We start from the raw sequence: 72,089 nt of genomic DNA on the forward strand, positions 1-72,089 counted from the left end.
AAAATGAGTGTTAAAAACACTTTTTGTCCCCCTAAATTTCGAATATGATTTTGGAAGAAACAGAAGCAGAAATCAATTTTCCCGTCATCTAAACAAGTTTCAACCAAGTCTTGAAGTCCAAACACTTTTAAAGAGGCTCTGAAATGCTTAAAATGTTTTAAAATTGAAATTTCTCAATATTTAATTTTGAACAATCGAGTGAAGTAAGTAGCTTTACACAAACATGCAACCATGGTGTTGAGGAGGGGAAGGGTAAGGGAGGATTTGTAGGAGTTACATATTACTTTTTATTGACTTTTTAAAAATATATCATTAAGACGTTTAGGAAGAGAACCAAAAAAGTAGAAAATCACAAACCATTTTATTTTGTCTGCTGTTCTATAGTCCTAGCAAATCCCAGGAATAATGTAAATATAGATTTCCTCTTAAACGTTTGGTGGATGTTATTAGAAACAAGAGTTATGTAATGATGTATAAAACTTACATGAAGCTACTTTAGAAGAAACCACTATTTGTTTATTGAGAAAGACAGATGTTGGAAACAAGGTTATTGCTAATGTCTGGTGTGATAATGGCCCGTATTTTCCGATCGGAGGCTTCCTGCGTGCGGAGGCCTCCAATCTGGAAAAAATCTATGCCCTTAGCTGTGGGCTCCAGAGGTCCGGCCATTTCCACTCCTGGGCCTCTGCTCTATGAAATGCGCAGGGCCCAGGTATCCTGGGCACATGCGGTTCACAAGCATCCCTGGGATCACGTGGGCCATGGGGAACCAATGGAAGAAGGGAATCCCCCCTTCATACTTTTGACAGCTTAGACCTGTCAAAATTATGAATGGAGATCACTGAAAAAACACATCAAAACATTAAATAATTTTTTTTAAATCACGGTTTTCAAAATTAGTTAAAATTACATTAAATTAAATATTTAAAGCAAAAATTTAATTTTTTGAAAAAAAAATTAACTTTTTTTATGGGGCTAAAAATAAACTTACCTTTTTTTTAAAGTATTTTTAAATTATAAATGTACTTTTTAAAACTCTTATGCTGGTAAAAGCAGGCCTTACGCCTGCTTTTACCAGGCGTATGATTTTTAAGGGTTTTCAGCGGGCGGAGGTTCTGCAGAAAGCGGACCTCTCCACCCGCAGAGACCCTTCTCCAGGGCAGGCGTGTGATCTGTCAGGAGGATTCTTGACAGATCGGAAGTGCCGGTTTTCAGCGCTTGCGAGGTCCCTATGGGTGTGTACACAGCTCGTACACACCCGTAGGGATCGGAAAATACGGGCCAAGAAGAAAACTTAACAGAACAAGTCATTTGGTTCATCATATTTTCCTTCCACCAACAATATCCAGTCTATTTGTTTTTGGGATGAGACGTTAACTCTGTTCCTGTGGTTCAGATGAATTAATAAGGGGCACTCAGCACGGAGATGTTAAAGGCAAATCGTGTCTGACTAATTTAATTGAGTTCTTTGAAATAACAGAGAGGGTTGATGAAGGTAGTGTAGTAGATGTATATATGGACTTTCAAAAGGCATTTGATGTAGTACCACGGAACAGACTTATTCGGAAAATAGAAGCATAGTGTTAAAGGGACGGTAGTAACTTCGGTACATAATTGGCTACGGATAGGAGGCAGAGAGTAGTGATGCTTTTCTGACTTCAGTCAAGTATGCAGTGAGGCCCCCCAGGGGTCGGTATTAGGACCATTGCTTTACTTGTTATATATAAATGACTTGGGTATAGGGAGTACAATTTTGAAGTTTGCAGATGATACAAAACTTGGCAATGTGGTAAATTGTGAGCAGGATAGTAGCAGAGTAGAGGTAGAATGGGATGATGGGACACCTGACAGAGCAAATTGTAACACGAATCACGTGTAATATAGTTTTTGTAAGCGCTGTGACCTGTTAGAGGTTAAATAAGGCCACTAATGAGGTTTATAAAACAAAAAACAGCAACAGATTTCATGATTTCTAAGAGTTTGTCTGATTGTCTAATGATTTGAGATGGTGGGGTGGCAACATGGCAATACTGTATATATGCTTTTAAGTATGGTGTGGAAATGCCTGTGTTGGACTGGGGTGGACAAATGTAAGAAGTCACACAACACCAGGTTATAGTCCAACAGCTTTATTTGAAATCACAAGCTTTCGGAGCGCTGCTCCTTCGTCAGGTGAAGTGGAGAGATGCATATACACACAGCATATATAGTCAGAGAATACTGCCAGATGATTACAGGTAATCTTTCTAACTGCCCTTTCTCACACCTCGGCAGAGAGATAATCACAGCAATCAAAGGTGTGAATGGTGTCCAAATAGGTCAGTCAGGAAAACATTACATCAAACAACAATGAGGTGGGGTCACAGGGGGTCAAATGTTGCAGATGCTGGGGTCTGTATGAAAAACAAAAAACAGACAAAAAATTTTTTTTTTGCTGGAAATCACAGCAGGTCCGGCCACATCTGTGTAGAGAGAACAAGCCAACGACGACTCGAGTCTGGATCACCCTACGTCAGGTGGGGTTACATGTAGCGTGACATGAACCCAAGATCCCGGTTGAGGCCGTCCTCATGAGTGCGGAACTTGGCTATCAGTTTCTGCTCGACGATTTTGCGTCGTCATGTGTCTCGAAGGCCGCTTTGGAGAATGCTTACCCGAAGATCAGAGGCTGAATGTCCTTGACTGCTGAAGTGTTCCCCGACTGGGAGGGAACACTCCTGCCTGGCGATTGTTGTGCGGTGTCCGTTCATCCGTTGTCGCAGTGTCTGCATGATCTCGCCGATGTACCATGCTCCGGGGCATCCTTTCCTGCAACGTATGAGGTAGACAACGTTGGCCGAGTCACATGAGTATGTACCCATGGACCAGTTGAACCAGGAACACACCTCGCCACGATGGACGTCTCGGCACGCTACTCCAGTATCCCCCACGATGACGGCATCACTGCGACAGCCTCAGTACTCAACACCAACAACAGCCAATCTCCAGACGCCATCCTACAACTCATCCGCTTCATCCTTGACCACAATGTCTTCACCTTCGACAACCAGTTCTTTACCCAAACACACGGAACAGCCATGGGGACCAAATTCGCACCCCAATACGCCAACATCTTCATGCACAAGTTCGAGCAAGACTTCTTTGCTGCACAGGATCCCTCCACTTCACCCGACGAAGGAGCAGCGCTCCGAAAGCTTGTGATTTCAAATAAAGCTGTTGGACTATAACCTGGTGTTGTGTGACTTCTTACATTTATGCTTTTAAGTGGTTGCTGTCGTTGTTGTTGTTAAATTTGCCCACAGACAAAAAGGTCACGCTCAAATTGCTCATGGCCTACTCGGTCCAAAAAAAGTTTAGAGGGAACATTGCTCTTGATCTTATGGCAGTGAGAAGGCCAGGCATTTGGTAATACTGTCAATGATAATAAGGAAATGGCAGACATGTGGAATAATTACTTTGTGTCAGGATTTACAGTAGAGGAAGAGGATAGCATGCCGGAAATCCCAAGGAAACTAATACTGAATCGGGGACAGGGACTCAATAAAATTAACATAAGTAAAATAACAGTAATGAAGAAAGTCATGGCACTAATGAGTGATAAATCCACAGGACCAGATGGTTTCCATCCTAGGGTTTTAAAGGAAGTAGGTGAGAACATTGCAGATGCCCTAACTATAACCTTCCAAAGTTCTCTCAATTCAGGAACCGTTCCATTAGATTGGAAAATTGCGCATGTCACTCCGCTATTTAAGAATGGCGAGAGAGGGAAACCAGGGAATCATAGACCAGTTAGCCTAACATCTGTTGTCAGAAAATTGCTAGAACCTATAATTAAGGATAGGGTGACTGAACACCTTGAAAATGTTCAGTTGATCAGAAAGCCAGCATGGATTTGTGAAAGGTAGGTCATGCCTGAAAAACCTGACTGAATTTTTTGAAGTGGTGACTAAAGTAGTGGACAGAGGAATGTCTATGTATGTTATTTATATGGACTTCCAGAAGGCATTTGATAAAGTCCCACATAAGAGGGCAAATTATTGACCTGGTTAGGAAATTGGCTGAATGGCAGGAGACAGGGAGTAGGGATAATGGGTAGGCACTCAAATTGGCAGGATGTGACTAGTGGTGTCCCGCAGGGATCTGTGTTGGGACTGTAACTATTCACAGTATTTATTAATGGCTTAGACGATGGCATAGAAAGTCATATATCCAAATTTGTCGGCAATGTAGATGAAAACATAAAATTACAAAGGGATATGATAAATTAAGTGAATGGGCAAAACTGTAGCAAATGGATTTCAGTGTAAGCAAATGTGAGATCATCAATTTTGGACCTAAAAAGAATAGAACAGGATGCTTTCTAAATGCTGAAAAGCTACAAACAGTTGACGTCCAAAGAGACTTGGGAGTTCGGGTACTGTACATAGATCATTAAAATGCCATGATCAGGTACAGAAAATAATGGTGCAACGCAAAAGGAACCATCATCTGCTTTTGCCTTGCACCATCATCCCTTTTGTCTTTTAATCTCTCCTGCCTTCCACCCCTATCACAGATCTTCCCTTTTGTTCTTTCCTCCCCTCCTCCCTTTCCCTGCCCCTACACTTGCTTAAAAATCAATTCAATTCAATTTTATTTGCCATATGTAACCAGTACAAGTACAATGGAATGCTATTTTTACAGCGCCGTGTTCAGAAAGTCAATTCTTTGGCATCCAGTGGCAGTGGGAGCACGATGTCCCTCAGCCGCTCCGTCCTCCTTGTCACCGCGGCCTCCTCCTCACTGTTGCCGGCTCGGCTCCACGTGTGGTGGCCTGCTTCTCCCGCTCACCCTCTGGCCACCATTCCCGGCTCCCCTCCTCCCAGTCGGACTGCGAGTCGTCGTGGCTGCTGCTGCGTCCCGATGCGCTGCCTCCGCCCGACTCGCCGAACACATCCTCCGGTCGCCACAGCCTCCACCTCACCGTCGCCGGCTCCACGGTCCGACGGCCCGGGCCTGCTTCTCCCGCTTCCGGTCCGGCCTCTGGCTGCCATGCTCGGGTCCCCTCCTCCCAAGAATGCCTTCCCGCTGAGGAGCAGCCGGCCAACGTGCCCTAGCGGGTCGACGTGGCTGCTGCTGCGTCCCGATGCGCTGCGCTGCCTCCGCCTGACTCGCCGAATGCCTCGCTCCGGTTGCGGGAGCGAGCGGCGAGAGTGGGCCGCCCGAAGCAGGGAGAGCGCGCTAATGTTACATCTCTAACTTTTTCCAGTTCTGACAAAGGGTCACAACTCTGTTTTTCTCTCTCCACGGATGCTGCCTGACCTGCTGAATATTTCCAGCATTTTCTGTTGTTATTTCAGATTTCTAGCAGTGGCAGTATTTTGCTACTGTATTTGTATTTATGGACTTGCTTGGCCCTTGCCTCAAGCCTGCCTGATGACAAAATGAAGAATTGTTGCAACAAGTTTTATGTGAGCAAAGCAGATTTTTTATTTGATATGTACTGTGTGCCAAAATGAAAGAAATCAATGCCAAACTAAATGTTATACAAAAGTGCTTCAATTTTGTCGGTGACTTTCTTCCCGGTCCAAATCCTGATTGACAAGCTCCTCACCTGACAAGACCCTGAAGCGGTCAGCTCTCTGCCGAATTCTTCCAGTTCCCAAACCCAACTGGCCCATAAATAATAAATTGTTGAGATACCGCGGCAAACATGGGAGTTGAGACCAGAGTTAGTGAAACACAACTGCTTTAATCAACCTCATGGCAAAGAGGAACTGGAAAAGCCCGTGCAACCACTTAAATACTCCCCAGACAGGAAGTGCTCCCGGCAGCCTGTCCCTGCGGGAAACAAGTTGCTGGAGGAAAGGGCCCCCGGTTGGGGGCGTCTGCTTAAACTGTCCGTGCCGCCGTGAGCGGATTATGTCCAGTGGTGGCGTGTCGCCACAGAGCTCCCCCCAGGATCCGCTTAGGAGGAGTGGATGAGTCGTGACGGTGGTCTAATGGTTCTGCCGGAGCGGCTCTGAGTAGTCGCCGGTCTAGTTGGTGGGGCCGGGCAGTTCGCCGCCGGCTGTGCTGGCTTGCTGGCGGGACGGCCTCTAGTTGGAGGTCGGGCCACGGGGACCTGTTCCCCTAGTTCTGTGTGTGCTGGTTTGAGCCGGTCGATGGAGACTGTGTCGACCCTGTCGCCGAGTCACAGCTTGAAGACCTTGTCCCCGGTTTGTAGTACCTCGTACGGTCCGTCGTACGGGGGTCGCAGGGGTCCGCGGTGCGCGTCGTGTCGCACGAAGACGAAGCGTGCCTGCTGTAAGTTTGGCAGGACGTGAGGTGCGAGTTCGCCGTGTCGGTTGACCAGAAGTGGGGCGAACTGTTGAGCGGAAGAGAAAGAGTTGAGCCGCTGCTGTTCGGCCGACCAAGGCGTGGTAGCCTCCGGAAGGAATTCGCCTGGGACGCGCAGCGGTTGTCCATAGACTAACTCCGCTGCCGAGGACTGGAGGTCTTCCTTGACCGCGGTGCGTAGGCCTAGTAGCACCCACGGTAGGCGGTCAGTCCAGGTACTGTCCTGCAGGCCGGCGCGGAGTGAGGCCTTGAGTGACCTGTGGAAGCGTTCACACAGCCCATTGGCCTGCGGGTGGTACGCCGCGGTTCGGTGGAGCGTCACCCCGAGGTTGCGTGCTGTGGCCGTCCAGAGTTCGGAGGTGAACTGGGCGCCTCTGTCGGAGGTTATGTCAGCTGGTACGCTGAACCTTGCGACCCAGGTGTTAATGAACGCCCTGGCGATGTCGGCTGTGGTGGTGGAGGGCAGCGGCACTACCTCAGGCCAGCATGTGTAGCGGTCGACCATCGTGAGGAGATAGGTTTGGCCTTGCGATGGCGGCAGAGGACCGACGATGTCGACGTGTACGTGGTCGAAGCGACGGCTGGGTACCGCGAAGTCTCCCAGGGGTGCTTTTGTGTGTAGCTGTACCTTAGCCCGTTGGCAGGCGAGGCAGGAGGTGGCCCAAGTCAGAACATCTTTGCTGAGGCCGCGCCAGACGAAACGCTGGGAGAGGAGTTTGACGGATGCGCGGGCACCCGGATTGGAGAGCGCGTGTAGCGCGTCGAAGATGCGGCGGCGCCAGGTTGCAGGGACGACCGGCCTGGGTTGGCCGAGTGAGACGTCGCAAGTGACTGCCGTGGCTTCGGGCCCGTGCGCGACCTTGGCTAGGCGTAGCCCTGGTAGGCTGGTAGCCGCCGAGAGGAGGTCTGGGTCCGTGAGCTGGGCTGCTGCTAGTTGTGCGTAGTCGACCGCGAGGTGATTCGCGCAGATGGCGGGACGGGAAAGGCAGTCGGCGACAACGTTGTCTCTACCGGAGACGTGCTGGATGTCCGTAGTAAACTCGGACACGGCCGCGAGCTGGCATTGCTGCCTAGTGGACCAGGGTTCGGTGTGCTTGGCCATCGCGTATGTGAGCGGCTTGTGGTCCACGTACGCGTTGAAGGGGCGGCCCTCCAGGAAGAACCTGAAATGGCGGACCGACAGGTGGAGCGCGAGAAGCTCGCGGTCGAAAGTAGAGTATTTGACCTCCAGGGGATGCAGTTGGCGGCTGTAGAAGGCAAGTGGCTGCCACGCGCCATTGACCCACTGCTCGAACACGGCTCCGACCGCGTGGTCGGAGGCGTCGGTGGTGAGCGCGACCCGGGCATCGGCCCTCGGGTGCGCGAGCAGGGTGGCGTTGGCGAGCGCGTTTTTGGTGGCGTCGAAGGCAGCTTACGTGTCAGTGGTCCAGGCTACGGCCATCTTGCCGGATTTACCTCGGAGGGAGTCGTATAGGGGCTTCATGAGGGCTGCTGCTCTGGGGATGAACCTGTTGTAGAAGTTCACCATCCCGAGGAACTCCTGGAGGCCCTTGATGGTTTTGGGGCGGGGGAATTGCTGGACGGCCTGCACCTTGTTGGGCAGGGGGACTGCCCCAGCAGGGGTGATGTGGTGACCGAGAAAATCGATCTCGGTTAGGCCGAATTGGCACTTCGCCAGGCTAAGGATGAGCCCATGTTGGGCTAGGCGCCCGAACAGGATGCGAATGTGTTCGAGGTGTTCCTGTTGGGAGGAGCTGGCCACGAGAATGTCGTCTAGATAGATGAATAGGAAGTTCAGGTCCCGGAGGACTGAGTCCATAAGGCGCTGGAAAGCCTGGGCTGCATTCTTGAGGCCGAAGGGCATCCTCAGGAACTCGAACAGGCCGAATGGGGTGATGACGGCCGTTTTGGGGATGTCCGCGGGGTGTACGGGGACTTGGTGGTAACCACGCACCAGGTCGACCTTGGAAAAGACGGTTCGTCCGGCCGAGAAGTCCTGGATGTGCGGCACCGGGTATCGGTCGGGGGTGGTGGCATCGTTGAGGCAGCGGTAGTCCCCGCAAGGGCGCCAGCCTCCGCCGGGCTTGGGGGCGATGTGGAGGGGCGAGGCCCAAGGGCTGCTGGAGCGGCGGATGATGCCGAGTTGTTCCATGGTGGTGAACTCGGCCCGCGCGATTTCCAGCTTGGCCGGGTTGAGTCTGCGGGCGTGGGCAGAAACCGGGGGGCCGGTGGTGGGGATATAGTGCTCCACACCGTGTTTGGCGGCTTTGGCCGAAAAGGTCGGGTTAGTGAGGGCGGGAAACTCGGCTAGAAGTGCCGAGTAGTCGTCCGTGGCTCTGGCGAGGCAGTAGGTCGTCAGGCTGGCCGAACGGGCCGGGGTAAATGCGCCAGGGATGGGGGCCATAGTGTTGATGTCGACGAGGCGGTGCCTCGGAATGTCGACAAGGAGGCCGTGGGCACGTAGGAAGTCGGCGCCGATGAGTGGGCAGAGGACCCTGGCTGTGAGGAACTCCCAGCGGTAGCGGCGGCCTGCGAGGTCGAGCGTGACCATGCGGGTGCCATATGTGCGGATGTCAGAGCCATTGGCTGCGGCCAGCGTGATACCCCGTGCGCTGTGTTGGATTTCGAGGGCGGAGGCGGGTGTGATGCTGTGCTGGGCCCGTGTCGCACAGAAATCGGCGGTTGGTGCTGTCGTCGGTGACGTACAGTAGAGGCCCCTTTTGCCCCGCGGCCATCGTGGGGGCCAGTGCGGGGGTGGGTTTGAAAGTGCACGGTGGCGTGCAGCGTTGGGCCCTAGTGCCAAAACGGGTGTGGTAGTAGCAGTGACCCGGAGTGGTAGGGCGGTCGGGCCTAGTGGGCCGGGAAGACCGCATGGTCGTTGCCGTGAGGTCGGGCGCGACGTCGCGGGCGGTCTGCGCAGAGAGCAGCCGGTCGGCCTTTTCGGCTATCTCATTCAGGTCCGTAGAGCCAGATTCCACAATGAGCGGGCGGATGCTGGCGGGGAGCTGCCGAATGAAAAGCGTGCAAAAGAGGGCGCCGGTGTTTTTGTCGTCCGAGAGGGACAGCATGTGGGAAAGCAGATCCGACGGTGAAGCGTCACCAAGGCCGGGGAGGTCGAGGAGTTGGCAGTTGCGCTGGTAAGAGGACGTTTGAAATTTTTTAAGGAGCACAGCCTTCAGATGTTCGTATTTGCCTTCCGCTGGTGGCTCCTGCAGCGCTGCCCAAACCTTGGGGACTGTGGCGTAGGTGAGAGAGGCGACGAGGTAGTCGTACTTCGTGGCATCGACTGTAATGTGTTTCAGCCGGAATCTGGACTCGGCTTGAACAAACCAGGCTTCGGCCAGGTTCTCCCAAAAGTCCGGTAGTTTAACCGTGACTGCGTTTGTATCCGCTATGCTAGCTTAGGATTCGTCCTGAGCGTCGGGGTCACCAGTGTTGAGATACCGCGGCAAACGTGGGAGTCGAGACCAGAGTTAGTGAGACACAACTGCTTTAATCAACCTCATGGCAAAGAGGAACTGGAAAAGCCCGCGCAACCACTTAAATACTCCCCAGACAGGAAGTGCTCCCGGCAGCCTGTCCCTGCGGGAAACAAGTTGCTGGAGGAAAGGGCCCCCGGCTGGGGGCATCTGCTTAAACTGTCCATGCCGCCGTGAGCGGATTATGTCCAGTGGTGGCGTGTCGCCACAAAATAGTAATAAAGAGCATTGGTCCTAACACCGAGTCCTCAGATACACTACTTGCATCCCTCCCGTCGGAACAACATCCATAATCAATGGTCTCTCTTGCTTTCTATCATGTAGCCTACTTCCTAAACCACAATATTCCATATTCCCCTTAATACTGTGGGATTTAATTCCTGTGCAGCACTTTATCGAACGCGAAATCACTCTGACAGATATTCACACTTCCCTCTGAAATATTCGAAATCTCAGATTTGCTTTTCAGTGATAATCCACCAAGTTAGTATTTTGATGGTGCAGCCCTTTTGAATTTCTAGATTAAATCAAGACATTTCAACGTGGGGAAAAAAATAATGACCGGAACACGCTGGAGAAGGGGGGCGGGTGTTGCAGGCGAGCAGTGATTTCCATGAAACAAAGCCTGCAGACTTGGGGGGTGAGGGGACTTGCCCGCCTTCAAGACAAAGCGCTGACCGTCCACATGCGTCACAGGACAAGCTGGCCGAGTAGAGCGCATGCGTAACAAAGGCGGCGTTCTGAGGCCGTTAAAAGGCGGCGGGAGGGAGCGGCGCCCTCACGCAGGCGCACTGTCGGCTTCGCGGAAGAGTTTGAGGGGAGGGAGAGAGAGTAGCGGCCACATGAAAAGCGCCACGTTCTGAGCCGGTTCCCATGGTGACGAGGGCAGTGTGTCCTCCCTCCCCCCTTGCTGGTGGCACGGTTCCTGTGTTACACAAACTCCGCCGAGCCGGCCAGATCAGTGCAGTGCCGCCGGTCAGCACTATGGGGCTGGACGAAGCTTTCAAATCGGTGGGAGAGATCGGTAGATACCAAGTCTACCTCATCATCTTATTAAACTTATTACAGGTGAGTTGAGTTTTCTTTTTTACCCGCGACAGATGAGTGGGCACGTACTTTTTTTTTGTTGCTGCCAGATTGGCAGTGACATGTTTTAGGAGAGGAAATGAGGTAGCGAGTGCGCATTTTGAATCCGTTTTTTAAAATAAATTAATCCAATGCAGAAGAGTTTGTGAGAACAGGCTTTTAATCATTAGGTGAGGCAGGGAAGAGGAGTGTTGGTACAAGTTTAACTTACTTTTATTAGCTACTTTTATTTACTAAGTCCAATATTGCATCAGAGGTGGTTTTAGGCTTGTTGCTGTTGACAGTTAATAACAAAGTGGGGAAAATTGGAGCTTGCCTTTGAAAATCCGAATTCTGGCGTCTGGTTTACATTTTTAGGCTTGTTGAGGCATCTCACTCTAGTACAGGCCAATCCTATTAACACATCTGAAGAATTCAAACCGCCTGGGGGAAACAAAGGTTGCTTCTATATTGGGAACAACTCTTCAGCTGAATAAACCACAAAGTTCTGCATACTTCATTGCTACAACCATATTATTTCAGTTTAGTAAAGATGCACTCTTGAGCTGCACAAGTGTGCTTAACCTGGTGGCTTTGTTACCTGAGTGCACACAGACTGCAGCGTTTTTGATGAGTTCCAGTTTATGGCGGGTGAAAGATGGAGGCTGGCAAGGAGAGCATTGGAATAGTCGAGTCTAGCGGTAACAAAAGCATAGATGAGGGTTTCAGCAGCAGATGGGCTGAGGCAGGGGTGGAGACAGGTGATGTTACAGGTCTTTGTGATGGAGTATATGGGGTAGGAAGCTCGGCTCGGGGTTAAATAGGACGCTGAGGTAGTGAACCATCTGGTTCAGCCCGAGACAGTGGCCAAGGAGGGGGGATGTAATCGGTGGCTTGGGAAAAGTTTGTGGTGAGGGCAGAAGACGATGGCTTCTGTCATTCCAGTGTTTTAATTGGAGGAAATAGCCACTCATCCAGTACTGGATGTCGACACAGGCAGTGGCATGGTCGAGAAAGTTGGTGGGGTAGAGATGCATATCGTCGGGACCCTGATGTCATGTCTTCAGATATGTTGCCGAGGGGCAGCATATAGATGAGAAATAGAGGGGACCAAGGATAGATCCTTTGAGGTAATGGTGTGGAGGAGAGGAGAAAACGTTGTTGGAGATTATTAATCTGGCAACGACTGGATAGGCAAAGGCAACCCCACTCAACTTGACAATGGAGGAGAGGTGTTGGAGAAAGAGGATGTGGTCATCCGTGTCAAAGGCTGCAGAGAGGTAGAGAAGGATGAGGAGCGATAGTGCACCATGGTCACAGTTACAGAGTAGTGGCAGAAGAAGTTCAAGCTTGAATTTGTGGGAAAATTTCTAAAAACTTCCATGGGTAAACTTTGAATTATTTAAAACTTCATGTCCTTTTAAGTTAAGGATCCTGCCTCCACATTACAATGATCATTATTAGTTGCAAAAGGACTGTCTGTACTTAATAATCCAACAGGGACCAGTACTTGCAAAAGCACACATGCCTTCATGTTCATAATCAGTAATTTTTGACTGAAAATAATTGATTGCATTGATTAATTTACAGTTAAAGCCTATATTGGAGGATATATTGGCCTTGGAGGGAGTACAGTGTAGGTTTACCAGAATGATACCTGGACTCCAAGGGTTAAATTAAGAGTAGAGATTACACAAATTAGGGTTGTATTCCCTAGAATTTAGAAGGTTAAGAGGTGATTTGTTCAAAGTTTGAGATATTAAGGAGAACAGATAGGGTAGATGGAGAGAAACCATTTCTGCTGGTTGGGGAGTCTAGGACTAGGGGGCATAGTTTAAAAATTAGAGCCAGACCATTCAGGAGTGAAATTAGGGAACACCTCTATACACACACAGGGTGGTAGAAGTTTGGAATTCTCTTCTGCAAACGGCAGTTAATGTTAGATCAGTTGTTAATTTTAAATCTGAGATTGATAGATTTTTTGTTAACCAAAGGTATTAAAGGATATGGGCCAAAGTTGGTATTTTGGAGTTGGGTTGCAGATCAGCCATGATCTCATTGACTGGCAGAACAGGCTCGAGGGGCTAAATGGACTACTCCTGTTCCTATCCAAACTGTCTTTTCTGAATTTAGACATTATAAATTTGTCAAGTAAGTGTCAATCTTCAGAAAATTGGGGTAACTTCTTGCTCAACTGATCTCTTTCCTAAGTGATGGCCTCACATCAGTTGTGTGTATTTGTTGATGCAGAGTACGGACACTGGCCACACTCACTCACTGTCCAATGACTCCTTTCCTTCTCTAGTTTTTTGTTGCCGCTCAAGCCGTCTTCATGACTATAATTGGAGCAGTGTCACCTTATCACTGGGACTTTGGAAAGCTTTCACCTGATCAGAGCCAGGATAACGCCACAGCCAATGAGAGTGCGGAGTTTAGACATTGGCTTCATGTGACGAATAAGAGTGAGATTCAAAGGCATGTACACTTTGACCCAGGTTTCTCATCTGTTGTTTCTGAGGTAGGTGAGAATTCCAAGGACCAGACACCTTATTTAGATTTACTGACTTAACATAAATTTACAGTGAAATCTTCAGGGTGTGTGAAAACATGCTTTGGCTGTTTTTAATTATATTGAAGTGAGGCATCACACAGCCTGTGGAACCGAATTCGAGTTGTGTATTCTAGGCAAAAATAGTGACCACTACCAGGAATTTGAACTCTTCTGGCCAAAGTATTTACTCATTTGGAATGAATTAAACTACAGTTTGAACGCCTCCTCATTGACATATTTACTATAATTTGACAGTGGTTCCTCATTGGAGATGCTTCGTACAAAGTCAGTATGGCCAGCTCAGTATATTTCTTTGGTGTCTTGGTTGGTGTAATCACTTTTGGACAACTTTCTGATCGAATTGGAAGAAAGAAAGCTTACTTGACAGGTATGGTGAATAAACATTATAGGAGGTACTGTTCTTCTATCAAGTTATCAAATTGAGTAAACTAAATGTTACACAGTCAAACTGAATTGAGAACTGTCTGACTGATTGAGAGTACCCTCATGAATCTGTCAATTACTCATCCATTTTGGTGTGCTGGCAGCAATTTTTTGATGCATGTAATTAAATTCATTTATTACTACAAAAAATAAAAGAACAAAAAATACAAGGTACTGGCTTAGTGACTGTAGTATAACTGCTACAATAACAATAATGAACGTCACTGCACTTTATAGGTCAATTTAGTATATGGTCCCAATTAAAGGACTTTGTCCTTCTGAACAGGCTGCTGATCCTCCATGCACTAGTAAAGTGTAGGCAATAGGATCACTTGCTAATTTGAAAATAACCAATTGAGGGAAATGGTCCTTAGTTACAACTGCACATTCACTTTTTTTTTAATATAGTTGATGCCACACCAGGTTCTTGTGATTTGAGTATGCAGTGTTCCATTTTTCATTGAGCTCAGTGCAACCTGCAGCAAGATGTGTCTGGCAGTGTAATTCTGGTTTCTAGTATAATGGCAGCCTAAAATTAAGAAATTTGAAAGTACACAAATTACCAGCTTGGGGAATGCATAGTGGGGATACTGAAATAAAGAATAGAAATGGATGATGCAGAAGTAGAAATTCTATAAAGATCATTTGACATAGAGATCATACATGAAGATTGGGTAATAGTTTATATAACTTTTTTAAAGAATAAATGCAATAAAACCAAGCTAATGTGGGGTTTAATTAGAACAATCTCTGCAGTAAAAGGGTTATGTATCATTGTGTACAACATAGACACTAGTAGTATAGATAGTTGATTTTACTTTAATGTGCTAAAGTTATTTATGTACATTTTACCTTTCGAAAGACACTGAGCATAGATAGATAGTAGTGATAATTGTACAGAAACTGCAGGAATTTGTGCAGCTAACCACCAGATCACTAACAAGTGGCACAATATATTGATCAAGTGCGTACATTCCTCGTGTCCTTAAGGCAGCCCATTGATGCTGTTGCAAAGCAGGAGTACTAGGGAGGAATATCTGCATTCCTCCTTCTTGGGCAGTCCCTTGGACTTGCTTCCATGCTAAAAATGAGTTCTCAGGTGACTGAGTCCAATGCGGGACATCCAGTCTCTGTCAAAGGGGGGGCAGACGGTGGGTGGGGTGCTTGGGTTGACGTGCGCTCCTTCCGCTGTTTGCACTTGGCTTCCGCTTGCTCCCGGTGAAGAGACTCGGTGTTCGGTGCCTTCCTGGATGCTTATCCTTCACTTTGTGCGGTCTTGGGCCAGGGATTCCCAGGTGTCGGTGGGGATGTTGCACTTTTTTCAAGGAGGCTTTGAGGGTGTCTTTTGAAGCGTTTCCTCTGCCCACCTGGGGCTCTCTTGCCGTGTCAGAGCTCCGAGTAGAGCGCTTGCTTTGAGAGTCTCTACCTAAGCACCCTTCCCCACTGTCAATGCATCAGAATAACTTCCAAAAAAATGCATGTGGGTACTTCGTGACATTTGTGGGTGGAGCTTACTATGTGGAGGCTTTTCCACTCCAACTTTGTTGGCAATTCTATTTAGTAACACCATGAATGAAGTGCAAGTGTGATCCATTTGACAATTACAGAAGTCAACAGAAACATTTCCAAAGAACTTTCAGCATTTTTTTTTTTGAAAAAGTAAAAAGACCAAAATTGGTTGCCTTTCTCTTCAGCTAGTTAAATCTGTAAATTGTTATAGCTCTAAATGAAAACAAGTTGTACCCTAACTGAGGTGATTTATTATTGTCCTAGGTCTTATTATTGATATAATTTTCGGCATTGTCAGTGGAGTCACTCCTACATACAATTTCTTTGTGATATCACGTTTCTGTGTTGGCGTGATGAATGGAGGAATGTCATTGGTGTCCTTTGTTCTACTCCAAGAGTATGTGGCTGTTTCTTATTGGGCACTAACTGGTAAGATATCAATATTGTCCTTTTTTAAAACTTTTCATGGACGAGAGAGGTGTGTGTCTGCATGTATGTCCTTTCTGGCTGCACATTTCATTGGTAGAAAAGCAGGAGTGGGGTAGTGAGTCCTTTATGGTTCCCAATGTCTATGCTGTTGATTTAAACTGGCTGTTACTAGGTGTAGATTAATAGAACGTAGGCCTGCCTTTCGCTTGGGTTTTTTCCTCTCCTGGAAGCCCTCTTAATATCCTAGGATTACATGGGAATGCCCAGCACGGGAGCAGACCATTTGGCCTGACTGGGCCATGCTGGTGTTTATGCTCCACTCGAGTCTCTGTCAACCCCTCTCTAATCCTATCAACATAACTTCTATTCCTTTATCACCTCATGTGTTTATCCAGCTTCTGCTTAAATACATCCATGCTATTTGCCTCAACTGCTCCTTGTGGTAGTGAGTACCACATTCTAGCCACTCTCTGGGTAAAGAAGGTTTTCCTGAATTCCCTGTTGAATTTATTAGTGAGTACCTTGTATTATGGCCCCTAATTTTGGTCACCCCTGAGGTGGAAACATCTTCTCTGTCTACCCTATTAAATCCTTTCATAATCATCAGTCTTCTATCAGATCACTCTTCAGCCTTCTCTTTTCTAGAGAAAAGAGCCCATGTCCCATTTGATCATATGGGGGGGAAGCAATGCAGTGAAGCCCAGTACTAATGTTCATCCACAATCAGTTTCTAGCAGGGGTGGGGTAAAGGTGAACTTTGGCTGATTTTTAGTATTTTTCTTGTTTCCTTTGCTAACCCACCCACTCAATGCTGGTCAAGTTGTCTCTGCCATGTTTAATACATAAGTAACATGCCTAGCTTCTAAAGCCCAACTCGGCTCTGTTTTAAAAAACATATATTGTGAACGATGATGAAGGACTACTCGAGTTTAACTTTACTGCCTTTGTTCAAGAGGCCCAGTGTACAGATTTTGGGGGGGGGGGGAGGGAAATAGAATGTTGGGCCTGAAGAAGTTGCTCTTAATTGAGGCTGACATTGAGATAATTGGGTACTATAACTTCTATTTTAGATATCTAAAAATAATCTGCATGCTGCTATTCAAGAAATGTTCACTTTAGTTAAGTGTAGTTATAAGACAAAGCAGTGATTAAATCTTAAATCTTATCAAATTAATGTAGAATTTAAAAAAAAAAACTTTTTTCTTCCTAGGGTCACTACAGAGCTTTTCATTTGCTGTTGGAATTTCTATGTATGCACTGATTGGATACTTTATTCGATCATGGCGGACTTTGGCTATTGTGATCAATATTGAGGGCGTGCTCATCCTGCTTCCGTCTTTGTAAGTTTGCGGTTCTGCATGTACTAGAGGAAAAATATGAATTAGAAAGCAGCAATTTCCTGGTTCAAGAGGAAGATTTTGTTTCTGGATTTTGACCTGTGACGTCTTGCCTGTTGAGCAAGAAGAGCGTTGGAAAGAATGAAATTGTTTTGTTTATTCTTTACGCTAAGAGGGAAATTATTTTGTTTTTAAATCTTAGTAAATTGCAACATTTCTTAAGTCGCTTTTAAAAATGTCATGCTATTTCTAAGCACTGGGGTAAGTGTGCATGATCAACTAACCCTTTTTCTTTTGTGCTTCATGCACCTGACTACATTTGAGAAATTTCTAAACCTAAAATAATTGCATTTCTTTGAAAGACTGACTTGTAAATGGTCTAAAACAAAATAATTTCACTTGCTAAAGTTCAATGTGTACATTTTGGTTCCAACTGAAGGCTTAATCATTTCTATTCTTTATTTGTATTAGTCATAATATCTGACATTGGTTTCAAGTTATTTTGGAGCAGTTTCTTTCTTTTAGTTTCAAAGTGGTGAGTGGGAGGAGAAGAACAATGTAGCTCCTCTCCCATGAAACTTAATGGAATGTAGTCCTGCCTAAGCACTTGCAGTTGACTCCATTACCTATGTAGTGCTTATGCAATATCTGCACACTGCTTATTAAAATCCAGTTTGAAAGTTTGGCTCTAGTTTCAACATATGGTTGTAGTACCACAAATTTGGAGGAGCAGACAACTTGCCTCTGTCACCCAAGCATTAATTGCATGTTGTTTGCTTTAATGCATGTTGTCTACTTCTTAGCTTTAGATGACTATTATGAAGGCTATCCTATTGCATGGCATGGACATTATACATTGGGTAAGAAATTGTAAAACTTGTTCACTACCTGGTCATTTAACTTATTCATTTTTTTTTTCTTCTCCCTTCATAGCCTTTCACCACTGTTGGTTGAAGAGGTATTTCTATAATTTTTCAGAATGTATTATATCGTGACACTTTTTCAGGCAGGAGAAGACCATTGGTCCATCGAGCCCACATGTCCACAGAATTCCCTTGGTGCATTTCTAATGCACCAGAACCCCATTTGTTGACGAGAACCTGTCTAGTTCCTTCTTAAAACCTATTACGATTTCTTGTTCACCCCCCCCCCCCCCCCCCCCCCCCACTAGTAATCTGTGGGGGTGGGGTGGGGTCTCATATCTCTTGGGGGTGGGTTAGGCAGGGATGCTGGATCTGGGAAGTAAGTGTAAAGGCACTTACCTCCTGGGTCCAACAGTCCTTGCCTTACTTTAGCAGGTGGGTTTCACAAGGCCTGCAAAACCCCACCAGCCACGGCTAAATTTCAAATTGTAGTTAAATCTAAGGCACGCCAGCCTCGTTGTAATATATTTCAATAGGAGACCTGCCTCCAGGGAGTGGTTGACTGCCCGCCCTGCCTCTGTTAAAACCGGGTGGGTGGGTTGGAGGCAGGTTCTGGTCGGGATTCAGATTTTTAACATTAACTTCCCACCTGACCCCCCAACCCACCCATTTATTTTGGTTAAAATTCCCCCAATATGTCTGAACCTGTCATAATTTTAAACACTTCTGGCGTCCCTCAGTCTACTTCAAGAGAGAAAAGATCCAGGTAGTCAATCTTTGATCATTTTCTTCTGGGATCAACCATGTAGCTGCTCTCTTTACCCCCTCCAATAACTGAATATCCTTTTTGAAACCGGCAAACCAAAACTGCCATAATACTTCAATGTGGCCTCGCCAGGGCCAAATATTTTTTTTTAAATTACCTCTCTGGATCTTTGTTATGCCTCCCAACATTCTGTTGCTTTTTTCGCAGGTTGGAAACATTGTGCTGATGGTTTTAGTGACCTGTCCACTAAAACCCCAAGATTCCTCTTCTCCAATTCCTCAAGTATAATTTCATTCAGCACATAATCCACAGCAACTTTCCATTTGCCAAATCTCATAACCTTACACTTCCCTGTACTAAATTGCATCTGCCATTTCTCCACCCACTGATCAACCTTGTCGATGTTTTTGAATTTGTGCACATTGATTTTCATCATTTGGTATTACTCCCAATTTGGTGTCATCTGCAAATTTGGACACTTCAGACACAATTGCTTCCTCTAAATCATTTACAAAAGTTCTAAATAGCTTAGGCCCTTGAACCTAGTGGCACTCCAGAGGTAACTGGTTGCTAACCAGATACCTGTCCATGCACTACTACTCATTGTTGTCTACTGACCAACCATTTGCCAATCCATTTTAATAGATTCTATCTCATGGCCTATCATCTGGGGCAGTATCCAATGCCTTCCTGAAATCCAGATAGCTTATACCCACTGTACACCATCTACTAATTTGGTCATCTTGTTAAATCCAATAAATTAGTCAAGCATGACCTCCCACTCCTAAAGCCATGCAGACTATCTCTGATTAGCTCATGTCACTCGAGGTTCTCCTTTTATATTACACTCAATACAAAGAAACACTTTCCCCAACAGTGAAAGTAAGGCTTATAATTTGGTTCATCCCTTGCCTCTGGGATTTGGTCTGTCTAGTGAACTCTGGGAAAATATCCACAAGAGAACAGTCACCTGTATCAATTCCTTCAGAACCCTGGGATGAAAGTTGTTAGAGCCAGGAGTCTTATCTGCCTTGAGCTACATTGAGACCTTTCAGTCTGCATTCACCTTTAAGCTGTACCTCTAGTTTTGTAATTTCTCCCCCATCCTCCATTTCCTCAATTTCTCTTGCAAACACTGTTGAAGTTAAGTTCTACAGCTTTATCTTCTGACATCACTTCCCCATTGTCCTTTTTTGGTGGGCCAACTCCTTTTTGCACCCTTTGTTTACTTCTGACAGACTTGAAGAATGCTTTACTGTTCTGCTTTGTTTCCAGCTATGTGTTCCTCGTGATCCCGTGTCACTTTATTGACATTCCTTAGCCTATCTTTGTAGATCTCCCTATCCTGTTCCTTTGCTAAATATTTATTAATTTTGTATGCTTTCTCTTTCTCCCTGATGCCCCTCATAACTTTTAGTTAATAAATAAAACAGGTCTTACTCTTTTATTCTGTCTTTGACCTATTTCAGGGATAAATTCTTTTGCATCGTAAAGTATCTCTTTGAAATAATTTCACTTTCCTTCCACATCTCTTCCTATCAGTAGCTCTTTACATTTTACCATTCCCATGCATTCTGTCATATATTCTTAAAATTTGCTTCCTTTCTGTTTTCTGCCCTCATGTATACCCTGGATGTCAGAACATTATGGTCATTGATCCCAAATGTTCCCTTACTTTGCTTATTCCTCGTGATCCATTGCCGCCTTTACCCTTTCTACAAGCACATTGGTGCCTGTCCCTCCTGAACAGCTTCCCTCTGTCCCAGAACTGGTTCTAATGTCATAGGAATCTGAATCTCTCCCCCCTGTGCCATCTCAAGCCACGCAATAATGGATCTACTCTGTCCTTGCCTAACCTGCGCAGCGCATGGCACGGGAAGTAATTCTCAGATGCAGAGTAGCTGCCACAATTGCCATTTAACAGTGACTGCACATTATTGGATGCAAAACTTTCTTAGACTGAGCTATAGTATAATGGTACTACAGCAAAGTTACCTATAATAATAACATATAATACAAAGGATCAGCTATGGATCAACTGCATGCTCCAACTGCACCTAAACAATTTCACCTGCTTCCTGCTGACCAATATCCTCCCTCACTATCTCAATTATATTGCTCTTCAACATAAATCTATATCGCCTCCTTTTGTGATCCATCCTATCCTTTCAGGATCCCTTGTACCCATTTAATTGCGTGCGATCCATCACTATTATCCAACCATGCTAATAGATCAGCCATGATCAAGTTGAATGGCAGAACAGGCTCAAGGGGCTGAATGGCCTGATCCTGTTCTATGTTCCAACAGGTTCAGAGATGCCAGTTGTATCTAAATTTACAATAGAAGCATATGGCTATAATTCCAACATTTTATTTCTAATACTAATAGCATCAACATAAAAACAATTCCAGAAATTCTGTACACCTCACCCTTGGAATAAGGGGTCAGCTATTTAGGACTGAGATGAGGAGAAATTTCTTCACTCAGTGTTGTGAATCCTTGGAATTCTCTACCCCAGAGGGCTGTGGATGCTCAGTCGTTTAGTATATTCAAGTCAGGGATAGATAGATTTTTGGATCCAAGGAATTAAGGCATATGGGAATAGTACAGTAAGGTGCAGTTGATGTAGATCAGCCATGAACTTATTGAATGGCGGAGCAGGCTCAAAGGGCCAAATGGTGGTCTACTGCTCCTATTTCTTTTGTGCTTATGAGTAAACACTAATTCAAATACAATAAGTTGTACTGCTACCATCAGCTGCCCTGCAATTTCCAATCACAGGGCAAACTTGCTTCTCCTTTTTAACTCCAGGTAATTGTGGAAACCTTTGATGAACCCAGCCCCCAAATGAGCAGTAACATTCCAGAGACCAAAACCCTACTGCTTTATACTTAAATTTAATCACCATTTTCTGGTAATTGTACTTTTAAGAGAACAGCATTCTTATTCATAATATCATCAATTACTACATGCTGCAAGAAAAAGTAAATAGCTGCAATTTACTGTAAAGTATCAATCTACCAAATACTTTGTCTTTCACTTCATGGTGAACTTTAGCGATTTCGCCTTCCAGGGATGTAGTTTTTGCAGATTTAAGACCTGTAAAAAGAGCTTGTGACATTTATTGAATAAACCTTAATACAGTCAGAAGGGTTTCAGTTCAACCCCTGGGCTTGCTACATTAACAGTATTGGGCATAAGAAAGTACAATCTGATTCCTACGGAGCAAAGCTTTGTTTATGGGAGTGGCTTTTGGCACTAAGCATGAAGAAAATACCTTGTAAAAACCCAAAACTGGTACGCAAGTCCATAGAGCGTGGTTTGGGGGGGGGGGGGATCTCATTTTGTTATTGGCTGCATGTCTGTGGAAAGGTTACTTCTTGATATAGCCATAATCTTCGTTGAACTTTTGGTGTTATTCTTGACAGTTGATGTGGCATCCTGTAAGCAGGGTTGTTTGTAAATCACTCTGTGCTAGAGTATGTTCGCAGGTAGTATTTTAATTGTTTTTTGATACATTGTTGTCAAGGAATAGTTGGCAGCATATTGCAGGAAAATTCTGTATACTGTTTCTACTGGAAGACTTTCCTTCATCACAGAAGCTTTTATTTGTATTTCGGGTGAGAGTCAGTTACGCCAATTTGTATTTTGCTCAATGTTTAGTATCTTACTGGGTGAACAGGTACACAACTGGAATTGATGTGTTTATTCCAGCTGTTGCTCAGTTTTATTTTACAAAGAATATATTGTGACTGTCTTTTTGCAGAGGTATCCCAGAATCTCCACGTTGGCTGTGCGCTCAGGGGCGGTGGAGTGAAGCAGAGAATATCCTTGAGAACATTGCGAAGAAAAATGGTCAGAAGTGTACAGTGACCCTGAAGCCACCATCTGTCCAAAATGGTGGTGAATCAGCTAGTGTCTTTGACCTTTTTCGGCATCGAGTTCTCTTGGGGCGGACATTGATAATGATGTATGTGTGGTACGTCTTGGAAACTATTTTGGTACACTGCTTTACTCTTTATAGTTGTGCACCACACCATCATTTTTCTGCTCTGTCTTAATTGTCCATCTAGATCTAGGGCATTGTATCAAGGTCTATTCTCACCTTTTCTGTACTTCCTTTCAGTGGAGGTTTTAGAGATGGCCACAATTACTTTATTTTTAATAGGACTTCAGAGCATGTTGCAAGAGTGAAGTTTCATCTTTTTCTGCTGCATTTGGGAATCAATTCTATTCTCTTGAATTTTTCAACTGAGATGATCTGTACTGCATTCCAAAAATGAACTGAACTTGATTAAACCCTTCCCTAATTTTATTCTGTGGCTTATCTTTGGTTCCTTTTTAAGGTCCACTAGTTAGGCTGCAGAAGAACCTGGAAAATTTCAAAGTGGGGATGTGAAACAGGTGTTAGGCCCTTGATTAGCATATGCAGAGCGGTCTACCACTAGTTTTAGGCGGCTACCAGGGGCGCCTGTATTACCTGAACCAATATGGCATCAGATGTAATTCAGATGCTGTTCGGGTGCAGAACAAAGCCCAGCAAAATTAGTATTTTGCCACTGTTCTGCACCCAAAAAATTGGTATGTTGGGGTCAATTTTGCCCCCATTGTATTTGTAAAGATGCTACAGTGAAGCAATTATCTATGTTTAGATTTGATTACAGCACGCAGAATCTTTTGACAAATCTGCTCTAGCAATGGCTCTTCTGCAGGAATCTCTGCACCTGGTCCTAAACTGTGCTACTTTGACACACACCTATAATGTGTGGAAAATACTCAAATTTAAGCAAATAATCTAGGCTGACCATTTGAAATGTCAGAGGTGCTATCTTTTGGATGAGGTGTTAAACAGAGGCTTTCACAGGTGACCATAAGATCTCATGGCACTATTGGAAGAAGAGCAGGGGGAGGTCTCCCAATATTTATCCATCAACCCACATCACTAAAACAGATTATCTCCATTTCTGTCTATGGAATCTTGCTTTGCATAAATTGGCTGTTTTTTGGGTGCAGAATGGTGGCAAAATACTAATTTTGCTGGGCTTTGTTCTGCACCCGAACAGCATCTGAATTTCCCTCCATTACAACAGTGACTACACTTCCAAAAAGTACTTTTGGCTGTAAAACACTTCGGAACCTCCTGAGCTCATGAAAGGTGCTATATCAATGTAAGTCCTCCCTCCTTTCTTTCTGCCATCCCTTCATTCCTCCCTTCCTTGTTCCACATGTCTGACTTGAGTGTGATGCTCCTTCCTTCCTGTAAGTAATGAACTTTCAACTTTTTTTACATAAGCAATGGACCTCCTACATTCTTGGTACTGTTTCACAAAATGTTTTATGTTCCACACACCCTTTTGTCCTTCAGTCTATTTTTGGAGCCAGTGCTATATTATTGCTTCTTTGTGGGCCTTCATTCTTTACCTCTCTGCTTGAAATTCTTCACAGAATCAACCTTTCCACTATGTTCCTTTCTCCTTTTCCCCCCCCCCCTCCCCCCTTCACTGCATAAGTGACTAAATTTTACTGTGGTAGACAGGGAAAGAAGGAACTTGCATTTATATAGCACCTTTCATGACCTCGGGACATTCCAAAGTGCTTTCAGACTTTAATTGTATATTGAGAAGCAGCTTCCCTGTCCAATAAACTCAAACTCTGAGTACCAACATGTAAGAGGTCTTACGAAGTGGGAGGTTATTGGGAATATAACAACCCAGTACTGATTGCTCCAGATTTGGGGTCACCCTCCGTCTGCCCCAGTCACTGTCTAATCGCCTCTTAAACGGTCCAGGGCTTTAATCTCTGCAAAGTTGACCTGTCCATCAGTGAACTGACTGCTGGCACAAGGCCCCCTCAGCACTCTTGAAATTAAATTGTTTTGTAGAAAAGCTAGGTTAAGCAAATGCTTGTCCGTGATATTTGCTCTTGTGTTGTGAGGTTATTAGAGTCCGATGGACTTGCTGTCCACTGTGTATAGCTTGCAAATCGCATTAGTACGAATGTGTGCGCTATATGCGGTGGAGACTGTATAGACTACATGCATTCAAACATCTGCAATCTGCCACTAGGAGGCTTGAGAATGGTCTGATTTTTTATTTTCTCATCCCGCCACTCTTCTTCCCCTGTCCCCAGAATTATTTGTTCAACACAATTGAGATTAGAAATTCAGCAGATCAGGCATGATTCTTTTTACTACCAGTGTTTTTGAGACTACAGTTTTTTTCCAGTTTCTAATAGGTTTTTTTCTGTAATACAGGAAACTTTCTGATATCCGGCACTGATGGGACCGAGCTGGTGCCGTAACATCAAAAGTGCCGGACATACCAGAGTTAATGTTTAAACATAGGAACTGAGAAGCTCCGTGTGAATCAACAAACCCTGTTGCTTAGCAACAGCTTCAAAACAGTCGGCTGCAGCTGCAAGCGTCTGTAGCTGAAGCTGTTGCTATAGCTACAGGCCTTGCAGTGCTTGACTGGGGGGGGGAAAAAAGCAACGAGAACTAAAAAAACATATAGAAAACGGCTCCTGATTTTTGCCATTAGATCGAGTATTCCGGACATATAACCTCCGGATAAACCAAAGTTTCCTGTACTATATTTGGGTTGTGCGCTTATCAATTCTTCCGTTATTGAATTATTAAAATTCTTAAGATATTTGTTAGACAACCCAGCAAAACATTAAACTTTACATTTCATCAAAGATGACTTTTAACAAAGTGGTTTAGCTTGAAGTAAAACCAGGAACATTTGATTTGAACTTTTAAAAATATTTTTTATTTATTATTTTCGATCTCTTTCCTTTCCCATTAGGTTAATATGCAGTCTTGTGTACTATGGTCTGACCCTAAGTGCTAGTGACATGGGTGGTGATCGATATCTAAACATAGCACTTTCTGGATTGGCTGAGTTGCCTGCTTATCCTATTTGTCTCTTTCTGCTGAACCGCACTTGGTGAGTTGATAAAACCCTTGTCCTGTCTGTATGCAAAGGTCTTTACAAAATATTTTACTTTCTTAACTATTTGCAGCTCATCTCACTTTCTAAAATGTTTTCCTGTTTTGAATTGGCACTCATTTGATGTATTTTGCCAGTCTATAGCAACTGGACAGACTATATAAGAGCAGGAGTAGGCCATATGGCCCCTCGAGCCTGCTCTGCCATTCAATAAGATTATGGCTGATCATCGACCTTAACTCCATTTTCCCGCCCAATCTCCATATCCCTTGATTCCTCGAGTCCAAAAATCAATCTATCTCGGCCTTGAATATACTCCGACTCGGCATTCACAGCCCTCTGGGCAGAGAATTCCAAAGATTCACAGCCCTCCGTGAAGAAATTCCTCCTCATCTCAGTCTTAAATGGCTGACCCCTTATTCTGAGACTATACCCCCTAGTTCTAGACACTCCAGCCAGGGGAAACAACTTCTCAGCATTACCCTGTCAGATCACCCCTCATTCTTCTAAATTCCAGAGAGTGTCCATAGTGTTGACCATTTCTAGTGTATGTCCACTTTACTCATAACTGGCGCTAAAGCCCATGCTAACAACCATCTGCGGTGCTTAACCATCCCTTTTATTTAACTCTAACGCCCAGATTAGCAGGCTCTTTCAGTTCCTAATGCTACAATTTATTGAATATTTGCTTAGATTAATGATTGCTTAGTTCAAGTTTAAGCCCTAAACTGAGTTTAGCTCAGTTGGCAGCACTCTCCCCTTTTTGAGTCAAGTTTGTGAATTTAACCCTTACTCCTAGATTTAGCATGTAAACTAGGCTGATATTTCAGTGTAGTACTGCGGTGTGCTACATTGGCAGAAGAGCTGTCCTTTGGATAAACTGTTAATTCAAGACCCCATCTGTCTGATCTAGTGGTTCAGGTGGATGTTACAAATCCAATACTGCAAATGAAAGAAATTCAGGGAGTTTTCTTGGCCCTCATTTTCCCCCCCTCGGGCAAACCAGTCAAAAGTTTAACTGGTACAGGAAACTCTGTGCTATCCGGCACCGTCGGGACCGAGCTGTTGCCGTTCCCTCAAAACTGCCGGACACTCCAGCTCTAATGTTGAAGCATACGGAGGTTTTCATCTCTGTATCTGACAACAAATACTGTTGCTTAGCAACAGCTTCTAAACAGTCGGCTGCAGCTGCAAGCGTCTCTAGCTGAAGCTGTTGCTATAGCTACAGACCTTGCAGCGCCTGACTGGGGGGGAAGAAAAGCAACGAAAAGAAAAAAAAACGGCTCCTGATTTGCCGGTGGCTTGAGCTTGCCGGACATTTAGCCTCCGGATAACAGTTTCCTGTAGTTCTTTTCACTTGCTGTTTTTGGGATCCAGATATAGCACAAAATGGGTGCTTCCTAATTACATAGCAGTTCAAAGTAATTCATTGATTGTGAAATGCTTATGATCTATTTCTGTTCTGAGATGGCAATATAAAATTATACATTTTCTAAAACAAGTAGTCCTGATGCCCTTATTTTGTAAACTCTGTTAAATGGCCTGTTAGCAAATGCAGTTAGTGACTTCATCTGGTTACATGTGACACATTCCTATGAAATTACTGTACTATAAGAAGAATTTCTTATTTTGAGCTATTGCATCATTCTGGGTTTTTGAAACTTTAACAGTCCAATATTAATGAGAACAACAGTATATGCTTATTGATTTTGTTCAATCCTCTTGATGCAGTATTTAGTGAAGAGTTTTTTCATTTGTTATGTCAGTAAAGAAGAAGCAATAGAATCAGCTATTCGTAACTTCATGGAGAAGTCGCTATTGATACTCAGAAAATATGTTGTGGCATAGCACAAATGTGTCTGAACTGGTGTTTTTGTTGTCACTCATTATTGTCCCTGCTCCTCTTCCATTTAGGTCAGGTCGCAGACGGACACTAGCAGGATTCCTGCTTGGGGGTGGTATAGCCTGTCTTGTCATGATTTTGCTGCCAGAGAATAAAGGCAAGATAACTATTAAAATAAATAGCATTTTAGTGCGTGTGTGTGAATCAAACCGCTGCGAGTCTCATTCTTAGGATGAAAGCTTGGTTAGGTACTGAATTCTGGACTGAACAATGGAGCACCCTTAAAGAAGTGGGACCTAATATTGAGCAGGAGTGAGCTGAAGTTTATGGAGGGTGTGAGCCTGGAGGTGACAACCATGAGGGTTTCAGCAGCACATGCAGTGTGATCAGGGAGGAGGTGGGTAATGCTATGAAAGAGGCATCGAGTCAGTGGTAAGGGTGTGAATTTTATGGCAGGGGCCCAAAGAAGATGGCTTTGGTCTTTCCAATGTTTAGCTGCAAGAAGTTACAGCTCATCCAAAACTGGATGTTGGACGAGCAGTCTGACCACCGAGTCAAAAAGGAGGTGAAGTTAGTTCTGGGTGTCATCAGCATCCATATGTGGAAACTCACTCTCTCTACATCACCAGATAATATCACCAAGGATCAGCATGTAGATGAGGAAAAGGAGGAGAAAAGCCATTGCTGGAAATGCTCTGGCTATGATTTGATGGGAATCCTGATCGAAAAGTAGTCCCAATATATATTCAACCCAGGCCTACACACCTCCACAGACAACACCACTGGACCACAGATGGTAACCATCATGCCCTGAGCAATACTTGATTATCTAAGTCTATGTCTGTTGTTGAAATAGTTGACACAGCATTAACTGCTTTTACTGGCAGATTTCTCCCCATATGCATTAGTGTATCTGTGTGAACTGGGGGATGATTTTTAATGTCTAGACGTTTACATTTTTAAGCCTGTATCCTCTAGTTTGGATCTCTTGGATTAAGTCAAATAATGTGCTTACATCTACATTTATTTTTGTTACCTAAAGTTGGAGATTTGGATCATGTCTCCCTCAATAGTTTCTGCAATAACAAGTTCACTCCTTATAACTTTGTGCTCTGTATTTCCATGTTAACTATATATCCCACACACCTATTATGGGAAAGACTGAAAACAATGCAATTTTTTAATCGTATCTTGTGCTGATCAAAATGAAGGATGTCCATGTAGGTGAACTGGAACACTTGCACATTTAGCACCCAGTTTCAGTTACAGCCACCTTGGGTCTGGTTAGGTGAAGAGTAACACACCTATCCTTCCCTTTGTAATTTCCTGCCCAGTTCCCTGTGACTTGCCATGTCTCCCACGTCTCCATTTCAAAACCTTTTTCTTTGACCATGCCTTTGGTTTTCCCCATCCACCTGAAGCCCCTCTCATTTTCCTCCTTTTTCACCTTCCTGCTCTGCTCTTGTGCTTAGTTGAGTTGTCTTCCCTGCACGTGAGGAGTACAATAGAAATGTTGGTTGTTCTGGATTAGATTTAAACCCAGCTCCCAGAAAGAACAATGTTCATAGCCTGCTTGGGTAAATCTAGTTGAATTAGATATTTATACAGCTCATGATCCTGGCATTATAGGACTTGTGACTTTACTGCTGATGTAAGCCCCCAAGTGCGGACCAAGTGATATACAATGTCGACGTCACTGGCTTGTTGAAAGAAAGACGGACCAACTAATTGAAGTCAAAACGGTTTATTCAGGCCTAGGGAGAACCTTTCAGATCGCGTCTGAATCCAACTCCAACAAGCCTCTCAAAGTCCACAGTTATACAAAAATTAAGGCCCTGCCCTAGAGGCGGGGATAAGCTTATTAGCATATACAGAGTTATAGCTAAATTGTAATTATAAAACCGTGACCGTTCATCTTGCCGACCCCAATCCCCACATTTCGTTATCAGTTGGTCCCGTCACCTCTTGTGACCATGGGCCTCATCTTAATTACTTTACAACCATCCATTTGCCTGTAGTCAGATGGTTTGGCTTGTTAAGTGTTTTCTTAAGATATCAGTCCTTGTTCAAGCAGGCAAACCACAGACTTTCTGTCTCGCTTCGGGCCATCTCTGCAAGGCAAACACACTAGTTAGCCCCACTATATTTTGAAGAATGGAACCCTGTTGTGAATTACAACAAACAGACTCTTAAGTGCATAGGTGTTGCCCCGCTTGACTGAACACACACATCTCCTTCAATCTTTCCATGAGTTCTTGCAGTTTAATCTCTCAGCATTTGAAGTCCCTTAATCATGTTTAAAACTTAGCTGGGTTCATGCAATATACAGACCTCTATTGTTCAACTCCGAGCATGAATTAACCCATTCCCTCCACCTCGTACATTGGTGTTGCAAGTGAATCCTGGTTGTCTTGCCCTATTATATCCAATTTTTAATATCTTACTTCACTGCCAATGTATTATTTAGATGAATCCACTTACCCAATTTTCTCATGAACCAATGCAGAAATTAAGTAATAAGGATTTAATTCCAGTAATATGTGGTGCTAACCGTTCCTTCACAGCCCTAACTATATTTTTTTTTTTTTTACTGTTTTTGAACTTGCTTGCAAAACCTACAGACAGTGGTGGGTTTGTGTTAACCCACCATTGTCTAGGTTTGAAGTATAGTTTATGTTGCTTACATTTCAGACAACAAAAACTTGGTTTGGCTTGTTGGATATTGTAGGTACGGTAGCATAGTGGTTATGTCACTGGACTACTAACCCAGCGACCTGGACATGAGTTCAAATCCCACCATGGCAGCTGGGGAATTTAAATTCAGTTAATAAATAAATCTGAAATTATTAAAAAAAAAAAAAGCTAGTAATGGTGACTATGAAACTACCGGATTGTCGTAAAAATCCATCTGCCCTTTAGGGAAGGAAATCTGCCGTCCTTACCTGGTCTGGCCTATATGTGACTCCAGACCCACAGCAATGTGGTTGACTCTTAACTGCCCACTGAAATGGCCTAGCAAACAACACAGTTGTATAAGGCGGCTCACCACCGCATTCTCTAGGGCAATTAGGAATGGGTTATAAATGCCGGCATTGCCGGCGACACCCACATCCCATGAACGAATAAATTTAAAAAAGAAAAAAAAAAAAAAAAAATGGAGTGGTCCCCATGGGATGTGTTTTATCTTTTATTTGTAATCCCCGTTTCATCCCTGTTGTCTCCCACAGGAGCCGCTTGCCACCATGCAGCCTCCTTCAAGCAAGAGGGCAGGATGGTCTTGGATACAGACTACTCCACAACCACCATCAAAGCCACTCTGATCAGCAGATGGGAGGTATGCTTGTAATGGGGCGAGCCAGCTATACCAGTTTCTGTTTTCCTGCTGCTGAGAGGAACGACCCTCTAGTGAGTTGATTAAATCTAGTTGCATAGCCAAGAACTGTGGAAACTCATCTCCACTATGATGGGTGAACTCCACTGGCAGCTAGGATTCCGAATAAAACCTGCAACAATCCGGTCAAGGGGCTCGTGCTCGGATGCTAGTACTACTGGGCCACAGTGTCTGGCGGAATTAGCTGTTGTATTTGAGTGCTACAATATTGCTGTTTTTCCTTTTGTAAGCTGAGCTCAACAATTGGCTTTTTGCTCTTAATTTTTTTCAAACACACCGTTCTGTTTCACAATAGTTGCATTGCTACTATTCCTTCACCAAGATGAATTGGTGCTTCCTTGTGATGGATCAACAGGAGATGCACTATTATTATGTGTGATTCAACTCTACCAGTTTTCCCTTCTAAAACTGAGTGTACCATGATGAAACTGATTTTAATTTGTAATTGTAATCATTTGAGATATACAAAAAAAGTAAATGCTCATTCAGGGGAGAATAGTAGTTTGAATGCCATTCAAATTTGGGCCTTGTGATTGGAAAATTCAATCAATAGAGCTACCAGAGCAATAATCTCTTAAATTACATTAGTATAATAGCTGAGTTTTATCAGTTTTCAAAATATATCTAGATTTTTCCAAGAATTAGATGGAATTATAGGGGTTATTGAAATTGTGAATTGTAGAAATATTTAGGTTGACATTTCCCATTTTATAGTATTCTTACAATGCACCCATGTTAATAGTTTGCAGTTCTCTGCACCTAAAGCATTTGATATTTATTTCACTTCTGGGAACATTCTGCTGTTTCCCCACCTCCTGCCATTTTGTGTTTTCTTGATGTCTCTGTGAAAGCTGGCATCTGGTTAAAGGGCTTTTACTTTTTGTGCTATGCTGAATTAATTTTTAGGGTTTTTTTTTTTGGTTATACATTTTTATTCTCTTTCTTCCCCCCCCCCCCCCCCCCCCCCAACTTGAAGTTGCTGACTTGTTCAGTTTCATGCCACTAGCCCATATGGCTAGCCATCATGTTTGAATCCAGACAGTGATGCCAGGCCATTCAATTTTGGAGAGCATCATAGCTGAGCCTGATCCTGGCTTTACCCATCGTTCATATGTGCGCGTGTCACTGTCCTTGAAGGTTTCTTGGTTGTGTCTATTTGCAACACCAAATTTCTTATTGGAGGACAAGGCCAGATTTCTCATTGGTCCCCTTTGACAAGACACATCCAACAATGTCTAGAATGTGTAATTTGATCCTCCCTGCTGGAGTAATCAAGATCTTTTGCAATGTGTAGTTTAATCCATTCATTGTGACAGCCAGGCTCCAGAGCTCACAGTGCTAACACTACTGCTTTCAGAGAACAGACCGGGCTCACCCTCCTGGTTTTGGAGCACTCACACTGACGAGTTCAGCTAGGAAGGGGTGTGGCCATGGAGGGATTTTAACATGAGGATGAGAATTTTAAAATCTTGGTGTTGGTGGGCAATGTTCCCCCTAATTTTTATTTTTGGGTGCACAGTCCCTTTAACAGGCTGCATGGCCCATTCAGAATTTTGCGCATGCTCAATCTCCCATTCAAAAGCTGGTAATTGGCCGGCACAGGACCTCCAGACCGCTACGCTGCCGTGTACCTTAGTGGGAACGTTGTTCGTGGACCATAAGCCAATGTAGGGCACAGGGGTGATGGGTGAATGGGACTTGCTGCGTGTTAAATAAGTGCAGCAGCGTTTTGGATGAGCTCAAGCTCCGTGAAGGTGATAGCACGGTGGCATAGTGGTTAGCACTGTTGCCTCACAGCGCCAGGGACCCGGGTTCAAATCCGGCCTCAGGTGACTGTGCAAACTCCACACAGACATTCTCCCCATGTTTGCGTGGGTTTCCTCCCACAGTCCAAAGATGTGCGGGTTAGGTTGATTGGCCATGATTTAAAAAATTGGCCCTTCGTGTTAGGGGGGATTAAATACGTGGGGTTATGGGGATAGGGCTTGGGTGGGATGGCTGTCGGTGTAGGGACCGGGCGCTAGGGTTTGGATGATCAGCCATGATCTCGTTGAATGGCGGAGCAGGCTCGAAGGGCCGAATGGCCTACTGCTCCTATCTTCTATGTTTCTAAAGATGGGAGGCTGGTCAGGAGAGCATTGGAATAGTCGAGTCTGGCAAATAAAACACATTTAATGGCGGGGGAGGGGGTGGTGGTGGTGGGAAGGGGGGGGGGGGGGGGAGAAATGTGATCCAGACCTAACTGGGCAGGTGGGAAAAGGTGATCTATCTTCCCTTCTAGATCACGTGTTCTCATTTTTCTTCCCCCTCCCCTCAGACCCCTCCCCTTAGACCTGGATCACGTTCTCTTTTTTTCTGCAGCGCCCCCCCCCCCAAAAACAAGTTCCTGACCCCTCCCAAGTTCTTTCTCATACCCGCCCCCACGAGCTCCTCTCTTTCCCCCTGCGATCTCCCCTCTCTGATCTCCCCTCTCTTACTCTCCCAACCCCTCCCATCCAGTCTTCGATCCCCTCTTCCCCCTTCGATCCCCTCCTCTGATATTGTGGATCTGACTGAGATTACAAACTCCTGTTGGGTTTCAGTTATGGCTGCATAAGATAGTGAGGTTGGAAAAATAGTACTGCCGAAGGGCCACTTTGAATCATTATTCTTTTGATTTTGAACCCTGGTTACAGAGCTACAATCTTTGGGGTAAACCGGGATACCCACCATTCAACCAAGGATGGCAGTTAGAATTTTCACCTTTGTCGCTGCACACTTTTTTTTGTTTTCCCCTTACCAATATCATTTTCCTCTGTAGGAAATACTACCTCATTCTCTGTCTCCTCTGCACATTGTTCCTTCTTTCAATACTCATGCACTCAAACTTAAACTTCATTATCAGAAATAGGAATAAAAACCTCTTCAGCAGCATGATCTTGTCCGCCATGTTGATTCAGTGCGAGCTTCAATCTGGGAAGTGTTCGGGCCCACTGCCACCTCTGGCCCGGAACTCCCACCTGCCTGTTGTGCCATCGGCAATTATAACCAAATTCGAGGGCTCCCCAAGGCTACCCCTGCGATTTCCCTTCTCCTCTTCCTCTTCCGGATGTGCATGCACAGAGTCAAATGCCATGCAAGTAATCACTCTGCGGTTTCTTTTCAGGAGGATCTTCCCTTTCCTTTTATAAATCTAATTTCCTGCATCGAAGTTTTTAATGCTTACTAATAAATTATGTGTCTATATTGGTTGTATTTTTTTGCTGTGAGTTTTATGCAAAATATTTTTGGTTTAGAGTGGATATACTTTTCTCTTTTCCAGGCAGTGGGATATATTCATTTGTCAACAGCCAATCTTTCTCATTTTTGGGTAAACTATCAATAAGCGCTGCATTTAACGTAGTCTACGTCTACTCCTCCGAGCTCTATCCTACCTCTGTCAGGTAAGTCTGTGATGGGTGGAAATCTTGAGAGTGACTACAGGTGTGTGTTTGATATTCCAGTTATGTCCTGATTTTCTCAGTTGTTGAGCTTTTCTCCAGTGCATTATTTTTCAATTTGTTCTTATGATGTGGATGACACTGGTAAGACAGTATTTATTCCCCACAGCATTAAGAATCAATCATGTAGTGTGGGACTGGAGTCATATATGTAGGTTAAACTAGGTAGGGGTGGCCTGCAGAACATTAGTGAACCAATTGGCTTTTATGATAATCTGGCAGATCTCCAGGTCATCTTCTGGTGCTAGCCCACAAATGACCAGATTTATTGAATTCATTTTTCTTCTGTGAGGCATTTTGAGATGTTAAATATGGTATATAAATGCATGATGATATTGTCATAACAGCCTTATCAAAATACCTAAAATTATAGCTGCTTTGCAGTTGCCTCCCATGTATCTTGACCTTTCATGGCCCACATTTGTGCACAGTTACAGCAGGTCCATATTGTTACTTTACTTTGAGTGTCTCCACTAGGAATCCTTTCAAAAATCAATCCATTACAAGTTTTAATTTAAATCTTTCTGCATGATGTTTGAATATTTTTTGTTTAAATGGTGACAAATCAGAGAATGACTTGGAGCTTTTGCTTCATTTGTCACATTGGAGCTTAATGTCTCATTAACCTGGCCCTTTTAGGAGATAAGTCTAGATTTCCATTCATTTTCAGCAATTTTCTGAGGATTTAGAATATAAAAGTAGAACTACACCCTTTTTAAACTTTTAGCTGCAAAGAATTCTGAGATACTTGTTTACTGATGGTGCACCAGTCTCTTTAAGGTTGCCAAGAGAATGGAGAGTGTATGCTGAGCCATTCTACACGTCAATTCATGATTTTATATTTCAGAATTTCAAATAATCGATTCTTCCTTCCCCATTCTCCCACAGGAATGTTGGGTTGGGCATTTGTTCCATGTCTTCTAGAATTGGAGGAATCCTTGCACCCTTCGTTCCATCACTGGTTAGTGTGCAGTCCCCTTCTCTTGTAACTTTTTTCCCCTCTCTCTTTCCTGCACCCTTGGGTGATGCTGTTAACGGGTACTATACTTTGTTTACATTTTATTTAATTTATATAACCTCATCTCTTTGCTTTGCAGTAAATCTATTTAATCAGTAAATAACATTTAATGTTAATGAAATCTGAGGTGTGCTTGGACACTTATTTACGTTAACGGTATAAGTGCAAGTTATTGTTGATGAATCTCCTGAGTGACAGCTCTCCTATGTTTGTATTTGTAGTTTTGCCATGCATTTTGTGCAGCACAGTAGTGTGATATTCTCTGGTGACAGACAAATGTGACTGACTACAAATGTGACTGTTTTCAACAGTGAGAAAACCATTATTTTTCAAACTCTATTTTCTATCTAATTAAATTAAGAACTAAATATTGAAACCGTGCCTTGTGTATCAAATGTAAATGGCATTGGAGCCTGCCGATTTTCCTTTAGCTGGACAATGGGAAGCTAGCCTTGGTGCATTGAAAGTCATTTTGGCTCCACTAAACTATTAGATGAAAACAGAATGCTGGGGATATATTTCTGCATCAAAATATTTTCTAGTTACTATTTTTTTCTACTTTTATAATATGCAGACTTAAAAATTCTGAAAATGAATAGCAATCTAGAGCTTTCTGCTCTTGAAGGCAAGTATTGGAATTGTATTTGCAATTGTTAAAATTCAATTTCTGTCTACAGCTGTCTGCTTCAACCTCTCTCGTCGCCCTCCCCTCCAACAACTGCAAGGAGCTCATACACTCAGTCTTTGTGACAAACAATTCTATCTGCTAAGCTGGCTCTGTTGTTTTCCTCTTCTAATTGCCCACAAAGCCAAATCTTTCTCCAGGCTCTTCCTGGCTCTAGCCTGAACCCACATCTCTAGCTTCTCTCCCATCTCCCCCTCTATGCCTCTTTGAGCTCATCTTGTCCATGAGCCCCAACCACCACCTCCTCAAACTGCTGACCATCCAATTTCCCATTCCAGCTGACATTCTAAATGTACCCTTTCCTTGGGCACTGCCCACCTTCCTTTCAAAATTGCCATCATTACCCACCCTCAATCCGCTCCTTGCAAACTACCGCCCTATCTCCTACCCCTCTCTCTTTTTGCTCCCAAATCCTTCAATGTGTTGTCACCACTCACCTTTTCTTGCAACTCCCTATTTGAATTTCTCCAATCGGGTTTCCACTCCTGCCGCAGTGCTGGACCACCCTAGCCAAAGTCCTAAACAACATTGACTGACACCGATGCATTATCCCTTTTCTAATCTCATTGGTGATGCTTCTGTCTTTGACACACTTGACCACACCATCCTTCTACAATGCCTCTTCTCCGTTATCCCACTCATAGGACTGTCCTCAAAGCAAGCGGCTTGTAAAATTGGCGAGCTCTCTGTGGAGGGAGGCACAACAGATGGCAACAGCTCGTATAAATAATGTCCAAGGCCATATTGCAGGCCAGCCCCTGTCTTCCCTGTTGGGGTGCATGCTGTCTGCACGCCAGTGGCTATGTACCTGAAAACGGACCATAGCCAATTTCTCTGCCAAAGTCCTCACATGTTGTTAGATAATTATGTTGGTGATAAAGTTGATGAACAGCCTGCCTCTTGTCCCTTATTATTGCAACTTTTGTCACTTGCCTTTTCTGTCCTACACACCAGCTTGGTGACTTTCACCTGGGCAAATGTAGTGGAAATGCAGATATTGAACTAGGTGACTGAGCACGAGGAAGCTGTAAGAATGGGGAGTGTTTGAGCATCGAGGAGGAGGCATTGGACTCTGGTCTCATGGGTGATGCTGTGCTATGAAAAGAATGTTTAATGAAGATCAAAATTATATGCAAGCACTGAGCTTGTTTACAAGGATGTGTGTGACATATAGGAACACGTTCCTCTGATTAAAATATGTATCCAGTTTTCTCTTGATTCCATTGCAAAGCATTTCAAGCCTGCTTGTAAGGAAATTTCTTGTCTAACTTCTCTCCTCGCTCTTTTAGTGACTATTTTAAATTGATGACCCTTTGTCACTGACTCCTCAACCACAGGAAATAGTTTTTCCCTATTCACTAGCAAACCCCTTCATAATTTAAAAAAAACGTATTAAATCTCCTGTTCGTCTCTGCTCCAGTGGAAATGGTCCAGGATCTCCAGTCTCCTCAACAATTTACCATCCCTGGCATCGGATGTGATGGGATAAATGGCTGCCTTCTGTGCTGTACAAATCTATGATTCTTTACATTATGGACTGCAGTAGTGTCATGGTTGTTATTGGACTAGCAATCCAGAGGCCTGGACTAATAAACCAGATAACATAAATTCAAATCCCACTATGGCTATTTGAGAATTTAAATTCGGTTCAAAAATGGCATGTTTACTAGCAAAAGCTGTTTAGAAGAGTGCTCTGCTTGTGTCTCGAGGCATAATGGATGAGGCATCAAGTGGTTCCAAAATTACCTTGGCAGACTCCAACGAAGTATGTTTGAAGTATAGTCACTGTAATGTAGGAAGCACGGCAGCCAAGTTGCACACTGCAAGATCCCACAAACAGCAATGACCAGATAATCTGTTAGTGATGTTCATTGATAAATATTGGCCAGGACACTGGGGATAACTCCCCTGCTCTTCTTCAAAATCGTGCCATGAGATCTTTTGCGCCCACCAGAGGGGGCCTCGGTTTAACATCTCATCCGAAAGACTGCATCTCCGACAGTGCTGCACTCCCTCAGTACTGCACTGGAGCATCAGCCTAGATGTTGTGTTCCAGTCTCTGGAGTGGGGCTTGAACCCACAACCTTCTGACTCCGGCAAAGAATGCTATCACTGAGCCGCTGCACCCAAATGGTCTGTTCAATTAGGAGAATCCTAGCCAAGCGAATTCTTTGTTTGGGCGCCCAAACAAGCATTCTAATAGCATGACTTGGATAGAGAATCAAGGGTAGGAACCCAACAATTTTTTTTTTTTCTCTACTCAAGCTTTGGGACACGAAGGCCAAAATGTAGTCCTCCCCTATCGCTGACTCTTCCCAGATTGTCCTAATCCGTGTGGCTCAACCACATGTGAATTGAGCCATTTGGGTGCTATTGGTTGATTTTGCATTGTTATTAACTGCACGCTGCTAGTTTCAACAATGAGCATTATAAAAAATACTGTGTAGTTAGCTTTCAAATACTTCCTCCAGCACAACTTTAATTAATTTATATAGCTTTCCAATTTGTTTGCAATAAGTTGATAAACTTGGTATGCTGTGAGGGAGGAAAGTGAACAGAAAATTCTGAGTGTTTTTGATTGGCAAACTTATTCACCTATCAAACAGTTACCTCCAGACACACCAACAAAATGTGTTCTTCAGTAGAGTCAGTCATCAAATTTGTTGCCAATGATTTGAGTTTCCACTGCAAGACGTTTTGGAAAGGTGGATATAAAGCAGCATGTAGGTGTGTATGTGTGAATTTGGTTTGGAGCTTAAATGACAACAGATTAATGTTTGTTCCTATTAATCCATTGTCTGAAAAAATAACTCCCACACCTACATTAATGTGGCCCTGTGTTGGTGAGAAATAATGCCCCATTGGCTATGATTAATCACATTAATTCCCTGTTGGAGTATGTCTTTTCAGATAGTCTAATTGTACAGACCTTTACCTCCTAAAAGAACCAAGAAAACCTGTAACATGATGCTCTGGATAGCTATTTCAAAGGTGAATTGCAGTGCTGAAAGTGTGTGGGACTATTTTTCATTGTGATCAATGAATAGAAGGAAAGTAAATTTGCTGATGTATCTTTTTGAAGTAAAGTGTTAATATGGCTCTAACAGGTTTTTAACAATTTGCTTAATTGTGCAAGGCATTTCCAATGAGATGAATAGGGTCTTCTACAAATGTCATTCCTCAGCCAATGTGGCAAAAGAACTCTTCTGATGAGTGGTCACTGACCATGCATATGTTCACACTGTTGGAATAGCAGCTGATACACTCAAATAAAAGGTTTTGTGTTGAGAATTTGGTCATACACAAACTTTTACTTCTTTCAAAGTACCAAAAGGCATCCTTAACAACATCCTGTTTATTTTTTGATTTCCCCCAACCTCTCCTCGTAAAACATTTATTAAGCATAGCAGCATCAGGTGACTGGTTTTTGTTCTTCAAAAAGTTTCTTCTCTTTAGAACAATATTGTCGTACTGGTACGTTTCCAGAATTCTGTGTGGGGTGGGGGAGGAGGGGGAAAAGGGAAATTATCTTCACAGCTGGATGAGTGTATACCATGTAGTATACTTCACACTATCCTCTGAAACAAGTGATATCCTTTCTAATGAAGAAATTCTACATGAAAATACCATATTAGTTTGCAAAACTGCTTGACAATGGGTAGCTGTGTGCAAAACTTTGCAAAGTGCCATATTCAGCAACTGCAGTACAAGAATGGAGGTTAAAATATTGCATTTAGAATGCTTCATACAAGGTTTCCTGAGCTAGAAAGAAAGAGAATTTGCATGTATGTAGCATCTTTCATGTCCTCAGGATGTCTCAAAGAACTTTACAACCAATGGATTACTTTTGAACTGCAGTATCTGTTGTTACTCCCACTTGGAACTGTAGCTGAAATGGAGACGATAAATGAAAAATGACTCTTTACAAGCTAGATGAATGGTCTTTAAGTTTGAATGAAGGTGAAGTGAAAGAAGGAAGTAACTTGAGTAAGACCCTTAATTACTGGGACTTTGGTAGTTTTGAGCTAAATAAAATGTGCAATGGATCCAAGGCTAATTGATATTGCTGGTTTAGTTTTGTCATCCTATAATATAGTAACAACTTGCATTTATATAGCGCCTTTAATGTAGAAAAAATCCCACAGTGCTTAAAACCAAATCTCTTTTCTACTTTTAAGTGGAAAGAAGAGCACTGCAACCACTGACCCCCAAACTGAGAGCTTGAACTGGCAAATTTCCTTTTGATTTCCAAGTTTGAACTGAGAGCATAATTAGGACAGTTAAAGGAGCTATTCATACAGTATATAGCCAGGTACACTAATCTGGCAACCCTGGAACCAAATTCAAGTTTTAAATCCCAATTCAGATGAAGGCTATTTGGTGTAGTGACTGTCAAAACATAATACTTTCTGACAGCAACACAAACTAGTACAAAATCTTTGGATTTGTAACCAATAAACTGCAACAGCCAGATTTAAATGGTCATCATTAAAGCTGTATCCTTGTCATGGGAATCATGAATCCCATGATTTGAATTATTTTCAAAAGTCTTGGAGTACTTTCTTTAGTTAGTGTCACTTTTGCCAAGCTCTCCCCTCCGCAGTGAGTTCCAGTCATGCTGCTTCTCTTTACCCCATCTACCTCTGCTCAAATGAAGCTGCTTGTCTCCCCATGCCCACAATTGCAGAGACAAAGCAGGAGAGGGGTTGGGGCACCGGAGACACCAGTCTTTCTGATGTTGGGGCACCGGAGACACCTGATGTTCTGATCGTCTTTCTGATGTCAGACTTTGAATCTGGCAATTTCTCTCTGGGTACTCCCAAGATATGTGTGTTGGGAATTGGGGCCCCTACTAGCCCACTATGGGCAATGTAAAAGCAGCTTAATATGTTGGGGCGGAGTCGATGTAGGCTGCAAAAACTGCATTGGCCCCATATTCAGCAGGAGGAGTCAGCCTTCCCACAGCCAGAATAAAATGCCAGCATGTGGATCCAACACCACTGCTGCATGTGTTTGTCATCAGTGATGCAAGAAATTATCTTGCGGTAAGCTTCTATGCTCCGAGTCACAAGTGTCACGGTGTTTATAATGCAGTGCTTTTGCTCGAGTTGGGGCTGCCTCTGATGGCAGCACTATAATGGCCCGTAACTTGCGGTCAGCGGCGACGCAAAGGTGTTCACCGCTGGCCTCGAAGTATGCTTCCCACAAAGATCTCTCGATCTCTGTGGCGAGAAGTTTGGCTTTTCCAATGTTCAGTTGAGATGTTAATGAGGAATTCTTACTGTGAGCTGCTGTGTTGTCAACAAGCTGTCTAAGCGGCCAATCACCGTGCAGAATTCTCGCAGACTGAGAGCCAGGAAGTGAATAAGCTCCTTTTATTCTAACTTTTTAGAGAGCAAAACAGAGATTGGAGCTCTTGCATGGGGAAAAGGTAAACCTGAGTTTTTTTTTAAACTTTCAGAATAAAGTTTTTTGAAAAGTTTTGTAATTGTAATTTTTATTAAAGGGGATAAATTTGACACCACAAAATTAAAGTCTGATTTTTTTTCAGGGCCGCGACATTTGTTTAGCAGTCAATACGCTGTTGAAATCCCAGGTGCACCTAATCCAACAAGGTCTAACTTTTAATGGGAATTTAACAGCGATATTACTGCGGAAAAGCCAAAAATTTTGTCCGTTTCACTGATTCCCCTGATTACACTGATTGCTGGCTATGGGCGGGTAGGGGGGGTGGGGGCACTGCACAGCCCAGCCAGTGTCGGAGCAGTGAATGACCGCAACTTCAGGAATTCCGCGTTCGGATGCGCATGCGTGAAATCCTGAAGTTGTGGTCCGTTTCAAAAAGGTTCGTAACAGCAATCGAACGTGTTTGCAGTTATTGCCCACCGCAAATTCCGGGCCAAAAATGCAGCAGCATAAGAAGATTGAATAGTTTGCATGGGTTTAATTGTAGATTGTATTAAGTTTACTTGTTTTGTTGTGCTGACCAAAATTGCAGTGTGGTTTCTACAAGTGAGATTTATTTAGTCTATAGAGTTTTAAAGTTATTTATTGCAGATCTTTAAATCTAATGACAAGTTTTCTGGAATGGTTTTTGGTATAGTTAAGTGCAATATGATTTACCCCTCCATTTTCAGTGCTTTCACAGTAAACATTTTTTTTAAAAGCTTTTGTGTGACTACATTTTTGTACAACGTATTTTATGTTCTTTTGGGTAAGGTGATGCAAATATTTTCAATACTTGGTTTAGATTATTTGTATTTTTCATGTTCACATCTAAATAGCTGATGGGAAAACTAGTTATAAAGGCATTTATTTATTTACCTTATGTAACTGACTTAATCTCATTCAATTTGAGGCACTGTATAGTTTTACTAATGGATCGTAATACACTAGTAAGGCTCTTTTAAATATAACAATTACAGAAAAATGACTTGTCGTGGGGGGAAATGTTCATTTTTTTAATTCCAATATTGATTTCACCCTTCCCATTGAAAGTAGAGATTGTTCCTGGAGCAACTTTTTTCAGATGCCATTTAGGTATGAATACAAATGTTGTGGGTAACTGGTCTCTGAAATTGTCACGCTGAGCATTTTCCCAGTATTGTCAACTCTTGGCATATTCTTGAACACATTAGAAGTGCCAGTGCAGATTTAAATCAAAAATCTTTCAAACTGTGGCTAGCTAAGTTAATTTGCTAGGTGAAAACCAAAGATCCTACTGGTGCTCTACTTCGACACCCTGTTGTTCATGTACTACAGGAGTATGTTCAACTGAGACGGAACAAGGGAAATGCTGACTGGTGATTGTGGCTGCTAATTTGTTTGCCCTGAACTAGTAACTGACACACAACCAAGGAAAGCATTCAGATGACGTTGTGATCCTGTGCTGCTGGAAAATGTGATGCATTAGCAGAACCGTTGTTCTTTCCCCACCTCCAAGCACTTAAATGGTCAGAAATCTCAATGCCTTATAAGCTATTGAACAAAAGCATAAGCTTAGAAGTGTGGAGACTTCTTTCTGGTCATTGTTGAGCTTTAAACATTACTTTTTATATTTTGGGGGGGGGGCGGCGGGGCGTGTCAAACAATGGCAGCCTTGGATCAGAGGCTCAATTCTAGTATTTGAGTGGCATGGGGGAGGAGAGAAGTGTCGTGAAAGAATTTTACTGGGAATGTTCAGAACATATGCTCCAGTTTATATCTGAAACATTGTGGAATAACTTGAATTAAAAGTATGAATTATCCAAACATGAGATTATTTCCACACACAGCTTATTAATTTGGATGAAACTTGCCTATTCTAAATCCTTTAAATTATGGTTATAACCACAGGATGTTCATGTATGTGCAATAGAAAAACCTCTCCAGGGCACTTAATTATTGCCTTAAACAGCTAATCCTTGGGCTGTAAGTAAATGCAGGTTTGAGTTGTGTTCATTGTTGCTGAAATGGAGTTTGTTTTGTTCAACATTAGAATTCTCAATGAAAAATTAATTTTAGAATAGAGTCCTGTAGTTGGAAAAAAATTACATTTCTGTCCATTTCACAGTACATTAATACTTCAATACATTTCAGAATTTTAATTTCCTGTCACAAGTGTGGTCCTTTAAAATCACATTCTATATTGATAAGTCAGACCCCAAAACACTTTTTCTGTGAACTGCATGTATCAGTTTTGTCATTTTTGGCAATCTGTTGGGTCAAATTTGCAATCATGGAATGTACAGCACTGAATCAGACTATTCAGCTCATTAAATTTATACCTGTGTTTTTCCCCACTCTCCTATTCACTCCCTATATCTTTTTTTTTATTCCTTTTTCAAGCAACTATCTAATTACCTTTTTAAAACAATGGTTTGAGACAGAGAATTTCAAATTCTAACTATTCTGTATAAAGACAATTTTCGAAATTCTATTTTTGATCATATTAAAATTGCACCCACTCTGTACACTCAGTTTGGGGGGGGGGGGTGGTGTGGAATCCATTACTTTATCTTAATTTTACTGATGCAGTTGTCATGAAGATTGCAGATAATTGACATTGAGGGGGAAATGTTTCCTATTTCATATGACAGGTTTCGGATCCATCCTGTTTCAAATTCTACCAATTACACCTTTTCATGTGGCTTCTCTTGTTTGATTTTAAATATATAGAGAGCACATTGTGGTGACTTTTAAACTAATGAATGGAAACTGTCTGTCTTCATGACCACCAGTTTGAACTGTTAATTGCGAGTAAGCAATGTTTGTATGAGAGCAGATTACATTGTGCTGGCTCGGATTTTCCGGGCATGACTGCGTATGCGGCTGTAAGTGCCCTGCAAATTCCGGGTTTATGAACTGGAAGTTCCAGGTTTATGCATGTGCGAAAACCTGGAACTTGCAATCTGTCAGAATCTTCCGCATCCCCAGGAAATGGACATTTGCTGGCGGAGAGTTGGGCTATTTGCCCAGCTACTGCCCAGTGAATGCCCGTGAAACTCTTATGCCTGGTAAAAGCAGGCGAAGAGCCTTTTGCCAGCGTAAGAGTTTAAATAAATATTACAATTTTAAAAATTATTCGAACATAAAAAAAACTTGAAAATTAGTTGGGTTATTTTTAGCCCCTTAAACATTTAAATTTTTTTCAATTTAATTTTTGTTCCATGTTTAATGAAATTGTATTAATTTTAAATGTAATTTTTTATTTCAAGGTTGTGTACATGTATATTTTGGGTGATTCCTATTAAACTTATGGGGATTCCTTACGTAAATGGAATCCCCATAAGCATAATGGGGATCCCCTGTTCTCGTGGGTTGGCCCACGTGATCCCAGGGACGTTTGCGAACCACATGGGCCCCGGGATACATGGGCCTCTATGAATGCGTGCATGTAGAGGCCCAGGAGCGGCAGTCTCCGTGGATCCAGGACCATCAGGTAGGTTCGTAGTTTTTATTGCAGTTTGGCGGCATCTACCCACAGGAAGCCTCCAACCGCAAATTCAGGCCCATTGTGTCAGCAGCAGGATTTCTTGAGTAACTTAGATGCTAGGTGACACTAACCAATAATCTAATTTTGATTGACCATTCTCAATTCAGAGGAAGATCAGACTGGGAGTAAATATGACTGCTGCTAATGATTACTTTACTTCATATGCTTCAACTGTTAAGCTCTGTCTGTGGTGAGCATGAAGTCCATTGTGCTTTGAGCCCATATTTAGCATATAATGTCAAAAGAATTTTGAGAATAGGACTTCAAGAATTTTGAAATGATTCATTATGTTGGACTCTGAAAACAGATTAATGTACCTAAAGTATTGAATTGTAATCTTGCACAGAAATAGGCCATTTGGCCCAACAGGTCTATGTGGGTGTTTATGCTCCACACAAGCCTCCTCCCACCTTACTTCATCTAATGCTATCAGCATATCCTCCTCATTCGTTTCTCCCTTCTGTACTTATCTAGCTTCCCATTAAATGCATCTGTGGTATTCGCCTTAACTACTCCTTGTGGTAGTATATTCCGCATGCTTACCGCTCTCTGGGTAAATAAGTCATCGGTGTAAGTTTACTTCTTACAATAAATTAGTAGTTTAGTCTGAACTATAAAGCTGTCAGTGTGATTTTTTTTTTTTTTTTTTTTTCCCCCCCCACTGATTCAGAGGCCAGGAGTGTACAGTGGCATCCCATAGTACTTCCACTGCATACCCCACAGTATGAAGGTTCATTGTTCACCTTCCAGCCAGTTATGAGATTTTATGTATAACGCTGGGAGATACAAAGTTTTAGAAACATATGAGAGGAGCAGGAGTAGGCCATTCGGCCCCTCGAGCCTGCTCCGCCATTCAATGTGATCATGGCTGATCATCCAAATTCAGTATGCTGTCCCTGCTTTCTCCCCATATTCCTTGATCCCCTTAGCCTTAAGAAATATATCTAACTCCTTCTTGAATATATTTAATGAATTGGCCTCAACTGTCTTCTGTGGTAGAGAATTCAACAGGTTCACCACTCTCTCGGTGAAGAAATTCCTCCTCATCTCAGTCCTAAATGGCTTACCCCTTATCCTTAGACTGTGACCCCTGGTTCTGGACTCCCCTGCCATCGGGAACATCCTTCCTGCATCTAGTGTGTCTAGTCCTGTTAGAATTTTATAAGTTTCAATGAGATCCCCTCTCATTCTTCTAAACTCTAGTGAATATAAGCCTAATCGACCCAATCTCTCTCCATACGTCATTCCTGCCATCCCAGGTATCAGTCTGGTGAATCTTCGCTGCACTCCCTCCATGGCAAGAACATCCTTCCTCTGATACGGCGACCAAAACTGCACACAATACTCTCTGGTCTCACATCCTTGTTCCTGTACTCGAAACTGCTCGCTATGAAGGCCAGCATACTATTTGCCTTCTTAACCGCCTGCTGCATCTGCATGCTTACCTTCAGCGACTGCTGCACAAGGACACCCAGGTCTCGTTGCACTTCCCCTTTTCCCAATCTATTGCCGTTCAGATGATCTGCCTTCCTGTTTTTGCCACCAAAGTGGATAACCTCGCACTTATCCACATTATACTGCATCTGCCCAATCGCCCAACCTGTCCAAATCATACTGGAGTTTCTCTGCATCCTCCTCACAGCACACGCCCACCCAGCTTTGTGTCATCTGCAAACTTGGAGATATTACATCTAGTCCCCTCATCCAGATCATTAATATATATTGTGAATAACTGGGGTCCTAGCACCAATCCCTGCAGTACCCCACTAGTCACTGCCTTCCACTTGGAAAAAGACCTGTTTATTCCAACTCTTTGCTTCCTGTCTGCCAACCAGTTCTTTATCCAAGTCAGTACCTTACCCCCAATCCCATGTGGTTTAACTTTGCATGCTAGTCTCTTATGCGGGACCTTATTGAAAGCCTTCTGAAAGTCCAAATACACCACATCCACTGGTTCTCCCATATCTATTCTACCAGTTACATCCTCAAAAGATTCCAGTAAATTAGTCGAGCATGATTTACCCTGTAAATCCATGTTGACTTTGTCTGATCCTGTCACTGTTTTCCCAAGTGCTCTGCTATTGCGTCTTTTATAATGGACTCTAACATTTTCCCCACTACTGATGTCAGGCTTACCGGTCTATAATTCCCTGTTTTTTCTCTACCACCTTTTTTTTAAATAGTGGGGTTACATTAGCTACCCTCCAATCCATGGGAACTGTTCCAGAGTCTATAGAATTTTGGAAGATGACTAGCAATGCATCTACTATTTCTAGGGCCACTTCCTTAAGTACCCTAGGATGTAGATTATCAGGCCCTGGGGATTTATCAGCCTTCAATCCTGTCAATTTCCCTAACACCATTTCCCTACAAATACTGATTTCATTCAGTTCCTCCCCCAGAACCGGTTCCAATGTCCCAGGAATTTGAATCCCTCCCCCTTGCACCATTTCTTCTAGCCACGTATTCATCTGAAATATCCTTATTTCTACTCTGGCCAGCATGTGGCGCTGGTAACAATCCTGAGGTTACTACCTTTTGAGGTCCTAATTTTTTTAAATTTACCTCCTAACTCCCTATATTCAGCTTTTAGGACCTCATCCCATTTTTTACCTATCACGTTGGTACCTTTTATGCACCACGACAACTGGCTGTTCACCCTCTCCCTCCAGAATGCCCTGCAGCTGCTCTGAGACATCCTTGACCCTTGCACCAGGGAGGCAACATACCATCCTGGAGTCTCGTTTGGTTCATATAATGTATGGGCTTTCCTGTGGAAGCTGAACTTTATGGAAAGCATTAATAAGTAGTATTGGGAAATAGCCCAACTTGCAACACTACTTTTATTTAAACATGGGCAATATTAAGTGACTCCATTCCTTAAACTTCATTCTTGTCTCTTAAAGGCTTAGTTTTATGATCTTAAACAACATTAAATAAATGGTTGCATGATAACTGCAATTGGTTTAAGAATGTTGCATTCTGGAATACTTGGGCTCTTTGCCCACATATATCTGCAGTCCTTGATGTAATGGAGTTAATTTATTTTTGGATTCAATGCTTTAGCTTAAACTTAGTTTAATATTCCTACAGAACAACATTGGTTAACTTTCTGTTGTGAAAATTAATTTTTTAATGCAAGTAAAATTGAATTTTTTAAGTGTTCTCTAGGGTTTGTTACCTAGTGTAATTCACCTTTGACAAGTACTTTTTAAAATTTCCTGATAGCTGAGTAAGTAAATCTACTGCATTGTGTTGTTGAGCCATATAGTCCAGGAAGATGATGATCTGTTGGAATGCGAATATGGTGCTTTAATTGACCAAAAGTGCCCCTTTTTTGAAAAATCAGCTAGAAATCTGCTCAATTGTTATCAAGTGCCCCCTACCTTCAACACACTGGAAAATGTGCTTGCAGGGAAATAGGATCAGGCTCCACTACTGTCATCTGCCTGTTTTCCTCTTTTTTTTCTTTCTTCTTTCTTCACCCCCCGCCCCCCAACCCCCCACCCATCATCTCCTAGACATGTAGAGCTGGAATTTCCGGCGGGGGGTTGGGCAGGGTCAGTGGGTGTGATCGGTGGCTGGTCCGGTGGGAAAGTTTTTTTTCCCCCAGTGGGTTGGGACCCCGCTGCCACAGGCCTTTCCCCAATGTCTGGTTTGTCCACGCTGAGCAGACCCGACACGCAGACTTTGTTTCAGACCTTGTTTAGAGATGATTAAGAACACATTTGAGCTCACCTTTTGATTTTTACGTGCTCGCCATGGGAATTACGTCTGTTAAGCTGAGGCAGGAGTTCAGTGGCCATTGAATCAGCTGTTGAGTTGACAACTTCAAATGTCAAGTAAAAGCTCCCACCTTAGACATCTTACCTCAGCCTTTCCACAACAGATTCACCATGCTGCAAGTCTTTACACAAGTCTCCATCCAGCCTGACCTCATTACCTCTCTCACCATTGACAGATCGCTTCTGTCATCTCTACTTCATCTGCCATCTATTCCATACTCTCTCCTTGGTCCTCAGAATCCCACCACAATCCGCAGCACCAGGCACACCAGCAGCACCAACACCACCAACCTTCTCTGCAATCAACTGATGCTACACGGCATCAGCACCCAAGCACATTACTGCCAAGGATGGCCTCACTATGGCCAGATTTACTTCGCTTGACGCTGTACACCCTGGCTGCCACATGATGTGCCAGGTTGGCATCACCCCACACCAACCCCATAAAAAATTCCTACAATGCCCAAGCCATTCCTTTCACACTCCTCAGCATTGTGGGGGGGTACTGTTGTTTCACCATTCACTGCAACTCACTAAGCCACTTCCAAAGGTGTGCACAAATCTGTCCAAGAACACTATTGAAAATAAAGATTTCAATGTATGACACCACATTAACACAAACTTTACATGAACATTGCATAAAACACCAACCAAGTGCCTACCCTTGTCTGTTGGTTGGTATGATTGGACTAGGACGAGTGTGAGGGGTGGCTCATGAGATGGGGATGTGATCATGTAAATAGTGATGGGTGGAGGTCCAACGTAAATTGGTGTGAGTAAGGATGGGTAGGGAAGGCAGTGATGGGGATGTGATGAGAGGCACAGTAGGATGAAGTGGATTGTGGCTTTGTACTAATGTTTTGTGATCTACTGAGATCATTAAAACATTTGCAGCACTCAACCCAGGTCCTCATGACCACAACCCTGCTTGTGCCCTCCTCTGCAATGTGCAACCAGGCTATATTGATCTCCTGGGGAAGTCTCTTCAGCCCATGGGAAGGGAAGAGGACCTCCCTGTGTGCTGTGACTCCCTCCATAAGCATATGGAGGGAGTTATGGCAGAGCCTGGGTACAGCCCTGCACCTCTGTGCAGTCATTGTCTGTGTTTGCAGCACCTCAATGCTGTAGAACACTGACAGTACAAATGTCAAAATAAAGTTGGCCGTGGTCCCTTTTAAGGAAACCAGCTGACGCATCATCAAATAACGTCACCAGACCCGCTTCTTCTAATTGGCCAGCAAACGTGCTGGGTGGCTTAACAAGCCCCATCAAGGTAAATTCATTTTGAGGCTGGGAAGGAGACGGCAGCGGGGTCTGGACCCGCCACGGACCCACCTGAGGTCAGCAAAATCGCAGCCATAGTCTGCTGGCAATGGCTGGGATTAGACATGGAGAATAGTCACTTGGGCAAGATACCATAGTGCTCCTGGTATCTCCTGGAACTGCACCCTAGCAGTAGACCGAACTTCCTGCTGAACCCATACTCCCCAGTAAAGCTTCAAATTGGGATCCACATTGATCCGTTCTTAGCCATGTAGAGAGATGTTGTACTATGTGATGAAACTGAAACTTTGCATCCTGCACACAGGCTGGCAGAAGAAAACCAGTTGTTTAAAGATATTTTGTATGAGGATTGTATTTACTTTCTATGTTTTATCTAGTTACCATGTTTGGCTTCTAAGTAACACCACTGTCATTTATATCTTCAGTGCAATGTCATTCATATAGCATTGGTCATCTGATTTTCTTTACTGCCCTTGACAGAAATCCATTCAGTGGTCATTACCTTTTGTGGTGTTTGGCGTCGCCGGACTGCTAGCAGGAGTCCTTAGTTTGTTGCTGCCAGAAACGCTGAATCAACCTCTTCCAGAGAAGATCTCTGACCTGTACAGCGTCCCATATCACCAGCTTGAAGAAGAAGTAGTCTTGCTGCAGTCACAGGAAAATAGAATGGTACATAATCTGTGTGAAGAGAGATGCATACATAATTGTCATCTGTTATGTTCATGCCAGACTAAATCTGACAGCAACTCCACTTGAGCGAACTAGGCAGTTTGTTAAATCCCACTTTACAGAGCCTGATGTGATCAGTTTGCTGCTGCGGCAATGAACATCTACAGAATAAAAGTGGGAGAAAGTCTGTAGTAGTATTTTCTATTGGGTATCTCGGGGTAAATAAATAGTATTGTTCCTTTTATGTTAAAAGAATATTGTTTTTTGTAGCCTCATGACCATCTTCACCGTTTCTCACTGGAGCCACTCTGGTAACATTAGTTATGAGGAGGGGCTGCCTGACCCCAAAGTGCCTCTGTTCATTTCAACAGGGATCAGCATTTTGGATCACCCTGAAACACATTGTGTTTTGGAGTCACCTGGCCCAGAAAAAACACTACTGGTTAAATACTGTCACATATTGAGCTAGTACAGGGATTATTAGTATCTGGGAGCTCCTGATCATATCCCAAATGTGATTTTCTTTTGAATTGAGCTACTCTGGGACAAATGGCCCTTCCCATGCAGTGGCTGACGAGACAAGGAGATGTAATATGGGAGGTCATATGGCAAGATGACTAAATCAATGGGATTTCAATGTGGAAAAATATACTTGCATTGTATTGAAATAAACATCATTTTGTTACATTGTATCACTGACTGACACAAAATACTCTTGCCCCACTTTGACCACACCACCATCCTCGGGCAACAATTTCTATTATTTTGTTTTAAAAAATTGAGACACTGGTGTCCATTAAATGCAGCCTCAAATTAGTCTCCCTGCTAGAGGCTGATCTATATAAATTTTAATGACTGATCATGTTCATGTATAGAGTGGGAACATGAAAGACTGTGCAAGTTTTACATACATATCAAATACAGATGTTCTTGCCTTTTGTGAATTTAGACACTTTGCTGGGAATTTAAACAATAATGCCTGATGTGATGCATTTGATGTGAATGTATTGACGTTCTTTCAACATTGTTTCTTTATTGCACAGCTAGATAACTGAGCATGAATGTGCAGAAATGTTTGAAAACTCATAACTTTAAATCTCTACATGTCCCTGGATGGCCTCTGCATTTATATGTATGTTCAGTGATGTATCTGCTTTAGATGATTTATTATAATTATATTTTAATCCATAATTAGCATAATCTGTGTAAAGGGTGAATGCTAATTGACCTCTAATAAAACAATCTGACTAGCTCTAATATAATATAATGACTGCCTTTTAGTGATTCCAAAACAGTAACTTCAGCTTGCTGTTCAGATAAGGTCCTATACAAGGCAAATGTGCATTTTGAAATCACTTTTGGTTTTCTTCAAATTGGCCACCTTGGTCAGACCATACTCTGCAACGACCTACAGCTTGTGAAATGCAGCTAATTGGGAGCACTTGACCAAAGGCTGAACCCAATCTTCTCTCATGTTTGTAGTTTAAAAGATTAAAGCACCATCTTCAGTGTTGAGTTGGTCCATTTGAAACAAAAAGCAGCAGTACAGACTTTTCCAAACGCTCTGGAAATCCTTATCCAAAAACAACCAGCGAGAGTGTCCCAACTAATGAGCTGCTTTTGTGATAAATGGTTTCAGTTATAAAATTTATTGCAACAAAAATGCAGCCTCTGTCATTGAATGGAAAATTACTGCTACAGGCCTAATTGAACCTAGTACAGTAGTAGGTGATCAAATGCTAGCATGTATAATTGCGATGAAAGCACGTCAGCCTATTGTTGATGCTGTGATTTCTATTCTGGGACAATAATGACTGACTTACAAAGCCAAAATTTAGGAGGGAGGGAAAGAATGTAAGCAAGTAAATGAGGAAAAGTGTGAAAACCTCAGACGTTGAACAAAAGGATGGATATGGCAGAATGATAAACAAATAAAGAAAACATTTTGTAGCTTTGGGAGAAAGAAATGTATAAAGTTGAATACATCTTCATTATCTGATCAAATAGATTACAGAATAACCATTGTGGGTGCAAGTGTATGTAAAGATTTTCATTGGATTACATACTGTCTGCAGATCCAAGTGCACCACGCTCCTTTGTATAATCCACTCTCTATGCACATAATTAAGAGTAGGTCATATGGCTCCTGAGCCTGCTTCACCATTCAAGATCATTTTTGACCTCCAACTCCACCTTCCTGCATTATCTCCATATCCCTCGTTTTCCCCTAGAGTCCAAAAATAGCTCCGCTTGAATATATTCAATAATTCAGCACCCACTACCCTCTAAGTGAAGAAATTCATCCTCCTCACTGGGCTGCCCCTTATCCTGAGACTATGCCCCCCTAGACTCTTCGGCCAGGGGAAACAACCTCTCAGCATCTACCTTGTCAATCCCCCTCAGAATCTTATATGTTTCAATGAGATCATCTCTCATCTAAACTCAAGAGTATAGTCCCAATCTGCTCATAGGACAACCCTCACATCCCAGGAATCAATCTAAAGAACTTTTGTTGCACCGCCTCAAGGCAAATATATCCTTCCTCAGATAAGGAGATCAAAGCTGTACACAGTACTCCAGGTGTGGTCTCACCAAAGCCCTGTACAATTGTTGTAAGACTTTCTTACTCTTGTATTCTAACCCCCTTGCAATAAAGGCCAACATGCCATTTGCCTCCTAATTGCTTGCTGTACCTGCATGAATCAGTCTATTCACTAATCAGCTATGGTGGCCGCTGACCCCATTACTGTTTCAAACAAAGCCTAGACAAGTGGTTTGTGATTGTGATGGAAGGCAAGGGCAGTGAAAGTCACCTTTTCTCCAACTGATTGCAACTTATCTATTTTATTTACTTTCAGGGAAGTGATGTGAATCATGCAGGGGACAGTAATAGTGAGAATGAAGAGGATTGTGATGCTGATGAAGAAACCACATTGATCAAATAACACTAGAAGAATATTCTACAAACCAGCCTACAATTCAATGAGAATGCAATAGCTGTTAGCAGCACTTTATTTAGATTTTTCCAGTTTACTGGTATCCATACATACCCAGCTTTATTTCTTGAAATGTGCAGTAGTAACTGGGATGTTATGGGCACTACTACATTCAGGATATTTGCAAGATATAACCAGTCAGCGACATGGCTGTTTCTGATGGTGCAATATTTCAGGGTTGTCTATAATCCCATTTTATAAGTGAATTTTATAGCAGAAGTTGATTTATTTTAATGGTACTGGTATTTCTGATCATTCTGAATCTTGAGTGTTTTATTAGGTAAAATCATGATAAATTTGTTGATATCCAGCCTCCTTTTTCTGCATGTCAGTTTGGTTTGATTGATCGTGCTCATCTCTGACTTTAGAAGATTGTTGGTTCCAGCCCCACTTCAGGACTTGAGCACAAAATCAAGACTGGCACTTGTGTCTGAAATGGTTTTTGGGTTTCAGGAAAATGTTAAAGCCACTATTGCACTAGTGGAAGACAAACAGGGAGTTCTTCTTGTGTCCTGGCCAACACTCGCGTTGATCCTCAACCAACATTGCTAAAAAAAACGATTAACTGATCATTCATCTGATTTGTACGGTCTTGCTGTACACAAAAGAGCTGTCAGGTTTGCCTATATTACAACAGTCACTGTACTTTGAGTGATTTATTAATTTCCACATTGTGTGCAGTTTTGGTCGCCTTATCTGAGGAAGGATGTTCTTGCCATGGAAGGAGTTCAGTGAAGATTCACCAGGCTGATACCTGGGATGGCAGGAATGATGTATGAGGAGAGATTGGGTCGATTGGGCTTATACTCGCTGGAGCTTAGAAGAATGAGAGGGGATCTCATTGAAACTTATAACATTCTGACAGGACTGGACAGACTAGATGCAGGAAGGATGTTCCTGATGGTCGGGGAGTCCAGAACCAGGGGTCACAGTCTAAGGATAAGAGGTAAGCCATTTAGGACAGAAATGAGGAATTTCTTCACCCAGAGAGTGGTGAACCTGTGGAATTCTCTACCACAGAAGGTAGTAGAAGCCAATTCATTAAATATATTCAAAAAGGAGTTGGATATATTTCTTAAGGCTAAAGGGATCAAGGGGTATGGGGAGAAAGCAGGGACAGGGTACTGAATTTGGATGATCAGCCATGATCGCATTGAATGGTGGAGCAGGCTCGAGAGGCCGAATGGCCTACTCCTGCTCCTATCTTCTATGTTTCTATAATTCATTCTATGTAAAATGCTTTAAGATGTGATGAGATGCTATATAAAAAGTTTTTTTACTTTTGCTTTCGACTTCCTTAAAGTCCTCCAAGGTGATTGCTGGGCAAACTTCTACCTAATTTTGGTGGGAGGGGTGGGGTTTATATTTGTTCGAGAGATGTGCAATGCTGGCAAGGACACATTTATTGTCCATAATTGCTTTGAGAAGGTAATGATGAAAAAATAGTTTTTGTGCTGATTAAGTTCAGAGATTGGTGCTGAAAATGGAATATGTACAAATTTGTCTTCCAATATCAGCATCAAGTACTCAGATTAGGTACACTGTGGTCCAATGCATAGTAAAAGTCCTCCTGCTCTGACCCAGCCCCAAAAGAGTACTTGCATTGTATCACAATTTTTTCACTTCACTCGGTAGCCAATCTTATGATTTACTTAGTTAAATTGTCAGTGCCAAATTATGCTGGGATGCTGGTAGTTTGGTGCTGCAGGTCCAAGCCCATTCGGGAACTGGGTTAAGATCACCCAAACCAGCTTCATGAAGCAAATAACACTGGCAAAAAGGAAACACTTCTATTAACCCATGCTGAATTCAACCAGATCCCAGCAATGAAAAGAGAATTTCTCTGAATCACCTTGTCTACCTAAGCACATTTGCTGTTTACAACCTTGAAAACAGGATGGATGGGGTTGAGTTTAGAATTCTGAACCTAAACAGCATTGTTTGCAGAAATAACAACAGAAAATGCTGGAAAAACTCAGCAGGCCAGGCAACATCCATGGAGAGAAATTAGAGTCAACGTTTCGGGTCAAAACCCTTTATCAAGACTAAAGAGGCACAGGGAATGAAATAGATTAAGAGGCCAGGCTGGGAGAGAACAAAAGAGAAGAGACATTAAGAGGTATTCAAAACGAGACATCTCTTAATCTATTTCATTCCCTGTGCCTCTTTAGTCTTGATAAAGGGTTTTGACCCGAAACGTTGACTCTAATTTCTCTCCACGGATGTTGCCTGGCCTGCTGAGTTTTTCCAGCATTTTCTGTTGTTATTTCGGATTTCCAGCATCTGCAGTATTTTGCTATCGTACTGTTGTTTGCAGAGTTCACTTATCCTAGTCTAGTGATTTATTAATTTAAGGCAGAAGTTCCTAAACATTTTTTTGCTACATTCCCCTTCACAGATTGATGTCCCATTCTTTCTAAGAAGCAATATTTTTGCATTGGACAAGAGGATTTTATTTTCTCGGTTAACATAGCATTGATTAAGACAGAAAGCAATACTGATAGCACAGTTCTAGCAAACAGGCTCACTGAGACAATGGTGAGTCATCAAGTGTTCTTTTATGTTCAAGTTTGTTCAGTAGCACACTACCAATACTACACTACTGAATAAACCTGAACATAAAAGAACACTTGGTGACTATCCTTGGTCCCGTTGAGTAGGATGAGCGTGTTTGTTAGCACACAGTTTGTGAAATCTCAATTTGGAGTTTCAACTGCAAATCAGTCTCTACATTCAAATGGTTTCTATACTTGTTTATGATGTAAGTAAGCAAAGAAAAACCCACTTCACACAGATACGTTGAGGCAAAGTGAACAAGTATTTCAAAGGCTCTTTAGAATAACTCTGGGAACTCTTTTCGAATTGAGAGCCAAAACTGTGATGAAGAGGCATAGCTTCAAACTATCTCTTAAAACAGTCACCAGAATCATTGATTAAATTCTCTTTTAGATTCATAGCAATCTTTGCTACAAAGTCCTCTGAAAACAGATTTTGAACTCAGGCAAAATCCTACAATTTATTTGCCTCTCTTTTGGGAAAATATTTGCTGAATTTTGCGCAAAAGCTGAGACAGATGCTCCAGAATTACACCTCTAACCACTACGACCAACATTTGACTCTCGATAATAGAAGATAATAGTTACATTGTTTGCAGCACATAACTACACCATAGCAAAAGTGTTTTTGTAATGTTCTATACTGTTTCATGCATAATGAAAATGTTACCATTCTTACCTTGCAAAGAAATGTCAAGTTCATGGAGTTTGTCAATTATGTTGGTCAAATAGCCCAGTAAAATCTGGAAGTGGTAATTGAGCAAGTGATGGTGGTGATTCAAAATCGCTCAAAAACATGGCACTCCTCCCTCTGTTTGCAGATTCATGCCAAAACTTTACCACGTGACTGTCTGAACCAGAAGTTGCTGGTGCACTGGGGCTGGAGTACTGAAGTGCCTTTTCTGGTGCAATGGGACCCTCCCTGCATATGCTAATGACCCTCATCCCTGTAATTTTGAACAGATCCTGGAGATCTCTGCGCAGGTGGACTTAGCTCTGCCAGTCTTCTGTTGGTGGAATAGCCCGAGCAAAATATGAAGGACTCTATTCTGTTCTCGGCTTACAGTAGACTAGAACCGCTTAGTTAGGACTGAGTTCAGGGAGTATTTATTTGATCCCTCTAGAATGTTCATGGGGCCCCATTCCTATAGCAAGTTCAGACCAAATTCTTAATGGGAATACCAAAGTGCCTACCCAATTGATCCCTTTTATTATTTGTATTATGTGTACTGATTTCAATTAGAGGTAAGGTATCCTGTATGTTTTCATAAACTGTTAACTTATTTTGGAATTGGAACTAGTTTTTGAGGTTACAAGGCTTTGTAAAATTTATTGTACATGTGTGTATGTATGTATATATGTGTATATATATACTAATCCAGATCATACTGGAAATAAATAAAAATTCTACACTATTAATCTTAAATTTTTGTTTGCTGTGAATATTTCTTCCAATAAAATTCACGAATGAACCAGTTGAAAAATTGCCATACACATTGCTTAAATTGATTCTGTAGTATCCAAAGAACATATGTATCTGGCAGAATCTGCAGGCAGTCCAGTCCACTAACTATACTGTAGATAATGACGGTCGAATACATTAAATCCATTGGGCGATTGTTGTGTTCGGCTTTAGTCATGCAACATAGCTAAGAGCAATACCTATGCAGTGGGGAGACCCAACACAGATTGGGTGACCGCTTTGCAGAACACCTCCGTTCAGTCTGCAAGTGTGACCCCGAGCTTCCGGTCGTCTGTCATTTTAATTCTCCGCTCCACTCCCTCTCTGTCCTCAGCCTCTTGCACTGTTCCAACGAAGCTCAAGGAACAGCACCTCATCTTTCGATTAGGCACTTTACAGCCTTCTGGACTCAACATCAAGTGCAACAATCTCAGATTGTAACCTCTGCCCCATTTTTTCAGATGGCAGCTGTTGATGATTCTGCTATTCCCTTTTATACCTCTTCTAGACCCATCTTTTGTTCCTTGTGCCATTACCATCTCCTTTTGCTTTGTCATTTAACCTCTCCTGCCTTCCACCCTACCAACCCTTTGTTCTTTCCTCCCCTCCCCCTCTCCCTGCCCCTGTACTTGCTTAAAACCTGTTATATCTCTAACTTTTTCCAGTTCTGATGAAAGGTCATTGACCTGAAACATTAACTCTGTTTCTCTCTCCACAGATGCTGTCTGACCTGCTGAGTATTTCCAGCATTTTCTGTTTTTATTTAAGAGCAATACTGTCCACATTTGGTAAAGGTTTCCCTTAAATCATGCACTCAGCACAGATTATGACAACACACTGTTGAGTCCTGCACAAGCTATCATTCATTGATTATTTCAAGTGTAGTCAACTGGACTAGCAGCTGCCTTTACAATTCCTTCTGGATGCCAGCTATCCACAATTACAGGGTTCCATCTGTCAAAATCTGCAGAGTGGGCCAATTGCTTGGCACCAGGGCAACAAAAAAATCAGCAAACAAGATTCCCTTTGGGCCTAGCAGGCTATGTTCTTTACTGCCCTGGTTCAATGGATATGGTTATCTATGTATAGACAATATTTTGTTTTTGTTCTTTGAGACATTGGAATCCTTGCTTCAGACTAATCAACTAATAAAATGCCACTCGCATAGTGGACCTGAAAGTACACGGGCTACTGATCCTGGCAGTTGTGCCAGGATTGCAAATGCCAGAGTATGTGGGTCATGAGGAGGTCACTCAATTTAAATATTCCTAGCAGGCATCTATGCTAACGGGTGCACCTCGGGCACCTGCCTGCCGCAGGAGTCTGCAAAATATGGCAATGGTGGCTGGGCTGGGGGGATGTTGGGAAACCACACCCCTCCCCCACATGACTGTGCCCCCCCATGCTTGCCAAGGGGGGCCACTATTTTTTAACAAAGTTTTGGAATTCCTCCCCTTCAGGGGTCCAGATCATAAGTCAAACCTGGACCCCCATTGTGGGCCCCACAGCTGCCCCTCCTTATTCTGGGTGTACTGACTGTCAATCCCTGACCAACATTTCCCAGGTTGGGCCCATGGGAACTCCTTGGGAGACCCGGCTTACTCCATGTCAATGGCTTCATTTGGGACAGGTGGAAGCTCCACCCCAAACATAGGCCAAACAAAACACCCAGGCGAAGTTGGGACTTGGTCCCGCCTGAGTTTGCAGCTCATCTACTGTACTTCTGCTGGAGTTGCAGTGGGAGTGCGCTGGAAAGGCTCAAGGATTTTCATCCCTGAAATTTGAAGCAATGCTGCTCTAGGAAGCAGGCATGTAGTTGTGTTCTTCACCTGAGGTGGAATTATTCAATGTGAGGGTTAGAGCCTAGCCAAGAAATGTTATGGTGGGTGGACTGTGCTCTAACATACTATCCCAATCCTACCTTTGAGGAAGAGATTTTCATTCGATCTGTCTGATCTGAATAAATATTCCATTTCAATCGTGAAAGAAACGTGTCCCCATATGCCATGCCACACCGCCTAGTTTCCTCTCTTTCGCACTCCCCCTACCCTCGCCAACAGAGTGCAGAATTGAATCCATTCTGTTGCTGCTGTAATTTGTTGGAGGTTGAAAGGATAGAATTCTAATATAGTGCGCTCCATATCTTAGCACTTTTACCTTGAATGTTAACCTGTTACGGCACAGTTCCTTTTAGGATTATAGTAGATGTTCTTGAATGGATTAATTAACTTTTGTTACTACCTTGCTGTAGACCATTACTTTCAATAGAGTTTTCTTTTGTGATTAGAATTTAAATATGCTCGATCAGATGCAGTTTATAGTCTTGAAAAATCCAAATGATGCAAGCCCTCTACTTTCAGTTCAGATACGGCCTCTTTCTAAATAACAACAGAAAACGCTGGAAAAACTCAGCAGGCCAGGCAACATCCGTGGAGAGAGAAATAGAGTTAACGTTTCAGGTCGATGACCCTTCATCAGAACTTTGATGAAGGGTCATCGACCTGAAACGTTAACTCTATTTCTCTCTCCACGGATGTTGCCTGGCCTGCTGAGTTTTTCCAGTGTTTTCTGTTGTTATTTCGGATTTCCAGCATCCGCAGTATTTTGCTATCGTGTAAGGGCTCTTTCTGTTTAGTTGTGCTCATTTATGTTTCTTTTTCATTTTTGTCCACCGTTTTCACTCATACTCATTAGGTTAATATATCCAGCGGACTGCATATTTTTATTTAACCATTGACCTGTTTTCTGTAATAAGTATTGGTAACTGTAATGTATTCTATGCTTCCACTGGTATATTGATTGCTGAGTTTGTCATGTCTGCAGGGATGGAGGTTATGGATTTGAAAGTGTCACAATATATTAATAACTGTGTCCAATACCATAGATGCTGAGCCATTAAAGGCTCTAAGCAAGCTCCGTAGAATACCAGTTCCTTTTCTAGAGGCCCTTTCAATACATGTTCCACTTAATTCACCACTTAACTGGCAGTTCTGAAGATTGCTAGAAAAACTAGAAGACAAAGGTGAAGTGGAAACCTATTTACACAAAATATGGTAGACAGACAAATTTCATCAAGATAATTACTATGCTAGGAGTAAAACTAGGGAATGACAACATTTTATATCGAACATTGTGCTTACTTTTAGAGTTGCATAGGTGTGGGTTTAACAGTACCTACTATCAAAAGAGTGGATGGGGGGCACTAAAACACAGCAGACTCTTGGTAAAATGTGAAATTGGTTTGCTTTCTACTAACTTCAATATTGTTGAAGGCTTGGTTCAGGTTGCTTGGCCCACCATTTTGGGATGTAAATTACTGTAAAAGGCTTGTGTTTGGTCAGTTAGTTCAGTTATACTATAAATCAAAATACAGTACTGATAAACTGGTTTAATTGTACACTACTATATTTTTGAGTTCAGTCAATAACAAGGCTGAACAATTTTATACTGTTCTGACAATCCAGCTCCTACCTAACCTCAACACGAGCAATACTTCCTGAACTGTTAGCAGTATAGAGAGATGGTGCATGACACAGAAAGCAACCTAAAGTGATGAAAAGAAATAAAACTTGTCAACCTGTCAAATTATTTATGCTGCAATATATTGTCAAAGCTAAAACTCTAATGCCTACTGTATAATCAAATAATTATAGTATATAGATAGAAATTATATTGGGAGTGCTCCCCCCCAGGCCCCACAAGGAGTTCTTGGGCCTTCCCAGCCCCGGCCTCCCCCAATTGCCATGGACCCCACACCCCGATCACCTCCAGCCCTGCTCCCACTGACTGCCGGGGACTGACCCCATGGCTCCCTGACTGTGGCCTCCTGCCGCCAAGTTCTCGCTCCCGCCCACTAGCCAAGTAGTGGCTCTGGCTGGGTGTTAGGCAACCGCTGGGAACTTTTATTTAAATTAGGTCCTGCTGTTAAGATCCGCAGAGCTTCCACATCCACGGACTCTCGCAATGTGCCACCCGCTTTGGGCCACGTGTGCATTGTTCCAGCTCCCCTTTTAAAATCGGGGCCTCGAGTGTGAGTGAGAGGGAGATTATTGGAGCTAGAGGTGAGAAGCATTTCCCCAGCTGATGAACTTGTTTTTATATATCCTGTCCAGAGAAGTGTTAGAAGGAAAATCACAGAGGTGGGAGACAAAATTCTAGTTGTAGATGGGCTTGGAAGTTAAGAGCAGTTGAGAGGGAAAAAAGTAAATGTTTTGCAGCAAAGAAGAAACCTTATACCTTTCAGGCAGCTTTAGCAATAGAGGGATTGAGGTCAGCGGAGATATTGTCACCAAGAGTGCTGTTAGATGAAGAAAGACTGAGGTTGGCGTGATCTAAGATAAAGCAATATTCTAATGGTTAAACTGGAGAGACACGAGGAGACTTTTTTCACAAATTGAAAGAAACAAAATTTTCATTGCCTCATTGAAATCCATGGAGATCAACATATGGTGATTCAGCCATTATTTTGCAACAGGAACACAGGTTGTGAATGCTGAGGATATGCACTCTGAAGGAACATAAGAAATAGGAGCTGGAGTTGGCCATTTGGCCCTTCGAGCCTGCTCCGCCATTGATCAACATAGAGTGGAATCAACAGCAAGAGTGGATGGAGTGTATAATCAACGGAAGAGATCATTGATATGAAGGAAAAACAAAATGGCAGAGGACAGGTGTTAATGAAGAAAAAGTCAATGTAAAAAAATTCAGAAGATGAGCAATCAACTACAACACAACAATTTGAGAGGAAACTAAATAGGTGTGAACATTACAACATTGGTGGAGGCTAAATGATGGTAGCTTGTTTAAAAGTGTATGGCGCCAGACCCTGTCAATGACTTTGGAGATGCCCCCAAGATATATAATTGTTCAAGAGCAGAGTTTTGCAGGAGGGTAACATACAACAGGATTACCAATGGAATGGCTACCCTAAAAAACATACTGGCAATCAGAGATTAAGTCAGAGCATTCAAGATGTTGAATAGTTTGAGAGTTAACAGCTGCTTCCATAAATTTAGATGGTCAATGCGGCATCAACGTGAAGGGTTAGAAGGGTCACTTTTCTTAGGGACAGTCTCATTGTGCATGCTGTCTAGCAGGAGCGAATGAGGAGATTTGGGGTGCAGAAATCAAACAGCCTAACAGTATTTGAGAGAGCAGAACATAATAGTTAGGACTAAACTGGTTTTGGATGCAGGTCTTCATAGAACATAACAATATGTAGAATAAAAATCCTCACAGCTTCCTAGACTCCTGATTCATGCACAACAGGAGGAGGGATGGCCAGCTGCCTGTTTCCCCATTCCCTTCCCTCCTAACGGGGAGATGCCTGGCCTCCATTTGGCATCTCACCATAGCAATATGGATGATTTTGTCAATTTAGTAGCATTGAGAAATTTTATAGATAAATTACTGTAATTCCAAAGAGTTAGAAAGAACTTTCCACAAGTATGAAAACTTTAAAATATGGACAATACTAATGAAGTGCCAACATGCATCTCCACAATGGAGAATGGAGATTCAGTCCTATATGTCACAATATGAACTCAAATTTAATTAAACGCTTTTCTTCATTAAATAACTGAAAATAAAATCCCATTACTTAAAACATTTACCTTCAGAAAATAGTTTTAACAACAGCAGTAACAAATAAAAGGATATATTAGCAGATTCAGTGATTCTTGAACTCATTCGTGCCTTTAAATCCACCATATGTAGATTCACTAGGTTTTTGGAAAATTGGTAATTAGTGAATTCCAAACTAGGGTAATTAGACTGTTTACTGACTAACTTTAGACTGGATATTGATTTTGCGCATGAAATTAATTCCCATTTAATTGCCATGATTTATTATTACCTTTTATTTGACTGAAACTCAAGGACTATTTTCATGGGAAAATATAGGCCCGGATTTTGCAGTTGGTATGATGGCATATTCTCAGAGTACGCCATTACACCACCTTTGAAATGGACCGCAAGTTCGGGAATACTGCATGCACTTGCATGTGCGCTAAATCAGAAACTTGTAATCTGTCAAGTTCCGACTTGAGAGATGATCCGCACCGATGGGGAAATACTAATTGCTGGCCAGAGTTGGGCTAATTGCCCACCAACTGCCCAGCAATTATGCCTGAAAATTTTACTGCTAATGCAAACAGGCGCAGGGCCTGTTTGCACAGCGTAAGGGGATACCTCCTGACAAATCCAAGTAATTTTAAAAGCTATTTGAGGCCAGAAATGGAAGCATTTTAGCATTTTGTCCATGAAAAGTATTTATTGTCCATGAAAAGTTTGGAGGAAGCGGTTGCTACATTGAGGGTTTTATTTTTTTTTGCATCCATGTGGCGCATAAGCTTAAAATAAATCCGTGCAGAAAGTGGAGGGAAGGAAAAAAAAAAAACCTTCATTACTAGAGCCTTCTGGAATTTAATGTGCATAAATATCTAATGTTATAAATGAATGAGAGACCTTCTGTTTGCTGATTGGAACACCGGCCCACATGATCCCAGGTACGCTTCCCCGCATGGTGCGCCCCTGGGATCCATGGGTCACTACGCTGCCCTCTACTACACAGCGCTGTGTACAAAAGGCTGATATTTAGAGATATTTAGCAGACGAGAATCATATATGTATAAATTCAAGTGTAGCCATTGACCAACTAATATTACCCATAATTACTCCTGGGTAACTAAAATGCTAAGGCTTGCTTAGAATGCAGCTGCAAGGACAGTCAAAAGCAGTTTTAACTAAGTTTTGATAACAAACAGCCACAGGCTGTGAGTGAAGGTTAAATTGTTAAATAACATATTGGGCCATATATTCCGATTCCTACAGGTGTGTACGCGCTGTGTACACACCCGTAGGGACATCAGAAATGCCGGTTTCAGGTATGCCAAGCACATGCGCTGAAAACCAGCATTTCCGATCTGGCAAGACACCTGCCCTAGAGAAGGGCCTTTGCGGGCGGGTAGTTCCGCTTTCTGGAGAACCTCCGCCTGCAGAAAACCCTTAGAAATCTCAGGCCTAGTAAAAGCAGATGTAAAGCTTGCTTGCTTTTGCCAGCATAAGATTTGAAAAAAGTAAAAAAAATGTTTTCACTCAGTTATCATTTAAAAATACTTTAAAAAAGGTATGTTTATTTTAGCCCAGTAAAAAAACTTTAATTATTTTTTTCAAAAAATTACATTTTTGTTTAAAATATAATTTATTGTAATTTCAACTAATTTTAAAAATGTGATTTTTTTTTAAAATGTAATGTTTTACAGTGTTTTTGGGGTGATCTCCATTCATATATTTGACAGGTCTATCTGTCAAGTGTATGAAGGGAGATTCCCTTCTTTGATTGGCTCCCCATGGCCCACATGATCACAGGGATGCTGCAAACTGCATGGGCCTCTGGGATACGTGGGCCCTGCACATTTTGATTTGGAGAGGCCCAGGAGCGGAAGAGTCCGGACCTCCGGAGCCCTCAGGTAAGGGCATGGATTTTTTCCAGATCGGAGGCCTCCGCACGCAGGAAGCCTCCGATCAGAAAATACGGCCCAATATGATGCTAAGTAGAAATTAGAGTTTGCTTAACAAAACTAATTGCAAAGATATTTAAAAGATAATTAGTATAAGGAACATAAAATGAGAGGGATCATGGAGTTAAGATCTGGTAGATTGAAGTGAGATAGTCTGGATACCGTCAAGGCTAGTGAAACAGCGCTGACATGGGCTGGGCCTTTGGTATAGAAAGGCCTTGTACTGCTTGTACCAGGAAAGCTAGAAATGAGAGAGATAAAGTCAATTCCAATGAGGTGCAGAACTATAAACAAGATAACACTGAACATGGTAAAGTTGTCGGAATAATACTGGAAAGGCGGGGCCAAGATGCTAACCTTAGTCCGAGTGACAATGGTATTTTGACCATTAGAACCAATTAAAAAAGGTGATTTTGTTAAAGACCATATATGGACACTGGCCAAACCAACTTTTGATAAGGAAAGGGTTAAAACCTCGATACTCAAAGAACAACTTTACACAGACATACTGCGAGGACAAAGGGACTGACTGAAGACGACGTCATCTGTGTCCGAGAGGCTCCAGAGACCAAGGGCTGCGAGCTACTCGTTAAAACTATCGCCTAATGTTAAGTATATTACGCTGTAAGCTTAATAAACTCTTGATCTATTGCTCAAACATACTGGCTGCTGCCTATTTGTGTCTTGTCCAAGAACTCTGAGGGATCATCTAAGCTCTTACAGCTGCCAGCAGATTCTGAAAGGAGGGTCCCCATCAGGTAAGTTTGCATTCTGTTCGGATGCTGGCGGTGTAAATTCTCATTGGCCTCAGTTAGTTAATAGTTGAGAGATGGAGTCTATCAGGGCAAGAAAGAAAAACTGACAGTGCATCAGCTGAACACAGATGGTCATTGAAGACATGGAGGTGGCTGTGACTCATTCTTGAGTTACTCTCATGACGTTCCTGCATTATTATATGTAGGAAAAGGACCATGATAAGGAAAACATTAGTCCAAGAGAAACTGTAATTGTTCTGGTGGTTGACTGTAACTTTGTTAGCTCTCAGTCTTGTTTTACTCAATAACTCAAAATTGACACCTGTTTTCACCTTTTTTGCCAAAATAAATACACAATAAATAATGTAGTATCAAAAATTAACTCCTGTCCTGTGTGAATCAGCAGTCTAGTAAGCTGTGCACTGGTAGAATTTTCAAATACTGTATGTTTCACAATGATCCGGACAGGATAATTACTAATCTAAATATTTAATGCACATACTATTTTGTAAATGCAAATATGTACACGGGAAAGGTACCAACACTTAGAGCTCAGTGTAGTTCTTGTTCAAGTAAAAGGGAAAATCAGGCCCCATCTGTTTTAGGTGCAGTTGATTCACAGAATGACGCACAGATGTCAAATTTTATTCATTTCACAAGAGTTGCCTTGAAGGCAGGAATGTATGTGAATGTGTCCCTCCTAAATAAACACAACGTTTATGCATACGCACGCATACCTCAAAAAGTGCCAACAATTTAACTCTTACCCTGCCACACGCTTCATTATGGTTATACATCACTGCTCATACACTTTCATCTTTAACTTGCGCAATAAACAGCACCTGCATCCTGTTCCATAAGGCATGACTGAATTTAATTACTTAATTAAATTATATTAAATGTAACTGAGAGATTCTAATAACAGCCAGACAGAGCAAGGTGTGCGATTCCCCTGCTGGGTATCTGAGCGGTGCCATTTCCAATAAATCACAATGATTGTCTGTAGTTGATGCTGTAAATAATTAATATCAATGTGAAAATCTGGTGCACACACACACCTATCCAACTAGTAGAAAATATTGCACGTTAATTCACATATCATTAATAACTGAAACATATTAGAATTCATGTGTAGTTCATCCGAATTCAGCCTTTTTATTGTAGGAAAGGTTATGTGGTCAGTAATACATGTGAAACCTCAAATGTGGTACCTGGTATTTCAGCTTTACAGTGACAGTGGAAGTACTTCTAAATATGATCAAAGTGTTCAAAGTACTGAAAGCATTAAAACATTCACAAATGCAGTATGCTAATTCTCTGCTTCTGCTTTTTTCTTTCTATCCTTATGCATAAAATAATAAAACAAAACAGGGAGCGGTATTACAAACAGATCTGAAAAAAGTTTTGTGATATATAACATTTATACCATCTCACAAAATGAACTTGTAAAGCATAATTTTTGAAAAGAAACTTTTCGGAAATTTCAGTTAACTGTGTGAAAATATTCACATCAGAACGACTTTAAAGTGGTTTAACCACAACAAATATTCCTGAAACTTTTATAAAATTTGGTTTCAAAATATAGGCAGAAGTTGTTTTAGGAATGTAAATTAGTGGCAAATAATTATCTCACAAATCTACAAAGATTAGAACACGTTAAAATTACAGTATTTGAAAATATTCCATATTGTATAGATTGCTTCTGGATGAAATCTACCTGAATTAACTCATCTTGGTCCCAGTGGTGTTAGGGGGCACTAAAGCTGGAACAAGTGCCCCTGGGTTAGAAAGAGGAAAAATTGGCCAGCATTCCCATTCCTGATCACTATCTAGTAATACCTGCTTGAAGTGCATGATTATGAGGGAGGACAGGAATGAGCTTGGCTGTGATGCTCCCCATAACATGCTGACATTCACTGTCTAGGGTCACACATGAATAGTGGCCACCAATGTTCCCTGTAAGCTGTGCTTTGTTCTGTGCGGCCTGTTTCTTCTAATGCGTGGTCCCTTTAAATTTCTGCGCCTGCGCAGTATTTACACGGTAAAAGCCGGTGAACGGCCTATGCAGGAGCTTTCAGATTACTGCGCGGCTACACACACACCTTAGCAGGCACACCGATGGCCACTTGGGAAAAGTATTGGAGGATGCTTGGTGCCCATGGAACCATCACCCAGCGAGGAATTCATGCCTTCAGGAGGGGAGGGGAGATAATTAGTAGAGAAAAAAAATCTTTGTAAAAGGCATTGTAGTTGCATCAAATGAGAACCCTGTTAACTCGCATTAGAGCACAGTGTGGGCTGAAAATTCAGTAGGGTTAGCGCCCCATTTGAGGCGCTAGAGGGCCTAGCGCCGGAGTTATGGCCAGTTTGTAAATTCAGTGGGGCCCTGCCATCGGCGTTAGACCGGTTGCGCTGCGCCGGCACCGATGACGTCATCGGTGTGCGCAGCGTCCCGGTTGCCATGGTGACGGGCCCCAATGCCGAAATTGAGTTGCGGCCGCCTCGCCCGTGGCAGCCGCAACTAACGATGGCCTAGAAATTCACTAGCCTTAGCGCCGCTTTTGAGGCGCTAGAGGGACTAGCGCCAGAGTTATGGCCAGTTGAAAAATTCCCTGGGGCCCTAAAGCGGCGTTGCACCGGTAGCGCTGCGCCGGCACCGATGACGTCATCGGTGTGCGCAGCGTCCCGGTTGCCATGCCGACGGGCCCCAGCGCCGACATTCAGTTGCGGCCGCCTCGCCCGTGGCAGCCGCAACTAAGACTCTGGCAACAGAGTCCAACATGTGTTTGCGCCGGCGCATTAAAGGCCCCGCGGCGGCCGGCCGCTTTCCCGCCGGCCGCCTGCCCGCAGCTCCCTCCCCGGACTTCTCCCCCCGCCCCCGGAACAGATGCAAGCCCGGCACTTGTCCGAGGTGCCGGGCTCATTTTTAAACAGATTTGCGCGGGCCGCGGCCGGGTGCAGGCAGCTCCTCCTTAACGGAAGGAGGAGGCCTGCACTTCCCCAGCCTGCCGCACCGCATCGGGTGCCGCAGCGCCGGAATTGCAGCGCTAAACGGCAGTTAGCGCCCTTTTCCAGGCACTAAGACCCTTCAGTAGCGCCGGCAGCCGTTTGGGCGCGGCGCTACTGAATTTTTGGCGCGCGCAGGGGGACTTAGCGCCAGCACTAACTTCCGGCGCTAAAGCCCTGGCTAAGCCAAAACCCAATTTCTAGGCCGATGTTTCAGCAGAGTCCTACGCGAGTTAGCGCCGGCGCATTAAGGTGGCGCGGCGGCCGGCCGCTTTCCCGCCGGCCGCCTGCCCGCACCTCCCTCCCCGGACTCCTCCACCCCCCCCCCCGCGGAACAGATGCATCTGGCCTGCGAGCCCGGCACTTCTCCGAGGTGCCGGGCTCATTTTTTTCAACATTTCAACGGCCAGCGGGCGGGTGCAGGCAGCTCCTCCTTAACTGAAGGAGGAGGCCTGCACTTCCCCAGTCTGCCGCACCGCATCGGGTGCCGCAGCGCCGGAATTGCGCCGCAATGCGGCAGTAAGCGCCCATTTCGAGGCGCTGACACCCTCCTGTAGCGCCGGCAGCCGTTTGGGCGCGGCGCTACTGAATTTTTGGCGCGCGCAGGGGGACTTAGCGCCGGCGCTAAATTTCCGGCGCTAAAGCCCTGGCGCGGCGCCAACTGAATTTCTAGGCCAAAGCGTTTAGCAAAGCCTTTCTTTCAGTTGTTTACACACAATCCAATTAACATAACTCATGGTGAAGCACATCTTCAGCCATTTGTTGGTGATGCAATTATGACAAATATAATGCACAACTCTTATGGCTCTTTTGCTCTCCAAAGAAAAAATAATGTCAACCACTATTTTTCAAATGGCAATACTCCTTTAATGGTGTAATTTATATCAGTAACTAGAATAAATGTCAATATAGGTTCTGTCAGTTGGCTGAAGTGCCAAGTAAACAGCATCATTAAGCATCAATTTTTCCTCCCCTCTAGCTTAGGCATGCTTTGTGTGAGGTTATTCTTTATTTAATAAGTGTATTCTGCTAAATTGTTACCATCTGGTCATGCACAATAGCTAACATTGCAAGCTCAACACTAACAAAACCTTATTGGACAGTTTACTAACTTTATTTTCTTGCTCAGAATTTAAACAATAAATGACAGACAAGCTTTAAAAGTCACATTATCTGGGTGAACGATGTGTCGGTTTATACTGTACCATTGGTTGAATGTCATTCCAACCTTGTACACTGTGCAGGAAATCCCATTGGGTAACATTTCTAATTCATGTGGTACTAAATAGGCCATGGGCAGAGTTCCAAACTTCTAGACAGGGTGCTGCAGATCACAGCTGTCCCTCCCTGACTCCCAAATGAAATAGGAGCAAGAGAGAGACTGACTGTAGCAATCTGTCAATAGTGCTGCTAATCGATTTGTGCCACTTACTGGCTGGAAGATTTCATTTTTGGATCAGCTCTACAGACTGAAGCTTCTGTCAATTATTATACAATATTCTAGAATAGTGTGAAATAAGAAATGATCTTTGGTGTTGTATACTATAATATTCACAAATGTGGATTTATCAAAAGTGATTTTGCCAGTGTATGAAAGACAAGAAGCTTTCTTTTTTGGCTTTGGGGCAATATGGTGAAGTAATTTCAGTTCAATGTACTTTCTTTTTTTTAAATAGACAATTTATGAACAATCTCCTTTTAGGCTAATACATTATTTTCAACATTACATGGAACCCTCAATAAGGCTTAACGTTTCAGGTTGGATGAAGGCTCTGACTTGTGCCTAACTAGTATCAGGGATAAACTCTGCTAGTAAACAACCACACCTAGAGAATGAGGGTGAACGCCTATTTGCTCTTGGATGTTGAACCAAGCTACCAACATTTAAATAAGTGAATAGTGACAGAGCACACAGAAATACACTGCCAGCACTGAGCTATTTATTGAGTGACAGCTTCAGGTCGATGTCCAGGAGTGGAACAGATGCTGTTCTCCTTTGACACAATAGAGCCATTTGCTAATAGAACTAGTGGTTGGCGTCAGCTGAGAGTGTTTCTGGGGCTCTGCTGACCTGAAAATCAAATCTCCTCAGGGTGCGAGGCGGTGTTGCTAATAATGAATTCTCCGAATAGTAGGAGATTGCTCATAAATTATACGGCTGAGACATTAAATAGGGATCGCCTTTGCATTGATGAAACTTCCCCTTAGGGTATTATTATCCTTTAAAACTATAAAAGTCAAACAGGGTGAATGATTTGCAGCTTGAAAGCGTCATACCAATTTTCCATTCTGCTGCAAGAGAAACAGCTTCTTCAGGTCTTTTGAATAGGTGAAGGTGAGTCGGCTTTAAGTACAAAATGTCAGACTGACATCAAGTGTCTCAAGTCTGTTGGTGTCTGCTTAAGCTAAGATTAAACTCTATACACCATACAGGAAAGGCCACTGGTTGATATTTTGATTTTGCACATTCTACAGAAAAGGTCAGTAGCTGATATTTCCACACACTGCCTGGACACTACATAAGCGGAAATTGAATGATGTTTCTAACCTAAACACGGTCTAAAAATTGCCATTAGCTGATATATCTACCTTTATGCAACTCCTAGAAACAGATCATCTGCCTGCACTCTCTTCTGGGCAGTGGTGCAGGAGAATTCAAAGATTCAGAAGAAAATTTTAAAAGGGGACCGTCCAAAGGGTTTATGTGAATATATGGAGCAATATAAAAAGTGTGTGTTCCTGGATAAGCTGTTTATCTGTGTAGGAAATGTACACTTTTGTGTCAGTTTAAAATATAGTTTTGACAGCAGTTGTTTTAAATTGCTGTTGGCTGGATTGATGGAAACAGTAGAATTTCCTGTATCTTTAATAAGCTAATACAGGGCCTATTGTGTTAGTCTGGTAATGTGTAAATAGCATGAAGCTATGAACAAGAGGTTGATAACTGGCAAGAAT

General features: G+C 43.0%; 1 protein-coding gene across 1 annotated transcript; it reads left to right on the plus strand.

The window, feature by feature from the left end:
• The first annotated feature begins 10,732 nt into the window (after positions 1-10,732).
• Positions 10,733-55,121, plus strand: LOC147107590 (solute carrier family 22 member 15-like). Its single transcript, XM_086006744.1, is given in 14 exon segments — positions 10,733-10,865; positions 13,168-13,380; positions 13,669-13,801; positions 15,631-15,795; positions 17,006-17,135; positions 22,529-22,741; positions 25,569-25,709; positions 27,627-27,712; positions 30,783-30,871; positions 30,874-30,889; positions 34,248-34,368; positions 35,314-35,386; positions 50,652-50,840; positions 53,699-55,121. Coding segments are annotated over 14 exon segments (1,740 nt in total). The 5' UTR covers positions 10,733-10,781; the 3' UTR covers positions 53,786-55,121.
• Positions 55,122-72,089: the final 16,968 nt, after the last annotated feature.

This window comes from Somniosus microcephalus, chromosome 14 (genome assembly GCF_052327205.1).
Source record: "Somniosus microcephalus isolate GS21.2 chromosome 14, FLI_Smic_1.0, whole genome shotgun sequence".
In the NCBI taxonomy this organism is placed as follows: Eukaryota; Metazoa; Chordata; class Chondrichthyes; order Squaliformes; family Somniosidae; genus Somniosus; species Somniosus microcephalus.